Raw genomic sequence first — 69,832 nt, 5'->3', positions numbered from 1 at the left:
GCTGGGGTTGCTTGGCCTGGAGAAGAGGAGGCTCAGGGGAGACCTTCTTGCTCTCTCCAACTCCCTGAAGGGAGGTTGTAGCCAGGTGGGGGTTGGTGTCTTCTCCCAGGCAGCCAGCACCAGAACAAGAGGACACAGTCTCAAGCTTTGCCAGGGGAGGTTTAGGCTGGAGGTTAGGAGGAAGTTTTACACAGAGAGAGTGATTGTCCATTGGAATGTGCTGCCTGGGGAGGTGGTGGAGTCCCCATCCCTGGAGGTGTTCAGGAGGAGACTTGCTGGGGTGCTTGGTGCCATGGGTTAGTTGTTTAGGTGGTGTTGGATTGGTTGATGGGTTGGACTCGATGATCTTGAAGGTCTCTTCCAACCTGGTCTATTCTATTCTATTCTATTCTATTCTATTCTATTCTATTCTATTCTATTCTATTCTATTCTATTCTTTCTATCTCATGGCTCTCTACAGCTCCCTGAAAGGAGGTTGCAGTGAGGTGGCGATTGGGCTCTTCTCCCTACTCTCAGGTGATCGAAGGAGAGGAAGTGGCCTCAAATTGTGCCAGGGGAGGGTTGGGTTGGAGATGAGGAAAAAATTATTTGCTGCAAGAGTGGTCAGGGATTGGCAGAGGCTGCCCAGGGAGGTGGTGGAGTCCCCATCCCTGGAAGTGTTCAAGAAACCTGTGGCCATGGCACATGGGGACAGGGTTTGGTGGCCATGGTGGTGTTGGGTGGAGTGTCTTCAGAAACCCTGCCCATGGCCATGCTTTTCTGTGCTAACAGCTCCTTGCCAAGCCCTTTGCACCAGCAACACAGCACAGAACACTTGCCACCGACCCCTGCCTTTGGCCCGCCACTTGTCACTGTCACAAAGCCAGCATCAGTGGCACTGCACTGCAAATGTTTCCAGCAGCCAGCTCTCATCCCCACCAACTCCTTCCTTTCCACTTCTTACAAACCCAGCAACCTCTAAAGCTGTGGCCTGGCAGCTCCTTTACTCTTTGTTCAGTGTGGAACCTGACTCATTCATCTTCTCTCTGAAGAACTCCTGCACTGTGCCTAGCCGCTGAAATGATCTTAGCTGGAATGGTGACAGCACCTCCAACACTGCCTTCAGGTTTGAGGCTACTCACTACAGGAAAGACCCTGAGCTGCTGGAGCAGGTCCAGAGCTGGGGAAGGGTCTGGAGACCAGAGCTGGGGAGGAGCAGCTGAGGGAGCTGGGGGTGTTTAGTGTGAAGAGGAGGCTGAGGGAGACCTCATTGCTCTCTACAGCTCCCTGAGAGGAGGTTGGAGCCGGGTGGGGGTTGGGCTCTGCTCCCTAGTCTCAGGTGACAAAGAGGAAACAGCCTGAAATTGTGCCAGGGGAGGGTTAGGTTGGAGATGAGGTAAAAATTTCTTTGCTTCAAGAGTGGTCAGGGACTGGCACAGGCTGCCCAGGGAGGTGGTGGAGTCCCCATCCCTGGAGGTGTTCAAGAAACCTGTGGCCATGGCACCTGGGGACAGGGTTTGGTGGCCATGGTGGTGTTGGGTGGATGGTTGGACTGGATGATCTTGGAGCTCTCTTCCAACCCAAACAATTCTATGGTCCATGCCTTCTCAGATAACATCTATTCATAAACTGGGAATCAGTATTTCCTTGTTACCAAGTTGCTTGGCATTCCTGGGCTCTTGCTTTCTACTGCACACGCTAAGATGCCTCAAAGATGGCCTTGTTTCTTGAGAAGAGTCTACAGGTGACATTTTATCACCCTTCCAGCAACCTGTGCAGCTCTCTGTGTGACCTTTCTTCAAGCTGCACCAGGGGAGGTTTAGGCTGGAGGTGAGGAGAAAGTTCTTTCCAGCAAGAGAGATTGGCCACTGGAATGTGCTGCCCAGGGAGGTGGTGGAGTCCCCATCCCTGGAGGTGTTCAAGAGGGGATTGCATGTGGCACTTGGAGCCATGGTCTAGTGGTCATAAGGTGTTGGGTGACAGGTTGGACATGGTGATCTCTGAGGTCTTTTCCATCCTTGTTGATTCTATGATTCACCAGGGACAGTCACCACTCTGCCATGTGGCTCTTCCCCAGGCCAAACCAGGAGGACAAAGAAATGGACATGGGGACAATCCTTGGCAAAAAACATGAAATGCTTTGTGTGCTTCTGGGAGTGTCAGGATGCACCTTTAACATTTTCCACAGATCTTGAACAGAAAGTAATAGAATGGAAAGAAATTTAATGGGGGGGGAGGGGGCATAGGAGGTGGTGGTGGGGATTTTCATCCCACCACAATGCTACTACAGAATGGAATGGGATGGGATGGGATGGGATGGGATGGGATGGGATGGGATGGGATGGGATGGGATGGGATGGAAGGGGAGAGGTTCGGAGAGGAGAGGTTCGGAGAGGAGAGGTTCGGAGAGGAGAGGAGAGGTTCGGAGAGGAGAGGAGAGGTTCGGAGAGGAGAGGTTCGGAGAGGAGAGGAGAGGGAATTAACCAGGTTGGAAAAGACCTTTGAGATCATCCAGTCCAACCTGTCACCCAGCACCATCTAATCAACTAAACCATGGCACCAAGGGCCTCAGTGATGCCCCATCACCTCCAGTGATGGTGACTCCATCACCTCCCTGGGCAGCACATCCCAGTGGCAAATTTCTCTTTCTGGGAAGAATTTCTTCCTAACCTCCAGCCTAAACTTCCCCTGGCACAGCTTGAGACTGTGTCCTCTTGTTCTGGTGCTGTTTGCCTGGGAGAAGAGACCAACCCCCACCTGGCTACAACTTCCCTTCAGGTTGCAAAAGACCTTTGAGATCATCAAGTCCAACCTATCACCCAGCACCATCTGATCAACTAAAGCATGGCACCAAGGGCCTCATCCAGACTCTTCCTAAACACCTCCACAGAAGATTACACTTTCCAGTGTCCACCCCTGGACTATCTAAATCCCTCTGGAGGACTGCACTCTCTGGCTAAAGACATCCAGTCTTAGAGCCACAGCAGGGATTGGCAGTGCAGATGTGAATCATGGAGTCACAGAATGCATGGGGTTGGAAAGGACCCCTGGAGGTCATCTTGTCCCACTGCCCTGCAGTGAGCCTTAGCTCCAAACTAAGGGCAGTATCACTGAATCATTGAATGCAGTGGGCTGGATGGGGACCCTCAAAGGTCATCTTGTCCAACCCCCCTGCAGGGACATCTCCAACTGGAGCAGGTTGCTCAGGGCCCCATCAAGCTTGACCTTGAATGTCCTCAGGGATGGGGACTCCAGCACATCTCTGGGCAACCAGAGCAATAGTGCCAGTGGAAAGTTTGGGGAAGCATTGGACCAGAATGATGAGGTGTAAAAGCAGAGAAAGTCACTTGTAAGAGTGGGTCAAATGCAACTCAGGATCCCTTGGGAATATCCCTGAGCACTCTTAAGCCAGGAGAGTACTGAAGTTAGAAGCTTGGATGTGTGGGTTTGGCATTGGAGAAGGGCTTGGAGCACTGGCACAATCCTGCACCAACTGGAGGAAGCAGGAGAGGACATCAGTTTGACTGGCAGGGGGAGGGGGTCCTCAATAGAGGAAGGACCTGGAGCTGATGGAGAGGGTCCAGAGGAGGCCATGAGAATGATCAGGGGGTTGAAGCAGCTCTGCTGTGAGGCCAGGCTGAGGGAGCTGGGGGTGTTCAGCCTGGAGAAGAGAAGGCTCCAGGGAGACCTAAGAGCAGCCTGCCAGGACCTGAAGGGGGCTACAGGAAGGATGGAGAGAGACTGTTTGCAAAGGCCTGCAGGGACAGGACCAGGGGCAATGGCTTCAGACTAGAGCAGAGCAGATTGAGATTGGATGTGAGGAACAAGTTCTGCACCAGGAGGCTGCTGGAACACTGCAACAGGTTGCCCAGGGAGGTGGTTGAGGCTCCATCCATGGAGCTATTCAAGGTGAGGCTGGACAGGGCTCTGGGCAACCTGATCTAGTTGGGGATGTCCCTGCTGAGTGCAGGGGGTTGGACTGGATGAGCTTTGGAGGCCCTTTCAGGCCTGGAGCACTCTGAAAGATACAGCAGAGGCTGTACAACCTGAAATAGAAGATAGCCCAGAAGAAGTCACTGAGAGTGAGGGTCCTGAGGAAGAAGGAAGGTGGGGAGTAGTGAAAGAGAGGCTTAGCACCAAGGAGAAGTGGAGTGGCAAAGGGCAAGCAGTGTGAGGTGGCAAGGAAGGAAGGGGGGAAGAGGGGAGGGAGGATGTTTCAGGCAGAGCTGGAACAGCAGCAGGTTTGCAGTCTTTCTAGATGGAGGTTCCCAGGGGCAGTTCAGAGAGCTGAGCACAGCCAATAACCTGACCATGAATGAGGAAGAGGGCACTCACCAGAGGGCTCTGTGCCATGGAGCTCTGCCCCTGCCTACTGTTCTCTGAGGTGTGTGGGCACACTGTGCCATGGAGCTCTACCCCTGCCTGCTCTTCTCTAGGGTGTGTGGGCACACTGTGCCATGGAGCTCTACCCCTGCCTGCACTTCTGTAGGGTGTGTGGGCACACTGTGCCATGGAGCTCTGCCCCTGCCTGCTCTTCTCTAGGGTGTGTGGGCACACTCTGTGCCAGGGCCATCACCAGTGCCCTTAGTGAGGAGCTTTGGCTCCAGCCATGCAGCTCAGAGCAGCCTTGCAGCAGAGCCTGGTGTTGGAGAGCCTCTTCAGGCTGCCATCCAGAAGCCAGTGAGCACTGTGAGAGCTGAGGTGGTGTTTGTGAATGTGCACAAAGGAGGCAGATTGCTGAGGCAGCACAGGAGCCACCGTGACCCTCGGCAGCAGAAGCCAAAGCAGAAGGGGCTGCAGCCTGCACTCCTCTCATGGACGAGGTTTGGGCCCCTTGCTCCAAGGACATTTTGGTATGGGAAGGGCCTTGAAGGCAAATCTTGTGAGGAATGGCTGAGGGAGCTGGGGCTGTTTAGTCTTCAGAAGAGGAGGCTGTAGGGAGGCCTCGCTGCTCTCTCCTGCTCCCTGAAAGGAAGGTTGGAGCCAGGTGGGGGTTGGTCTCTTCTCACATGCAACAAGGGACAGGACAAGAGGAAACAGCCTCAGGCTGTGCCAGGGGAGGTTCAGGTTGGAGATCAGGAACAATCTCTGCCCAGCAAGGGCTCTCAGGCACTGTCCCAGGCTGCCCAGGGAGGTGCTGCAGTCCCCATCCCTGGAGGGGTTTCAGAGCTGCCTGGATGTGGTGCTGAGGGCTGTGGGGTAGTGGCAGTGGCTCAGCAGCAGGGGTGGGGATGTGAGCTCTGGGGGAGAGGTTGGACTTGGTGATCTCAAAGATCTTTTCCAAGCTCAGCAGCTGTGACTCCATGACCAATTCTGTTGAAGCAGGCAACAAATGAAAGGGCTGTGAGATTGGATCCATAACTGGTGCTGGAAAACCTGTGGAACTGGAGAAAGAGTTGGGCCTGGGGGTCTGACTGGATGGCAAAGCCTGAGAGCAGGTGGGGAGGAGATGGAAGTCCCACCCAAGGTCCTCCAGACACAATGACAGGGGGAGAGCTTGCTGTCACCTGCAGAGCAGCAGAAGAGTTTTTAGAGCACCACGTGTCAGGCTTAGTGACTCACAGCCACGTGTGGCCAGCCCTAGTGAAACATAAACTGATCCTAGCAGCAGATGAAGAGGGAAGAGTCCCAGATCCTGCTTCTGCAAGACATCACAGTATCACAGTATCACAGTCTCACAGTATCACTCAGGTTGGAAGAGACCTCAAGAATCATCAGGTCCAACCTGTCACCACAGACCTCATGACTAAACCATGGCACCAAGTGCCCCATCCAATCCCCTCTGGAACCCCTCCAGGGATGGGGACTCCACCACCTACCCATGAGCTTGGATGACTCAAAGCATGCATAGGGACTCTTCTTTTTTTTCTTCTTTTCTTTATTTTCAGTCCCTTTTTATCTAACAGTGAGTTCCAACAAGTAAACAAACTCCTCTGCTTCCCAAAGGTGGCAGTGGGGTAAGACAGCTCATGTGTGCCAGGGCCATATGTGCCTGATGCACCTGGATGAGGCCCAGGTTTACTTCCACTCAACAGGCATCCCCTTGAGGCAAAAGCCAGTGGTTGAAGGCAGTGGAAGGCAAAGAGGAATGCAGCTGGACTGGGGCAAAGGTTGAACAAAGCATCTCTGGGTGGAGTCCAACAGGATGGCATTCAACAAGTCCAAGTGCCAGGGGCTGCACTCTGGCCACAACAACCCCAGGCAGTGCTACAGGCTGGGGTCAGAGTGGCTGAGTGCAGCCAGGCAGAGAGGGACCTGGGGGTGCTGATTGACAGCTGCCTGAACATGAGCCAGCAGTGTGCCCAGGTGGACAAGGAGGCAAGGGCATCCTGGTCTGCATCAGGAAGAGTGTGGCCAGCAGGGTGCAGGGAAGTCCTTGTGCCCTGTACTCTGCATTGGTTAGGCCACACCTTGAGTCCTGTGTCCAGCTCTGGGCTCCTCAGCTCAAGAAGGACATTGAGAGACTTGGAGGTGTCCAGAGAAGGGCAAGGAGGGCTGGGGAGGGGTCTGGAGCACAGCCCTGTGAGGAGAGGCTGAGGGAGCTGGGGTTGCTTAGCCTGGAGAAGAGGAGGCTCAGGGGAGACCTTCTTGCTCTCTCCAACTCCCTGCAGGGAGGTTGTAGCCAGGTGGGGGTTGGTCTCTTCTCCCAGGCACCTGTCTTGGTCCGGAGAGGGCAAGAGCCTCAGCTGTTTTTTATATCCCCATGATGTGAAATGAGAGGCACAAACCAGGCCAAGATATCAACAGCTAGGCTATTTATGACATAAATAAAGTGGATGGATCAGAAGGGGAGAGAGAGAAAATAGGGAGGGAGGGAGAGAGAGAAAACAGAGAGGGAGAGAGAGAAGAGAGAGAGAAAATAGAGAGGGAGAGAGAGAAAATAGAGAGTGAGAGAGAGAAGAGAGAGAGAGAAGAGGAAAGGAATTATTTTACCACACCCCTCACCCCCCAAGACAGTTTGAGTCTGTGGAGGAAAGGTGCTGCAGGAGATGCTGGGTCTGTAGAGCAAGGCTGCTGAGGCTTTGGCTATAGAAGAGATGTTGTCCTCTGGGCAGCCTCCTCAGCTCCATGAGCTGCAGCAGGCAGAGCTTAGGGGAGGGAGAGAGGGTTCTGGGAGTCCAGGATCTGTCACATTGCCCCGCAATGTTTGCAGCCTGTGGTGCTGTCCTCTTGCTTCTGCCAGGCTCCATGGTGATGTCTCTATCGTTTTTCCTCTCCTGGTTTTTCTTCAGGGCAGCTTTGCCCCGGGCTTTTCCTTCTCTTGTGGTTTCCTTCTCAGCAGCATTGTCCTTCTCCTGTGGTTTCCTTCATCCGCATTTTCCTTCTGTGTTTTTCTCCTGCTGTGGTTTTGGTTCCGTGGTTTTCTTCTCCCGAGCCAGTGGTTGCTCCAGTCTTTCATACGGTTTTCAGTCCTTAGGTATGTGTCCAAGTATTGTCCCTCAGGAAATCAGGGGCCAGGTGGTGAATCCATTGTCTCACCATCCTCCCTTTCCGGGGTATCCGCTGGGTGATTACCTTGCCTTATGCATATTCCCGAGGGTGGCCTGGGTCGTTCAGGTGGCCCTGCCCAATCCACATCAGCTATTGTCTGGGCAAGCAGGAACGGTGATTTTATCTTTGTTGAGTCACAGCAGGAGAGACAAGCTTGAGTCTCTCACAGCACCCTGCACCAGAACAAGAGGACACAGTCTCAAGCTGTGCCAGGGGAGGTTTAAACTGGAGGTGAGGAGAAAGTTCTTCCCAGCAAGAGGAATTGGCCACTGGGATGTGCTGCCCAGGGAGGTGGTGGAGTCACCATCCCTGGAGGTGTTCAAAAAGGGGTTGGATGTGGCACTTGGAGCCATGGTTTAGTTGTCAGGAGGTCTTGGGTGTCAGGCTGGGGGTCAGGAGGGAGGGGACAGGCTCTGCTCACTTGTTCCCTGGGATAGGAGAAAGAGCAATGGATGGAAGCTGCAGCACAGACGGTTCCAGCTCAACACAAGGAGGAACTTCTGCACTGTGAGGGTCCCAGAGCCCTGGAGCAGGCTGCCCAGAGAAGTTGTGGAGTCTCCTCTGGAGCCTTCCCAGCCCTGTCTGGATGTGTTCCTGTGTGCCCTGTGCTGGATTCTGTGCTCCTGCTCTGGCAGGGGGTTGGACTGGATGATCTCTTTGGGTCTCTTCCAACCCCTGACATCCTGTGAGCTGTGATCCTGTGACATCAGTCTGCACAGACCCCATTTATTACCTAGGGAATCATGAGGAAGTGGGGACTCACTCTCAGGAGAACACTGGTGCACACCAGCCAGAGGTGGGAGTAGCTGCTAGCTGGAGATGTCAAGGTTCAACAGACACATGGCAATGGAGAACTCAGTCTCCTGGCTACCACCACAGAGCAGGCAGGATGTCCTTTGTGCAGGGAGCTGTGGATGGCAGTGGTCTGTGCAGGCTGATGCCAGCTGATGGAAGAATCTGCCCCTGCTGGTTTGTGTTTCCTGGAGCATGATTTGATTTCAGCAGCCAGTGATGACAGCACTGAAGTGGTCAGGAGGAGCTGAACTTCACAGAAGATTCTCTTGCTGTAATCAGTTTGTTTTCACCTGTCCCAAGGCAAGCTTCATGTAGCACTTCACAGATTCAGATTGCATCAGGTTGGAAAGGACTTTCTCAGGTCATCTTGTCCAATCCCCCTGCACTCAGCAGGGACAGCTCCAACCACATCAGGCTGCTGAGGGCCACATCAAGCCTCATCTTGAGCACCTCTAAGGCTGGGGCCTCCACCACCTCCCTGGGCAACCTGTGCCAGTGTCTCACCACCCTCAAGGGGAAGAACTTTCTCCTGATGTCTAACCTAAATCTGCCCTGCTCATTGCAAACCATTGCTCCTCATCCTGTCACCCTCTGGCCCTTCTGAGCAGTCCCTCCCCAGCTTTCCTCTTGGTCCCCTTCACATAGTGAAGTGCAGCTCTAAGCTCTCCCTAGAGCCTTCTCTTCTGCAGGTTGAACAGCCCCAGTTCTTTCAGCCTGTCTTCATAAGAGAGGTGCTGCAATCATCTGCTCATCTTTGTGGCCTCTTCTGGACCAGCTGCAGCTTTTCACTGAGTCCTTCCTAGCGTCCTACCCGCCAGGGACCTCTTTGCAAACCAAAAACCTGCTGTGGCTTCAGTTGTAGAAGGCAGATGATGTGGCAGGGGAACAGGAGCTCTGTAATCACTATAAGCATTGCAATACACTGCTGGGAAGCCTCTCTACCCTGTGTCAGGAAACTCTGCCTCAATGGCCATGGTGGTGTGGACTCAATGATCTTAGGAGGCCTTTCCAACCCAGGCAATTCTGTGATTCGAGGATTTTACCTAACTTCCACATCTTGAAACTGGAAGAATTAAAGCTGAAGGACTTCTAGCTTTTCAGTGGCCAGGGGGGCATTCAAACCTTGTCCCCATCCCAGAAAGCACAGAAGAGCTTTGAGATCGCTGGCTCAAAGCCAGCCACGGACTTTTCCTCTCTCACCACCCACCTGGGCAAGCCTGAAGAGTGCTGGGCCCCATCCTCTTTAACATCTTCATTGATGATCTGGATGAGGGGGTCGAGTCAGTCATCAGCAAGTTTGCAGATGGCACCAAGCTGGGAGCAGATGTTGGTCAGTTAGAGGGCTGAAGGGCTCTGCAGAGGGACCTTGCCAGGCTGCACAGATGGGCAGAGGCCAACAGGATGGCATTCAACAAGTCCAAGTGCCAGGGGCTGCACTTCGGCCACAGCAACCCCAGGCAGAGCTACAGGCTGGGGACAGAGTGGCTGAGAGCAGCCAGGCAGAGAGGGACCTGGGGGTGCTGATTGACAGCTGCCTGAACATGAGCCAGCAGTGTGCCCAGGTGGCCAAGAGGGCCAAGGGCATCCTGGCCTGCATCAGGAAGAGTGTGGCCAGCAGGAGCAGGGAAGTCCTTGTGCCCTGTGCTCAGCACTGCTCAGGCCACCCCTTGAGTCCTGTGTCCAGTTCTGGTCTCCTCAGGTCAAGAAGGACATTGAGAGACTTGAAGGTGTGCAGAGAAGGGCAAGGAGGCTGGGGAGGGGTCTGGAGCACAGCCCTGTGAGGAGAGGCTGAGGGAGCTGGGGTTGCTTAGCCTGCAGAAGAGGAGGCTCATTGCCCTCTACAACTACCTGAAGGGTGGTTGTAGCTGGGAGCGGGTTGGTCTCTTCTCCCAGTCAACCAGCAGCAGAACAAGAGGACATAGTCTCAAGCTGTGCCAGGGGAGGTTTAGGCTGGAGGTGAGGAGAAAGTTCTTCCCAGAAAGAGGAATTGGCCTTTGGAATGTGCTGCCCAGGGAGGTGGTGGAGTCCCCATCCCTGGAGGTGTTCAAGAGGGGATTGGATGTGGCACTTGGTGCCATGGTCTAGTCATGGGGTCTGTGTTGATAGGTTGGACTCGATGATCCTCGAGGTCTCTTCCAACCTTAGCTATACTGTGATACTGTGATACTGTAAGGTCATGAGTTCAAGCCTGCAGTGGGCAGTAGTGTCCTCCCTACTCTAGTCATGAGGTCTGTGGTGACAGGTTGGACTTGATGATCTTTGAGGTCTCTTCCAACCTTGGTGATACTGATGCTGAATACTGAACTGTTGGTGCAGAAACCTCACCTGGGGCTCTTCTTAATGACTAACTTCTGGCATCTCTCCTCTGTGCTGGAGCCCTTCAGAGGGCTGCAGCACCTCTTCTACAAGGAGAGGCTGGGAGAGTTGGATCTGTTCAGCCTGGAGAAGAGAAGGCTCCAGGGAGACCTCAGAGCAGTGTTCCAGAACCTGAAGGGGCTCCAGGAGAGCTGGGGAGGGATTGTTTAGAAGGATCTGTGGTGACAGGACAAGGAGCAATGGTTTGAATGGAGTCCCCATTCCTGGAGGTGCTCAAGAGGGGATTGGATGTGGCACTTGGTGCCATGGTTTAGTTAGTCATGAGGTGTTGGGTGATAGGTTGGACTTGATGATCTCTGAGGTCTTTCTTTTATTGATTCTATGATTCTATGAAACTGGAGCAGGGGAGATTTAGTTTGGACCTCAGGAGGAGATTCTGCACCATGAGGGTGGTGAAACACTGGAACAGGTTGCCCAGAGGTGTGGTGGAGGCTCCATCCCTGGAGACATTCAAGGTCAAGCTTGATGGGGCACTGAGCAACCTGCTCTAGTTGGAGATGTCCCTGCAGGGGGGTTGGACAAGATGACTTTTGAGGGTCCCTTCCAGCCCACTGTGTTCTATGATTCTGTGATTCTGTCCTTAGTTTGGAGCTAAGGCTTCAGTGGAGTGAGGAATGTTCCTTGGAGTGGGATTCAAACATAGACAGTAAGGTTTTCTGGCTGTCAGTTAACTCCAGAGCTAATGCCTATCATTGCAGACTGTGAATCTCTGCACTGCAATGCTCAGCCCAGAAACTTTTGCCACAAACTGCCTTCTACATAGAATCCTAGAATGGTTTGGTTTGGAAGGGACCTCCAAAGGTCATCTAGTCCAACCCCCCTGCACCCAGCAGGGACATCCTCCATCACCACCATCATGATGATCTCTTTCTATTCATAACACTTCTGACTTTCCCTGTCTTGGATGAGATAGCTCTGAGCAGCAATCCAATGAAGCAGAGCTCTCCCCTATCTATGTTTGAATGAGCAAGAAGAGTAGAGCCATGGTGTGACAGGGCCAGGGTGTGCTCTGCCAGACCTGTGCAGCCTCCCCAGTCGTGCCCACTGGTGTGGGCAAGAACTTTTCCCATCCTCATTTGATTTGCTGTTCAGCACCATATCTGTGCCCAAGAGTGTCCCCAGTCACTCTTTTAATTGCCTGCAGAGCTTCTACACCACAACCTGATGCTCTCACAGAATCACACAATTGTCAGGGTTGGGAGGGACCTCAAGGCTCAGTCAGTTCCAACCACCTGCCACGGGCAGGGACACAGTCTCACAGTATCACAGTATCACCAAGGTTGGAAGAGACATCAAAGATCATCGAGTCCAAGCTGTCACCACAGACCTCATGACTAAACCATGGCACCAAGTGCCACATCCAATCCCCTCTTGAACACCTCCAGGGATGGGGACTCCACCACCTCCCTGGGCAGCACATTCCAGTGGCTAACAACTCTCTCCGGGAAGAACTTTCTCCTCCCCTCCAGCCTAAACCTCCCCTGGCACAGCTTGAGACTATGTCCTCTTGTTCTGCTGCTGGTCGCCTGGGAGAAGAGACCAACCCCCACCTGGCTACAACCATCCTTCAGGGAGTTGCAGACAGCAATGAGGTCACCCCTGAGCCTCCTCTTCACACCACAGCAGGTTGCTCACAGCCACATCCAGCCTGGCTGCAAACACCTCCAGGCAGGAGGCTTCCACCACCTCCCTGGGCAACCTGTGCCAGGCTCTCACCACCCTCCTGGGGAACAACTTCTTCCTCACAGCCAATCTCAATCTCCCCATTTCTAGTTCTGCTCCATCCCCCCCAGTCCTATCCCTCCCTGACAACCCTCAAAAGTCCCTCCCCAGCTTTCTTGGAGCCCCCTGCAGATCCCAGATGCTGCCCCTCTGGATTTATTCATCATCAAACACTTAATCTTCTGGCAAGTAGCAGGCTTGGTCTTCTCCATGCAACGTAAGCCAAGCTTCAGCTGGGAACAAATAATTGAGTTATATAAGCAGGCACAAAAATAGCCCTGACCCACATCTATAACAACAGGATCACATTCTAATCAAATGGTATTTGTTGTAGCATTTCCTGAAGGCAGAAGGGGGGGGGGGGTTGGAAGAAATGGAAAATGCACCTCTAGAAATATAGAAATGGACTTTGGAGCCACTGGAAAGATATGGTCTGTGTCAGACACCCACAACCCCCCCCTGGAGCTCTGCAGTGGGATGGTTCCCATGCATGTGAGCTGAACCAGGAACTGTTTGGCTTCCTAGTGTCAGGCCATCCTCCAGTCTCACAGTATCACCCAGGTTGGAAGAGACCTCAAAGATCATCAAGTCCAAGCTGTCACCACAGACCTCAGGACTGAACCATGGCACCAAGTGCCACATCCAATCCCCTCTGCAACACCTCCAGGGATGGGGACTCCACCACCTCCCTGGGCAGCACATCCCAGTGGCTAACAACTCTCTCTGGGAAGAACTTTCTCCTCACCTCCAGCCTAAACCTCCCCTGGCGCAGCTTGAGACTGTGTCCTCTTGTTCTGGTGTAGAAGTCCAGGCAAGAAGGGGATCCCATTAGGATACAATAGAATAGGATGGGATAGGATAGGATGGGATAGGATGGGATGGGATGGGATAGGATAGGATAGGATAGGATAGGATAGGATAGGATAGGATAGGATAGGATAGGATGGGATAGGATAGGATAGGATAGGATAGGATGGGATGGGATAGGATAGAAAGGATAGAATAGGATGGGATGGGATAGGATAGGAAGGATAGAATAGGATGGGATGGGATAGGATAGGATAGGATGGGATAGGATAGAATAGGATGGGATGGAATGGGATAGAATAGGATGGGATGGGATAGGATAGGATAGGATAGGATAGGATAGGATAGGATAGGATAGGATAGGATAGGATAGGATAGGATAGGATAGGATAGGATAGGATAGGATGGGATAGGATGGGATAGGATAGAAAGGATAGAATAGGATGGGATGGGATAGGATAGGATAGGATGGGATAGGATAGAATAGGATGGGATGGAATGGGATAGGATAGGATGGGATGGGATAGGATAGAATAGGATGGGATGGGATAGGATAGGATGGGATGGGATAGGATAGGATAGGATAGGATAGGATAGGATGGGATGGGGTGGGATAGGATGGGATAGGAAGAATGGGATTGGATAGAAAGTATAGGATAGGATAGAATAGGATGGGATAGGATAGGAAGAATGGCATAGGATAGGATAGGATAGGATAGGATAGGATAGGATAGGATAGGATAGGATAGGATAGGATAGAGGATAGGATGAATAGGAGAGAAAAAGGAAGAGAAGAGAGAAGAGAAGAGAAGAGAAGAGAAGAGAAGAGAAGAGAAGAGAAGAGAGAAGAGAAGAGAAGAGAAGAGAAGAGAAGAGAAGAGAAGAGAAGAGAAGAGAAAGAGAAGAGGAAGAGAAGAGAAGAGAAGAGAAGAGAAGAGAAGAGAAGAGAAGAGAAGAGAAGAGAAGAGAAGAGAAGAGAAAGAGAAGAGAATTAACCAGGTTGGAAGAGACCTTTGAGATCATGCAGTCCAACCTCTCACCCAGCACCATCTGATCAACTAACCCATGGCACCAAGCAGAGATGCTCTGAGAAGAAGCAGCTGCACACAAACCCAAATCTGAAGTGAAATGAAGATTTATACATGTATATATATATACTTCCCCCCCCCAGCACTATTTCAGTGGAGGTTGGTCTGTGCTGCTGGCACTGCTCAGCACAGGGCTGCGGTGAGCAGAGTTCTGCACACGTCAGGGAATCTGCAGCTGCAGGCTTGAAGAGGGTAGGGAACAGGCTGTGACTTTACTGCGCAGGCTGCCCCTCCTGCCGTAGCAGCCAGGATGTCAGGACGTGCTGATGGAAACAGACACCTGCATATGTGCATGGCAGGCAGGGTGGGTGCTCAGCTGGAGTCCAGCCTCACGTGGATCTACAGCTGCTGTCACCTCCCCTCTCTGGCAGGGCTTGCAGTCACAAGCTGACACAGAATGGCTTGAGCTGGAAGGGACCCGAAAGATCATCCAGTTCCAACTCCCCTGCTATGGGCTGGGACACCTCCCACCAGCCCAGGCTGCTCAAGGCCTCATCCAGCCTGGCCTCCAACACCTCCAGGGAGGAGGCAGCCACAGCCTCCCTGGGCAGCCTGTGCCAGAGTCTCACCAGCCTCACTGGAAAGAATTTCTTCCCCATCTCCTGTCTCAATCTCCCCTCTTCCAGATCAAACTCCAGTGGGTCCTGTCACTCCCAGCCCTTGTCAGAAGTCCCTCCCCAGCTCTCCCATAGTCCCCAAACAATTTAAGTTGTAGTTCTCCTCTGAGCTGAGAGCTGGGAGCATGACCTGGTGAGTGTGCCCAGTTCACACTTCACAGACTGGATTTACCAAGCACTGTCTGCTCCTAAACCACAGCCTGTGGGCATCTTACCGTACACAAAGGGCACTTCCCTTGACAGATAGGAGCCACTCCTGGTGCTCAAAGCCAGCTTAGCATTCCTTAAAGCATACTTAACTCAGAATTAGTTTCCATTGTTTAGTGTGGAGGAGACTGAGGGAGACCTCACTGCTCTCAGCAGCTCCCTGAAAGGAGGCTGGAATGAGGTGGGAGTTGGTCTCTTCTCTCTGGGATCAGTAGATTGAACAAGAGGAAATGGCCTGAACTGTGCCAGGGGAGGGTGAGGTTGCAGATGTGGAAAAACTTCTTTAGTGCAAGAGTGGTCAGGGACTGGCACAGGCTGCCCAGGGAGGTGGTGGAGTCCCCATCCCTGGAGAGGTTCAAGAAACCTGTGGCCATGGCACTTGGGGCCAGGGTTTAGTGGCCATGGTGGGGTTGGCTTGGTGGCTGGGCTGGGTGATCTCAGAGGCCTCTTCCAACAGAAACAATTCTATGATTCTAAGTACTCCACAGTAATGAATATCTGCATGCCAAGTTCTGCATTAAATCCTTCATTGGCCTATAACATTTTAAGAGAGGAGGAAATCTTCCCGAGCAGAGAATGGTTTCCTCCCTCCTATTCTAGTAGGTGAAAAGAAGTTAAAATTGGTGAAAGCTAAGCATGGAACATTTCAGCCTAAAATATTTCTTTGACTAATGAATGACTGAAAATAGACCACTGGAGGGAACTCATGTCTAACCTTGCTGCATTTACCACCTTCTCCCTCTGATGCAGAGTTCATAATCATAGACCCACAGAGCTGTCAGGGCTGGAAGGGACCTCAAGGCTCAGCCAGTCCCAACCCCCTGCCATGGGCAGGGACACCTCACACCACAGCAGGTTGCTCACAGCCACATCCAGCCTGGCTGCAAACACCTCCAGGCAGGAGGCTGCCACCACCTCCCTGGGCAACCTGTGCCAGGCTCTCACCACCCTCCTGGGGAACAACTTCTTCCTCACAGCCAATCTCAGTCTCCCCATTTCTAGTTCTGCTCCATCCCTCCCAGTCCTATCCCTCCCTGACACCCTCAAAAGTCCTTCCCCAGCTTTCTCTTCTCCCAGGCAATCAGCACCAGAACAAGAGGACACAGTCTCAAGCTGTGCCAGGGGAGGTTTAGGCTGGAGGTGAGGAGAAAGTTCTTCCCAGAGAGAGTTGTTAGCCGTTGGAATGTGCTGCCCAGGAAGGTAGTGGAGCCATGGTTTAGTAGTCATCACAGTCTCACAGTATCACCAAGGTTGGAAGAGACCTCAAGGATCGTCAAGTCCAAGCTGTCACCACAGACCTCATGACCAAACCATGGCACCAAGTGCCACATCCAATCCCCTCTTGAACACCTCCAGGGATGGATGAGGCCTTGAGGAGCCTGGGCTAGTGGGAGGTGTCCCTGCCCATGGCAGGGGGCTGGAACTGGATGCTCTTGAAGCTCCCTTCCAACCCAAACCATTCTGTGTATCCATGGGGAGAAAAAGGGAACATTTCCCCGTGTGTGGCAGCAGGGAGGAGCGCTCTGTGTGACCAGGGGCAAGCTATGTAAATCAGAGCCCAGCTAAGCAACGTGGCAGGAGCAATTAGATGAAAGTGCTGAGTGCAGCCCTCTCTGCAGGCTGCAGTGAGCAGCACACATCCATCTCCTCCCCTTCACATCTTTGCTGCTGGGCTCAGGAGCTTTGCAAAGCCTGAACTTGCAGCTTTCTGAAAGGCAACACTTCCCAAACTGTCCTGTAAGCAAAGCAAGAGTTCTGTGGGCAGCCTCAGCTTCCCAGGCTCTACCATTCCCTGCACTGGCTTGAAAGCTGCCTGCCATTAATCCAGTGCCTGCCTGCTGGGAGCTAGAGGGCATTTTGGTTCAGGGCATGGTGTTCAGACTGCAGGAGAGAGGAATAGAATAGAATAGAATAGAATAGAATAGAATAGAATAGAATAGAATAGAATAGAATAGAATAGAATAGAATAGAATAGACCAGGTTGGAAGAGACCTTCAAGATCATCACGTCCAATCTATCATCCAACACCACCTAATCAACTAACCCATGGCACCAAGCACCCCATCAAGTCTCCTCCTGAACACCTCCAGTGACGGCAACTCCACCACCTCCCCGGGCAGTCCATTCCAATGGGCAATCACTCTCTCTGTGTAAAACTTCCTCCTGACCTCCAGCCTGAACTTCCCCTGGCGCAGCTTGAGATTGTGTCCTCTTGTTCTGGTGCTGGCTGCCTGGGAGAAGAGACCAACCCCCACTTGGCTACAACCTCCCTTCAGGTAGTTGTAGAGAGCAAGAAGGTCACCCCTGAGTCTCCTCCTCTCCAGGCTAAGCAGCCCCAGCTTAGCTGAGAGCCTCAGCCTCTCCTCACAGGGCTGTGCTCCAGACCCCTCCCCAGCCTCCTTGCCCTTCTCTGGACTTGTTCCAGCAAGTCAACCTCCTTCCTAAACTGAGGAGCCCAGAACTGGACACAGGACTCAAGGTGTGGCCTAACCAGTGCAGTGTCCAGGGGCAGAATGACCTCCCTGCTCCTGCTGGCCACACTCTTCCTGATGCAGGCCAGGATGCCATTGGCCCTCCTGGCCACCTGGGCACACTGCAGGCTCATGTTCAGCCTACCATCAACCAGCACCCCCAGGTCCCTCTCTGCCTGGCTGCTCTCAGCCACTCTGACCCCAGCCTGTAGCACTGCCTGGGGTTGCTGTGGCCAATGTGCAGCACCTGGCACTTGGATGTGTTCAATCTCCTGCCCTTGGCCTCTGCCCATCTGTCCAGCCTGTCTCAGTGGAAGTCTCAAATGGCTGCTTGCAAAGTTGTTGTATTTTCAAGATGGACCTTCAGCTGCAGGGGGATTAGGTTGCAGCTCACATAACACAAATTTCCTCACCTTGGCCATATCTGCTCTCAGCTTCCCAAGGTTCTGGGCCTCCACATCAGCTCAAATTCACCTTTGCTGTCACCTGCTGTGAGACAGAGTGATGCCAGCCCAGGGGACCCAACTTGCAGGGGCTGTGCACATCTGTGCAGCCTGTGAGAGCAGCTGAGCCTCCCCTGGGTCTGTAATGCACAGCTGGGAGATTTCCCCAGCTCCACTGGCACCTCCTGTCCCCATGCCCACCCCACTCACTCCAGTCCCAGTGCGACTGAAGAGATTCTGCAGACTTAGAAACTTAAGAGGTCTCTGTCAGACACAGAGGCTCAAGGGACACTTTATCACTCCACAGCTCCCTGAAAGGAGGCTGGAGCCAGCTGGGGGTTGGTCTCTTCAGCCAAGTAACAAGTGAGAGGACAAGAGGAAATGGCCTGCAGTGGTGCCAAGGGAGCTTCAGGTTGGATATTGGGAAGAATTTCCTCCCAGCAAGGGCTCTCAGGCACTGTCCCAGTTGGCTTCATTCATCTTTCACTCTGACCTGGTGCAAGTGTTGGGGAAGGGCTTTGTGAGGTGCCCATGTGGTGGCTTCCCTCCCCTGTGTCATTTAGCCACTGTCCTCTCCTGCCAGAGCCACTGGAACATGGTCAAACATTGGAACAGGCTGCCAAGTGACAGGACAGGAGGAAACAGCCTCAGGCTGTGCCAGGGGAGGTTCAGGTTGGAGATTAGGAACAATCTCTCCCCAGCAAGGGCTCTCAGGCACTGTCCCAGGCTGCCCAGGGAGGTGCTGCAGTCCCCAGCCCTGGAGGGGTTTCAGAGCTGCATGGATGTGGTGCTGAGGGCTGTGGGGTAGTCAAGGGCTTGGCAGTGTCAGGCTGATCCTTGTGCTCTGTGCTCTTAAAGATCTTTTCCAATCTGGGCAATTCTCTGATTCTGTGAGCCACTTACAAAAGCTTCTGTGAGCCACAATCAGCTCACCAGGGATGAAGAAATCAGAGGCTTGTTCAAAGATTTCCTTTTTCCCCTCTGAACCTAGCTTCTGACTGCAGCTTGTCTGCTAAGTGATCATTGCCAGCAAGCAGAGTCCCAAGGAGGACAGGAACTGTTAACAAACTGGTTTGCCAGGAATCACAGCTTCCTATCACACCTCAGCATCTCTCCTGCCCCCTGCAACCCAAGCTGGTGCAGCATTGGCTGGGAGCTATCAAGCACTTGGGCTTTCCCCAGCAGGAAAAGAGTGAAGTCCTAATGTCCACAGAGCAAAGGTACAGGCACAGAACCATGGAACCATAGAACCATAGAGTCATAGAATCATAGAGTCACAGAACTATCAGGGTTGGAAGGGAGCTCAAGGCTCAGCCAGTCCCAACCCCCTGCCATGGGCAGGGACACCTCACACCACAGCAGGTTGCTCACAGCCACATCCAGCCTGGCTGCAAACACCTCCAGGCAGGAGGCTTCCACCACCTCCCTGGGCAACCTGTGCCAGGCTCTCACCACCCTCATGGAGAACAACTTCTTCCTCACAGCCAATCTCAATCTCCCCATTTCTAGTTCTGCTCCATCCCCCCCAGCCCTTTCCCTCCCTGACAGCCTTAAAAGTCCCTCCCCAGCTTCCCTGTAGCCCCTTTGAGACACTGGAAGGCCACAATTAGGTCTCCTCAGAGCCTTCTCTTCTCATAGAATCATAGAACCATTGAATCATAAAAACATAGAGACATAGAATCAAAGAACCATGGGATCATAGAGCCATGGAATCAAATAACCATGGAATCATAGAGCCATAGAACCATTGAATCATAGAGCCATTGAATCATAGACCCATGGAATCATAGAGCCATGGAATCATAGAACCATAGAATCATTGAATCATAGAACCATAGAATCATAGAGCCATGGAATCATAGAACCATGGAATCATAGAACCATAGAATCATAGAACCATAGAACCATGGAATCATAGAACCATGGAATCATAGAACCATAGAATCATAGAGCCATGGAATCATAGAACCATTGAATCATAGAACCATGGAATCATAGAACCATGGAATCATAGAACCATTGAATCATAGAGCCATTGAATCATAGAGCCATGGAATCATAGAACCATGGAATCATAGAACCATTGAATCATAGAGCCATTGAATCATAGAGCCATGGAATCATAGAACCATGGAATCATAGAACCATTGAATCATAGAGCCATTGAATCATAGAGCCATGGAATCATAGAACCATGGAATCATAGAACCATTGAATCATAGAGCCATTGAATCATAGAGCCATGGAATCATAGAACCATGGAATCATAGAACCATAGAATCATTGAATCATAGAACCATGGAATCATAGAACCATGGAATCATAGAACCATGGAGTCATAGAACCATAGAATCATAGAACCATGGAATCATAGAACCATTGAATCATAGAGCCATTGAATCATAGAGCCATGGAATCATAGAACCATGGAATCATAGAACCATAGAATCATAGAACCATGGAATCATAGGACCATTGAATCATAGAACCATAGAATCATAGAACCATGGAATCATAGGACCATTGAATCATAGAACCATAGAATCATAGAACCATAGAATCATAGAGCCATGGAATCACAGAACCATAGAATCATAGAACCATAGAATCACAGAACCATGGAATCATAGAACCATGGAATCATAGAACCATGGAATCATAGAACCATAGAACCATTGAATCATCCACCCCAACCACCAGCCCAACCCCACCATGGCCACCAAAACGTGGCCCCAAGTGCCATGGCCACAGGTTCCTGCAACACCTCCAGGGCTGGGGACTCCACCACCTCCCAGGGCAGCCTGTGCCAATCCCTGACCACTCTTGCAGCAAAGAAATTGTTCCTAATGTCCAACCTAACCCTCCCCTGGCACAATTTCAGGCCATTTCCTCTTGTTCTATCACCTGAGACTAGGTCAACAACAGGCAGCTAAGGACAGACACACAGAGGTGTTCAGAGAAGACTTGCTGGAGGCTCAGCTGAAATCCCTGAGGAGTCTATCTGCTGTGCACTTACTCAGGGCTGCATAGCCATCCTTCTTCTTGTGATTCCAACCAAGCACTACAAAGCATGTGCCTCTCAGGGACCTTTCTGCTGAGAGAGTGCAGAGGGGAAAGAAGAAGAAGAGTTGGAATGCAGTGTAGGCAAAAGTGGAATTCAGGGCTTGGGTGACTGTACACATGGACTAAGAAATGGGAGGAATTGAATGGAATGGAATGGAATGGAATGGAATGGAATGGAATAGAATAGAATAGAATAGAATAGAATAGAATAGAATAGAATAGAATAGAATAGAATAGAATAGAATAGAATAGAATAGAATAGAATAGAATAGACCAGGTTGAAAGAGACCTTCGAGATCATCGAGTCCAACCTATCATCCAACACCACCTAAACAACTAACCCATGGCACCAAGCACCCCATCAAGTCTCCTCCTGAACACCTCCAGTGATGGTGACTCCACCACCTCCCTTGGTAGCACATCCCAATGGGCAATCACTCTCTCTGTGGAGAACTTCTTCCTAACCTCCAGTCTGAACCTCCCCTGGCACAGCCTGAGACTGTGTCCTCTTGTTCTGGTGCTGGCTGCCTGGGAGTCAGAGCAGGGACTGTGAATTGCCAAATGTATGTGCAGGAGGTGTGGAAAACAAGGTTTAGATGGCAACCAACCAAGATGGACAAAGGATGAGCAAAGGTACCAGGACAAATATGTGAAGAGAATATGTGAATAGGAATAGAAATAGAAAGGCTCCTAGGAGACCTAATTGTGGCCTTGCAGGATCTGCAGGGGGCTGCAGGAAAGCTGGGGAGGGACTTTTGAGGGTGTCAGGGAGGGATAGGACTGGGGGGGATGGAGCAGAACTAGAAATGGGGAGATTGAGATTGGCTGTGAGGAAGAAGTTGTTCCCCAGGAGGGTGGTGAGAGCCTGGCACAGGTTGCCCAGGGAGGTGGTGGAAGCCTCCTGCCTGGAGGTGTTTGCAGCCAGGCTGGAGGTGGCTGTGAGCAACCTGCTGCAGTGTGAGGTGTCCCTGCCCATGGCAGGGGGTTGGGACTGGCTGAGCCTTGAGCTCCCTTCCAACCCTGACAGCTCTGTGATTCTATGCCTCTAGTTGGCTGAGGATCTCAGGGAATGGGGTGGGAAATGATCAGCAGCTAAAGCAGAGATGAGACAGAGCCAGAGGGCTAAGTGGTAGTTTGGGAGCTGTTGGGTGCTTGAGTGGAATGATTTGGGTGGGTAAGGAGACAGGACTGTAAAAGGAATAAAGAAGACTGTGAGCAAAAGTAAAAGCAGCCATTAAAGCAGCACCTTGGAGGTGCAATGCAAGGTTAAAGTGAAGCTTTTAACACCTAGGGAATGCAGCACTGAGAGTGCCTTTGAGACTGGAGTGTGAGCCCCTAGGCACTGGCATGATGACACACTGTGATGGCACCATGGCTTCTGCAGGAAGCCAGCCTTAACTCAGGGAACCCTATCAGAGGAAATCTCCTCTGGGCTTCCACCAGGTTATAAATGGAAGGTTACAATAGTCCTGCTTCATTGGCTCTGGCAGCCAGAGGTGGGAAAGGCATTAGGCAGGGGATTGCTAGAGGGGAAGCCACCTGCAGGGAGATGCTGAAGATGAGTGTTCCTCCTTTGCCTCTAACAGTTCTCAGGATGCTAAACAAGTCGTTTTGCTCTGACTTTTCCAGGTGGTCATCAGTTACACAGGATTCAGAGAGCCTCCCTGAGATCTGAGATGCAATTTGCAGAAGTGCTGGCTAGTCATGAGGGAACATAGCTGGAATGATGCTGCAAACATCTCAGGCTATTGCAGGAAGGATCTGGAGGTGTCCAGAGAAGGGCCAAGAGGATGAGCAGAGGGCTGGAACTGCTCTGCTAGGAGGACAGACTGAGAGAGTTGGGGTTGTTCAGTCAGGAGAAGAGAAGGCTCTGAGGAGACCTCCTTGTGGCCTTCCAGGATCTGAAGATACTGGCTGGAGAGCTGCCAAACAGAGAGGGACCTGGGGGTGCTGATTGACAGCTGCCTACACATGAGCCAGCAGTGTGCCCAGGGGGCCAAGAAGGCCAAGGGCATCCTGGCCTGCATCAGGAAGAGTGTGGCCAGCAGGAGCAGGGAAGTCCTTGTGCCCTGTGCTCAGCACTGCTTAGGCCACACCTTGAGTCCTGTGTCCAGTTCTGGGCTCCTCAGTTTAGGAAGGAGGTTGACTTGCTGGAAGGTGTCCAGAGAAGGGCAAGGAGGCTTGGGAGGGGTCTGGAGCACAGCCCTGTGAGGAGAGGCTGAGGGAGCTGGGGTTGCTTAGCCTGGAGAAGAGGAGGCTCAGGGGAGACCTTCTTGCTCTCTGCAACTCCCTGCAGGGAGGTTGGAGCCAGGTGGGGGTTGGTCTCTTCTCCCAGGCAGCCAGCAGCAGAACAAGAGGACACAGTCTCAAGCTGTGCCAGGGGAGGTTTAGGCTGGAGGTGAGGAGAAAGTTCTTCACTGAGAGAGTCGTTCGCCATTGGAATGTGCTGCCCAGGGAGGTGGTGGAGTCCCCATCCCTGGAGGTGTTGCAGAGGGGATTGGATGTGGCACTTGGAGCCATGGTTTAGTTGTCAGGAGATGTTGGATGACAGGTTGGACTTGATGATCTTTGAAGTCTCTTCCAACCCTGGTGATACTCTGATACTGTGAAGGGGGCTCCAAGAAAGCTGGGGAGGGACTTTTAAGGCTGTCAGGGAGGGATAGGACTGGGGGGGATGGAGCAGAACTAGAAGTGGAGAGATTGAGATTGGCTGTGAGGAAGAAGCTGTTCCCCAGGAGGGTGGTGAGAGCCTGGCACAGGTTGCCCAGGGAGGTGGTGGAAGCCTCCTGCCTGGAGGTGTTTGCAGCCAGGCTGGAGGTGGCTGTGAGCAACCTGCTGTGGTGTGAGGTGTCCCTGCCCATGGCAGGGGGTTGGGGCTGGCTGAGCCTTGAGGTCCCTTCCAACCCTGACAGCTCTGTGATTCTATGATCTCAGTAAACAATTCTCTTATTCTCACCAAGCTGCCTGGATTTGTTTGCTGCATCTCCAACATTTAGCTCAGTGCTACAGGGCTTTATTTTTGTTTCATTTGTGTTGGTTAGCTTGTGATTCATCTCACACAAGGGGTCAGCTAGGCCCTTGAATTAAATACATAAGGGGAAAACAGTTCTGGAAGGAGAAAAACCATTGTCAGTTTGCATGTACTGAATCAAAACCTATGTGGTTAAGCTGTGCCTCTAAAATAGAACCTCCAGGTTTGGATAGAAACCAGAGAACAGTTGGAGTTGCAGGCAAGTATCAAGCAGACAAATTCATTCCAGTGGAACAATAGTCTTGAAGTGCTGCATTCATTTTAGCTTCCAGCTCAGGAAACCCAGGCTGTGATTCTTTCATACCCAGGCAGAGTTTACTAGATGACAGCTAATGGAGGAAGCTACAGAGCCAAGAACCTGGGGTAGGAAAGGAACATGCTTGTGGGTTCTGGTTTGGGGTTTTCTTCTGTGGTAGTGTGGGAGGATGAAGCTCTCAGAAGAGAGTTTTGTATCTTTTAGTGACTCAGGTATTGCCTGCTGCCTTAGAACCATGGAACTGTCAGGGCTGGAAGGGAGCTCAAGGCTCAGCCAGTCCCAACCCCCTGCCATGGGCAGGGACACCTCACACCACAGCAGGTTGCTCACAGCCACATCCAGCCTGGCTGCAAACACCTCCAGGCAGGAGGCTTCCACCACCTCCCTGGGCAGCCTGTGCCAGGCTCTCACCACCCTCCTGGGGAACAACTTCTTCCTCACAGCCAATCTCAATCTCCCCATTTCTACTTTTGCTCCATCCCCCCCAGTCCTATCCCTCCCTCACACCCTCAAAAGTCCCTCCCCAGCTTTCTTGGAGCCCCCTGCAGATCCTGCAAGGCCACAATGAGGTCTCCTGGGAGCCTTCTCCTCTCCAGCCTGCACAACCCCAACTCCCTCAGTCTGTCCTCACAGCAGAGCAGCTCCAGCCCTCTGCTCCTCCTCCTGGCCCTGCTCTGGACACCTTCCAGCCCCTCCAGATCCTTCCTGGCACAGAGGCTCCAGCACTGGCCCCAGAGCTCCAGCTGTGGTCTGAGCAGAGTGGAGCAGAGGGGCAGAATCCCCTCCCTGGCCCTGCTGGCCACACTTCTCTTGCTGCAGCCCAGGCTCTGCTTGGCTCTCTGGGCTGCAAGTGCTCCCTGCTGGCTCCTGCTGAGCTTCTCCTCCCCCAGCACCCCCAAGGCCTTTTCTGCAGGGCTGCTCTCCATCCAGTCCCTGCCCAGCCTATGTTGGTGCCTGGGATTGCCCTGCCCCAGCTGCAGGACCTTGCCCTTGGTCTTGTTGAGCCTCCTGAGGTTGTCCTGGGCCCAGCTCTGCAGCCTGTGCAGGTTCCTCTGGATGGATCCTTCCCTGCAGCTGTCAGCAGCACCACACAGCTTGGTGTCAGCAGCAGCCCTGCTGGGGCTGCACTCAGTGCAGCATGGTGTGCTAAGAGCAGAAGAACCTGCTGTGGTGAAAGGACTGCAAGCAAAGGGTTACAGCAGGGAAGGCACAAGATGAAATCAGACTCTGCACACTCCTAATGCTGGAGTGGTGTCTGCAGCTCACTAGCTTGTAATGAGATAAAAACACCTCCAAATTCACTGCCATCAGAACTGGGGATAGCACACAAGAATGCAAATGTGGTTTCTCTATCTCAACATGAGGAGAATCCTCTTTGGGGTGAGGCTGCTGGAGGCCTGCTCCAGGCTGCCCAGAGAGGTTGTGGAGTCTCCTGCTCTGGAGCCTTTCCAGCCCCCCCTGGATGTGTTCTGTGTGCCCTGCCCTGGGTGCCCTGCTCTGGCAGGGGGTTGGACTGGGTGATCTCTGGAGGTCCCTTCCAGCCCCTATGATTCTGTGATTCTGTGACTGAGTGGTGGAAGCTTGAACCAGCCCCTGCCATGTGCTGTGTGTGTGCTCATTTTGCCCCATCTTTTCATTTCTCTTCTGCACTTTGGAGGTGTGCACTGTGGCACCTTGCACTAGCAGGGCTGATACCTTCAACCAAACATCCAAATTGCTCTCTACAGCTCCCTGAAAAGAGGATTGCAGTGTGGTGGAGGTTGGGCTCTGCTCCCTAGTCTCAGGTGCTAGGAGAGGAAGTGGCCTGAAATTGTGCCAGGGGAGGGTTAGGTTGGGGATGAGGAAAAAATTCTGTGCTCAAGAGTGTTCAGGGATGGGAAGAGGCAGCCCAGGGAAGTGGTGGAGTCCCCATAGAACCACAGAATCAACCAGGTTGGAAAACACCTCAGAGAGAATAGAATAGAATAGAATAGAATAGAATAGAATAGAATAGAATAGAATAGAATAGAATAGAATAGAATAGAATAGACCAGGTTGGAAGAGACCTTCAAGATCATCGTGTCCAACCTATCAACCAATCCAACACCACCTAAACAACTAACCCATGGCACCAAGCACCCCATCAAGTCTCCTCCTAAACACCTCCAGTGATGGTGACTCCAACACCTCCCTGGGCAGCACATTCCAATGGCAATCTCTCTCTCTGTGTAGAACTTCTTCCTAGCCTCCAGCCTGAACCTCCCCTGGCACAGCTTGAGACTGTGTCCTCTTATTCTGATGCTGGGTGCCTGGGAGAAGAGACCAACCCCCACCTGGCTACAACCTCCCTTCAGGGAGTTGGAGAGAGCAAGAAGGTCTCCCCTGAGCCTCCTCTTCTCCAGGCTAAGCAACCCCAGCTCCCTCAGCCTCTCCTCACAGGGCTGTGCTCCAGTCCTCACCAACTTTGTTGACCTTCTCTGGACTCGTTCCAGCAAGTCAACCTCCTTCCTAAACTGAGGAGCCCAGAACTGGACACAGGACTCAAGGTGTGGCCTAAGCAGTGCAGTGTCCAGGGGCAGAATGACCTCCCTGCTCCTGCTGGCCACACTCTTCCTGATGCAGGCCAGGATGCCATTGGCCCTCTTGGCTGCCTGGGCACACTGCTGGCTCATGTTCAGCCTACTCTCAACCACTACCCCCCGGTCCCTCTCTGCCTGGCTGCTCTCAGCCACTCTGACCCCAGCCTGTAGCACTGCCTGCGGTTGCTGTGGCCAATGTGCAGCACCTGGCACTTGGTTGTGTTCAATCTCCTGCCCTTGGCCTCTGCCCATCTGTCCAGCCTGGCAAGGTCCCTCTGCAGAGCCTCTCTACCCTCCAGCAGATGAACTCCTGCCCCCAGCTTGCTGTCATTTGCAAACTCACTGCTGATGGACTCAATGTCCTCATACAGATCATCAGTGAAGATATTGAACAGGCTGGGGCCCAGCACTGCTCCCTGGGGCACACCACTGGTGCCTGGCTGCCAGCTGGCTGTGGCACCATTCACCACCACTCTCTGGGCTCAGCCCCCAGCCAGTTCCTAACCCATCACAATGTGCTCTCATCCAAGCCATGGGCTGAGATCATCAAGTCCAACTCAGTACCTAATACCCAACACCTCCTGACATCTAAACCACGGCTCCAAGTGCCACATCCAATCCCCTCTTGAACACCTCCAGGGATGGTGACCCTACCACCTCCCTGGGCAGCACATTCCAATGGCCAATTCCTCTTGCTGGGAAGAACTTTCTCCTCACCTCCAGCCTAAACCTCCCCTGGCACAGCTTGAGACTGTGTCCTCTGGTTTGGGTGCTAGTTGTCATGCCTGGAGGTGTTCAGGAGATGTGTGGCCATGGCACTTGGGGCCATGGTTCAGTGGCTGTGGTGGGGTGGGGCTGGGTTGCTGGTTGGACTCAATGATCTCAGAGGGCTTTGCCAACCAAAACACTTCCATGTTTCTGTGATTCCACAAAATAACTTGGTGGTGGAGGGAATATTGCTCTCCCATGTAACTGTAACCTGCTGGCAGGTGCCCAGGAAGGCTCAGGCCTCCTCAGTTCCACAGAGAAGGTCTGTGGGAGAAACAAGCACAGAATCCCACAGACTCACAGGATGTCAGAGCTTGGAAGGGACCTCCAGAGATCACTGAATCCAACCCCCCCTGCCAAAAGCAAGGTCTGTTTCTTACCCAACTCTTAGCACAACACAGACCATCCCTCTCCTTCTGAAGATGTTACTCAAAGCTAAGGAAGGGGTTTGGCTGTTTTAAGCCTGTGTGAGGCTGTGTGCACCCTGCCTCCAGGAGGAGCTCCATCTCCACAGGAAAAGTGAACAAAGCATCACAGAGAAGCTGCTTCAGGCTGTGAGACCTACTGCAGCTGGAGCACAGATCCCAAATGATCTCTCTAAGCAGTTTGAGTTAGGCAGTGTCTTGAAAACAGCTTCATGAGATGATACAGTGTGAGCCATTAAAGGCTTCCTTGGATGTGAAGTTCAGAGGTTTGGCAGAACAGAGTGATTCAGACAAGCAAATTCTGCTCTGCTGAGACCACAGCTGGAGCTCTGTGTCCAGCTCTGGAGCCTCTGTGCCAGGAAGGATCTGGAGGTGCTGGAAGGTGTCCAGAGCAGGGCCACGAGGAGGAGCAGAGGGCTGGAGCTGCTCTGCTGTGAGGACAGACTGAGGGAGTTGGGGTTGTGCAGGCTGGAGAGGAGAAGGCTCCCAGGAGACCTCATTGTGGCCTTGCAGGATCCGAAGGGGGCTGCAAGAAAGCTGGGGAGGGACTTTTGAGGGTGTCAGGGAGGGATAGGACTGGGGGGGATGGAGCAGAACTAGAAATGGGGAGATTGAGATTGGCTGTGAGGAAGAAGTTGTTCCCCATGAGGGTGGTGAGAGCCTGGCACAGGCTGCCCAGGGAGGTGGTGGCAGCCTCCTGCCTGGAGGTGTTTGCAGCCAGGCTGGATGTGGCTGTGAGCAACCTGCTGTGGTGTGAGGTGTCCCTGCCCATGGCAGGGGGTTGGGACTGGCTGAGCCTTGAGCTCCCTTCCAGCCCTGACAATTCCATGATTCTATGACGTTTCCTCACTGTAGCTGCTTCCAGCACCCAGGGTTAAAGAAGTCATCTCCTTCCCTGGGACTGCGATGGAATCAGGGCAGAATAATTGGATGCAGCGTGTTCACCTGGTCACCTAGCAGGCGGCGGCGGGGTTCCCTTTGTGTGCAGCCTGCAGACGATCCGTTTGCCATCTAGTGGCAGCTATTCCGAGCACAGCCAGCAATGCCAGCCAGATACGGCACGGGAGGGCTTGGAAGGCACCTCCAGAGCACATCCAGTCAACCCCTCTCCAGAGCAGGGCACCCAGGGCAGGGCACACAGAACACATCCAGGTGGGGCTGGAAAGGCTCCAGAGCAGGAGACTCCACAACCTCTCTGGGCAGCCTGCTCCAGGCCTCCAGCACCCTCAAACCAAAGAAGTTTCTCCTCATGTTGATGTGGAACTCCCTGGGTTCCAGTTTGTGTCCACTGTCCCTTGTCCTATCCCAGGACACCACTGCACAGAGCCTGGCCCGTCCTGCTTGACTCCCACCCCTCAGATATTTATAGAGATTAATAGGATCCATTCCTTCCCTTCTCTTCTCCAGGCTCAACAGCCCCAGGGCTCTCAGCCTCTCCTCATCACACAGATGTTCCAGGCCCTTCAGCATCCTTGTAGACTCCATTCAAGAGGACACAGTCTCAAGCTGTGCCAGGGGAGGTTTAGGCTGGATGTTAGGAAGAAGTTCTTCATAGAAAGAGAGATTGGCCAATGGGATGTGCTGCCCAGGGAGGTGGTGGAGTCCCCATCCCTGGAGGTGTTCAGGAAGAGCCTGGATGAGGCCCTTGGTGCCATGGTTTAGTTGATCAGATGGTGCTGGGTGAGAGGTTGGACTTGGTGATCTCTGAGGTCTTTTCCAACCTGGTTAATTCAATCTATTCTATTCTATTCTAGTCTAGTCTAAATTCTTCTATTCTATTCTATTCTATTCTATTCTATTCTATTCTATTCTATTCTATTCTATTCTATTCTATTCTATTCTATTCTATTCTATTCTATTCTATTCTTTGGACTCTCTCCAGTAGTTCCCAGTCCCTCTTGAACTGGGGAGCCCAGAACTGGACACAATACTCCAGATGTGCTCTCACCAGGGCAGAGTAGAGGGTGGGGAGAACAACCTCCCTAGCCCTGCTGGCCACACTTTTCTTAATGCCCTCCAGGATTCCACTAGCCTTCAGGGCTATTCTCCCCAAACCCACTGGAAATGTGAGCAATGTGATGTGAAAAATCTGCTCTGGAGGAGGTGTTTAGGCTGCTGGAATTCACATTGGGATGGCAGAAGCTGTTGCCCCCCTCCCAGAAAACCATTTAATAATGAATTCTATTGAACTAGAGCTGTGCTCAGGGGCTCTTGAGATACCATTTGGAGATGCCATGGATACAGCTGATTATTTTTCCCCCCCTTGTTTTCTGACACATATCAGCTGGGTCTAATGTCAGAGGAGCAGTAAAATGGGCTAAAAACAAACCCCTTTAGATGAGAGAATTTAGGCAGGTTGCTGAGTGCAGTCTGCTGACACTGGGGTGGTCAGAAATACAAATACCCATGGGTGTTCCAGGGGGTTCCTGAAGGCAGCTGGATTCCACCTCCTGCTCAGTGAGCACAGACAAGTGCTCACTTCACCCAAAAGCCCCTTTCAGCCCCCCACTGCCCAACCTAGCTGCAGTGAAGTCCCTTGCATGCTGTTCTGGGCCATGAAGCACGGTCACAGGAGGTAATTGAAGCTCTACTGGCAGGGCCAGTGAGGGCAAGTGACTGAGTTTGTCCAGATGTAATTAGGGCAGAAGTGAGGATGATGAAGTTCAGCAGGAGTAGCTGAGAGCTGGGTTCAAGGGCTTGGCTTGGAGGTTCCAAAGCACTTTTGGAGTGGAAGATTGGGGTGGTGTGGGGGGAAGGGAATCTTTATTCACAGTATCACGGTATTACTAAGGTGGGAAGAGACCTCAAAGATCATCAAGTCCAAGGTGTCACCACAGACCTCATGACTAAACCATGGCACCAAGTGCCACATCCAATCCCCTCTGCAACACCTCCAGGGATGGGGACTCCACCACCTCCCTGGGCAGCACATTCCAGTGACTAATGACTCTTGCTGGGAAGAACTTTCTCCTCACCTCCAGCCTAAACCTCCCCTGGCACAGCTTGAGACTGTGTCCTCTTGTTCTGCTGCTGGCTGCCTGGGAGAAGAGACCAACCCCCACCTGGCTACAACCTCCCTTCAGGGACTTGGAGAGAGCAAGAAGGTCTCCCCTGAGCCTCCTCTTCTCCAGGCTAAGCAACCCCAGCTCCCTCAGCCTCTCCTCACAGGGCTGTGCTCCAGACCCCTCCCCAGCCTCCTTGCCCTTCTCTGCACACCTTCAAGTCTCTCAATGTCCTTCTTGACCTGAGGAGCCCAGAACTGGACACAGGACTCAAGGTGTGGCCTAACCAGTGCAGTATACAGGGGCAGAATGACCTCCCTGCTCCTGCTGGCCACACTCTTCCTGATGCAGGCCAGGATGCCATTGGCCTTTTTGGCCACCTGGGCACACTGCTGGCTCATGTTCAGGCAGCTGTCAATCAGTACCCCCAGGTCTCTCTCTGCCTGGCTGCTCTCAGCCACTCTGACCCCAGCCTGTAGCACTGCCTGGGGTTGCTGTGGCCCCTGTGCAGCACCTGGCACTTGGACTTGTTGAATGCCATCCTGTTGACCTCTGCCCATCTGTCCAGCCTGGCAAGGTCCCTCTGCAGAGCCCCTCTGCCATCTAACTGACCAACTCCTGCCTCCAGCTTGCTGTCATCTGCAAATTTGCTGATGATGGACTCCATCCCCTCCTCCAGATCATCAATGAAGATGTTAAAGAGCACAGGGCCCAGCACTGCTCCCTGGGGCACACCACTGGTGCCTGGCTGCCAGCTGGCTGTGGCACCATTCACCACCACTCTCTGGGCTCAGCCTCCAGCCACTTCCTAACCCAGCTCAGAGAGCTGCTGTCCAAGCCAGGGGCTGACAGCTTGGCCAGGAGCTTGCTGTGGGGGATGGTGGCAAAGGCCTTGCTGCAGTCCAGGCAGACTCCATCCACAGCCTGCCCCACATCCAGCATGCAGTCACCTGATCATAGAAGGAGATCAGGTTGGTCAGGCAGGACCTGCCCTTCCTAAATCCATGCTGGCTGGGCTTGAGCTCTTCTCAATAGAAGTAATTTTTTTCCCCTCTAGAAATATCTTGAAGATTCAAATTCAGCTTTGGAGTGAAAAACTGGGGAGGGGGGGAAAGGTTTTACTTTATCAATGGCTGCAGATTGTTGTCTTTAGCTATGTCTTGAAGATTCAAATGCAGCTTTGGAGTGAAACATTGGGGGAGGGGGAAATGTTTGGTCAATGGAAGTAATTTTTGCCTTTAGAAATGTCTTGAAGATTCAAACTCAGCTTTGGCGTGATAAACTGGGAGGAAACAAATCATTCTGCTTGTCAATGGAAGTCGATTTTTTTGGTCTAGAGGTGGCAGGTCTGAAAACAGAGCAAGTCCCAGCGCTGGCTTGGCTCTCATTTTCAGGGCTGCTGAACTCAAGGGTGTGAAGAAGTTGATTGGTTCAGCAACAGAGGTTTGTGTTTCCCTAGGCAAATGCAGGGTGCCTGGGAGTGCAGAGAGTCCATCAGCAGTAAATTTGCAGATGACAGCAAGCTGGGGGCAGGAGTTGATCTGCTGGAGGGTAGAGAGCTCTGCAGAGGGACCTTGCCAGGCTGCACAGATGGGCAGAGGCCAAGGGCAGGAGATTGAACACATCCAAGTGCCAGGTGCTGCACATTGGCCACAACAACCCCAGGCAGTGCTACAGGCTGGGGTCAGAGTGGCTGAGAGGAGCCAGGCAGAGAGGGACCTGGGGGTGCTGGTTGATGGTAGGCTGAACATGAGCCAGCAGTGTGCCCAGGTGGTCAAGAAGGCCAATGGCATCCTGGCCTGCATCAGGAAGAGTGTGGCCAGCAGGAGCAGGGAAGTCCTTGTGCCCTGTGCTCAGCACTGCTTAGGCCACCTCTTGAGTCCTGTGTCCAGTTCTGGGCTCCTCAGCTCAAGAAGGACATTGAGAGACTTGAAGGTGTGCAGAGAAGGGCAAGGAGGCTGGGGAGGGGTCTGGAGCACAGCCCTGTGAGGAGAGGCTGAGGGAGCTGGGGTTGCTTAGCCTGGAGAAGAGGAGGCTCAGGGGAGACCTTCTTGCTCTCTCCAACTCCTGAAGGGAGGTTGTAGCCAGGTGGGGGTTGGTCTCTTCTCTCTAGCAACCAGCAGCAGAAGAAGAGGACACAGCCTCAAGCTGTTTAGGCTGGAAGTGAGGAGGAAGTTCTACACAGAGAGAGTTGTTAGCCATTGGAATGTACTGCTCAGGGATGTGGTGGAGTCCCCATCCCTGGAGGTGTTGCAGAGGGGATTGGATGTGGCACTTGGTGCCATGATTTAGTTAGTCAGAAGGTTTAGCATGACAGGTTGGACTTGATGATCTCTGAGGTCTTTTCCAACCTTATTGATTCTATGATTCTATGACTCTATTCTAAGTCTTAGAACCATACAATTGTTTGGATTGGGAAAGCTCTCTGAGATCACCCAGTCCAAATTCAAACCCACCACCACCATGGCCATTAAACCATGTCCCCAGGTGCCACATACTTCTTGAACTCCTCCAGGAGTGGGGACTCCACCACCTCCCTGGGCAGCCTGTGCCAATCCCTGACCACTCTTGCAGCAAAGAAATTGTTCCTCATCTCCAACCTGACCCTCCCCTGGCACAATTTCAGGCCATTTCCTCTCCTCCTGTCACCTGAGACTAGGTAGAGGAGACCATGGAGATGTCAGAGTCTCTTCAAGCAGCAGGCTCCTGGTGATCAGCAGGTTCAACTTCACAGCAGAGAGCCTAAATATTGGTTAGAGACAGTTCCAGTGGGTCCTGAGACACACAGTGGGGCCAGGGTGGAGAGTTTACCGTGCTGCAGTTGTGTTACAGCTCCTCTCTGGGTAAGCAGAGGGCTTCCTTCTCACTCCTACCAACCCCCCACCCTTCACAAACAATAACAGTAGTTACTGGTTTGAATAAATAAAGCCAACTAAATTGCTTCCTTCCAAGTTGTGAACCTGTTCTCAAAGCCAGCAGTGTCAGTCAGCAAAACAAAAGATGCTGCTGACTAATTTTGCTGTTAATTAAGGCAGCTCTGTAGCTACAGGCAGCTCACTGGAGTTAATCATCTCTGGTAGAGCTCAGTTCACTTACACCTGGCAAATCAGGAAGAGTTAGGCTGAGTTTTGGAGTGGAATTCGTTCAGTACTGCCAGCCTTTTGGAATGATAGAATGGCTCAGGTTGGAAGGGAGCTCAGAGATACAGCATACAGACTTAACCAGGTTGGAAAAGATCTCTGGGATCATCAAGTCCAACCTGTCACCCAGCACCATCTGATCAACTCAACCATGGCACCAAGGGCCTTATCCAGGTTCTTTCAAACACCTCCAGGGATGGGGACTCCACCACCTCCCCAGGCAGCACATTCCAAGGGGCAATCTCTCTTGCTGGGAAGAACTTTCTCCTAACCTCTAGCCTAAACTTCCTCTGGCACAGCTTCAGACTGTGTCCTCTTGTTCTGCTGCTGGCTGCCTGGGAGAAGAGACCAACCCCCACCTGGCTCCAACCTCCCTGCAGGGAGTTGGAGAGAGCAAGAAGGTCTCCCCTGAGCCTCCTCTTCTCCAGGCTAAGCAACCCCAGCTCCCTCAGCCTCTCCTCACAGGGCTGTGCTCCAGACCCCTCCCCAGCCTCCTTGCCCTTCTCTGCACACCTTCAAGTCTCTCAATGTCCTTCTTAAACTGAGGAGCCCAGAACTGGACACAGGACTCAAGGGGTGGCCTAAGCAGTGCTGAGCACAGGGCACAAGGACTTCCCTGCTCCTGCTGGCCACACTCTTCCTGATGCAGGCCAGGATGCCCTTGGCCTTCTTGGCCCCCTGGGCATGCTGCTGGCTCATGTTCAGCCTACTCTCATCCAGTACCCCCAGGTCCCTCTCTGCCTGGCTGCTCTCAGCCACTCTGACCCCAGCCTGTAGCACTGCCTGGGTTGGAAGGGACCTTCCAGTTTCACCCAGTTCCATCCCGTTCCAGTGCCCCCCTGCCATGGGCAGGGACACTTCCCACTAGCCCAGCTTGCTCAAGGCTACCCAGAGAGGTGGCTGAGTGTTAACCACATCCCTGGATGTATTTAAAAGTTGTTTAGGTGTGATGCCTGGGGATATGGTTTAGGGGTGAACTTTGTGGAGTACACTCTGGGGTTGGCATGATGATCTCAGGGGTCTTTTCCAACCCCAATTATTCTATGAACTAACCTGGCTTTGAACACCTCCAGGGAGGTGACAGCTGCAACCTCCCTGGGCAACCTGTGCCAGTCTCTCACCACCCTCACTGCAAAGGATTTCTTCCTCATCTCCAGTCTCAGTCTCTCCTCTCCCAGCCCAAAGCCATTGTTCCTCATCCTGGCACTCTCAGCCCTTGTCCAAAGTCCCTCCCCAGCTCTCCTGGAGCCCTTCAGGTACTGGAAGGATGCACCAAGGATTCCCTGGAGCCTTCTATCTCTTTAGGCTGAGCAGCCCCAACTCTCCCAGCCTGTCCCCACAAGGGAGGTTCTCCATCCCTCTGATCATCTTGGTGGCCTCTTCTGGAGCCTCTCCAGCAGCTCCAGGCCCTTCTTGTGCTGGGGCCACCAGAACTGAATGTAGTGCTGCAGGTGGGGTCTGAGCAGAGCAGAGTGCATGACCAACCCCGGACTAGTTGAGAAAGTTTCAACACACTTTGAGTCAAACCATTTTACTGCTCCTTTCCTTCAAAAAAAACCCAAAGCTCTTTCAGCAAGTTCCCTTCACTGCAGTGAGAGTCTTCCACTGACTCCAGTTAAAGGAGAACAAAAAATGGCCACTGTTTCTTGCTCTGAGCTCTCCCCTCCTCATGCTCAAGGTTTAGTTGCTCCCTATCAGCAGATGGAGACAGAGTACACATCTTGTGACTTCATCACCTCCAGCTGATGAGGAATTCCTCACCACACCATCTAGACAGCATCCAGCTGGCTGATCTTTGTCTTCACTGAGAGACTTCAGGATCATGAATCAACATCCCCTGGGCTCTAGGAACTTCCCTGATTCTCAGGTGGGTTGGGTTGACCTAAGAGATGGCTGAACATGAGCCAGCAGTGTGCCCAGGGGGCCAAGAAGGCCAAGGGCATCCTGGCCTGCATCAGGAAGAGTGTGGCCAGCAGGAGCAGGGAAGTCCTTGTGCCCTGTGCTCAGCACTGGTTAGGCCACACCTTGAGTCCTGTGTCCAGTTCTGGGCTCCTCAGCTCAAGAAGGACATTGGGAGACTTGAAGGTGTCCAGAGAAGGGCAAGGAGGCTGGGGAGGGGTCTGGAGCACAGCCCTGTGAGGAGAGGCTGAGGGAGCTGGGGTTGCTTAGCCTGCAGAAGAGGAGGCTCAGGGGAGACCTTCTTGCTCTCTCCAACTCCCTGCAGGGAGGTTGTAGCCAGGAGGGGGTTGGTCTCTTCTCCCAGGCAGCCAGCAGCAGAACAAGAGGACACAGTCTCAAGCTGTGCCAGGGGAGGAGCTAAGGGCTTTCAGAAGGGATCCTTCACCCTAACCACAGCTGTGACAAGGAAAGAGCAGCCAACAAGCTGAAGCCTCCAGCTCTCACCTTGGCCTCATGAAGTCCTTGGCAAAACTCAGCACTGCCCTAGGAAAGAACTCCTCTGAACAAGTGCAAAGGTTCTGATGATGTCACTCAAGCTGCAGGTCCTCCTTACCAGCAAGCAGAGCAAACCAACAGCCACAGACTGGTTCTGAGCATCAGTGGCTCATGAGCAGCAACCTGACCTGGCTTCACAGCTGGCCCTGCCTTGAGTGGGATTCTTTAGCCTGGAGAAGAGGAGGCTCAGGGGAGACCTTCTTGCTCTCTCCAACTCCCTGAAGGGAGGTTGGAGCCAGGTGGGGGTTGGTCTCTTCTCCCAGGCAGCCAGCAGCAGAACAAGAGGACACAGTCTCAAGCTGTGCCAGGGGAGGTTTAGGCTGGAGGTGAGGAGAAAGTTCTTCCCAGAGAGAGTTGTTAGCCATTGGAATGTGCTGCCCAGGGAGGTGGTGGAGTCCCCATCCCTGGAGGTGTTCAAGAGGGGATTGGATGTGGCACTTGGAGCCATGGTTTAGTTGTCAGGAGGTGTTGGGTGACAGCTTGGACTTGATGATCTCTGAGGTCTTTTCCAACCTTATTGATTCCATGATTCTAAGAGATGTGATTCTTGGTCTGGTTCTACACCTGAAGAAACAGTTTGCTTCTGAGCCAACAACCCTCAGAACAGCAACACAAATCACAGAACAGAATCTCAGATTCACACATGGGATTGGGGTGGAAGGGACCCTCAGAGGTCATCTTGTCCAAGCCCCCTGCAGTCAGCAGGGACACCTCCAACTGGATCAGGCTGCTGGTGGCCACAGCAAGTTTGGCTTTGAATGTCTCCAGGAATGGGGCCTCCACCACATCTCTGGGCAGCCTGTTCCAGCATTCCACCACCCTCACTGTGCAGAGCTTCATCTTGATGTCCGTGGTTCATGAACTGTTCTCCAAGACATGAGGAAAGGTGGCTGTGTCCTGGGTGTTTCCACAAGGCAAACCTGCACAAGCTGCAGAGCTTCCACAGCAATGTGGGACCCTTCCTCACAGTCTGTAGGGTCAGGCTGTAGCAAATGGTGTGTATTTGAAAGTTGGGCTTGGTGAAGCCAAAGCAGATCATTTTGATCTACAGATCCCACTCCACTCTGCTCTCACGAGACCACACCTGCAGTACTGTGTCCTGCTCTGGAGCCCCCAACACCAGGACAGGGAACTGCTAGAGTGGGTCCAAAGGAGGCCATGAAGATGATCAGAGGGGTGGAGAACCTCCCCTGTGAGGACAGGCTGGGAGGGCTGGGGTTGTTCAGCCTGGAGAAGAGAGAGCTCCAGGGAGACCTTAGAGCTGCCTTCCAGTACCTGAAGGGGCTCCAGGAGAGCTGGGGAGGGACTTGTGACATGGGTTTGTTGTGCTAGGAGGAGGGGAGATCGAGACTGGAAATTAGGAAGAAATTGTTTCCAGTGAGGGTGGTGAGACTCTGGCACAGGCTGCCCAGGGAGGCTGTGGCTGCCTCCTCCCTGGAGGAGAGGCTGGATGAGACCTTGAGCAACCTGGGATGCTGGGAGGCAGTTGGAACTGGATGATCTGGTAAGGCTTCACCTGGAGTGCTGCATCCAGCTCTGGTACCCTCAGCAGAAGAAGGACATGGACCTGATGGAGCAGGTCCAGAGGAGGCCACAAAGATGGGCTGGAGCAGCTCTGCTGTGAGCACAGGCTGAGGGAGCTGGGGGTGTTCAGTCTGGCGAAGAGAAGGCTTCAGGGGGACCTAATAGTGGCCTTCCAGTATTGGACAGGGGCTACAAGAAGGCTGCAGAGGAACTGTTTGCAGAGGCCTGCAGGGACAGGATGGGGAGCAATGGTTTGAAATGAGATCAAAGCAGATTTAGATTGATGTGAGGAACAAGTTCTGATACTGAAGAACTTTGTCCTCAGCTCCAGTCTAACCCTGCTCTCCCTCAGCTCCAAACCATTCCCCCTTGGCCTGTCTCCAGACACCCTCAGGAGAAGTCTCTCTGCAGCCTTCCTGCAGGATCCCTTCAGGTCCTGGCAGGCAGCTCTGAGGTCCCCCTGGAGCCTTCTCCTCTCCAGGCTGCACAGCCCCAGCTCCCTCAGCCTGTGCTCACAGCAGAGCTGCTCCAGCCCTTGGAGCATCTTTGTGGCCTCCTCTGGCCTCACTCCAGCAGCTCTGTGTCCTTCTCCTGTTGGGGACAACAGACCTGGAGGCAGGATTGGAGGTGAGGTCTGAGCAGAGCACAAGAGTTACAGATAAAAGAGGAGGCTGAGGGAGACCTCATTGCTGCCTGCAGCTCCCTGAAAGGAGATTGTGGAGAGGTCTCTTCTCAGAAGTAATTGGTGACAGAACAAGAGGGAATGGCCTCAAGCTGCCACTGGGTAGGTTGAGACTGGACATTGGGAAACATTTTTCCCTGCAGGAGTGATCAGGGATTGGAATGTGCTGCCCTGGGAGGTGGTGGTGTCCTCAACCCTGGCTGGGTTTCAAGGTGGTTTGGATGTGATGCTTGAGGCCATGGTTTAAGGGTGACCCTTGTAGAGCAGGGCTCTGGGTTGGACTTGGTGATCCTGAGGCTCTGCTCCAACCTGAATGTTGCTGTGATTCTGAGATATCTTTGGCTGGCTGTGTCCCCAGGGAGCAGGGCCATGAGGTGACCAAGCAGGATGTTCTCTCTGCCCTCCTGGGGCTTGCAGCCAGCATGCAGATGGCTGCTGCCTCCCCACAGCTTAATCCAATCAACTCACCTCGCTCTGCCCTCTCCTCACCCACAGGCAGGAGGGGCTGGGTGCAAACCAGCTGCTTCTGCCTGCTGATGTTGGCAGATGGGATACAGCACCAGCACTTCCTTGCCCTCGTCATGTGGCCATGGCTCTCAAGGTCAAAACTGCTGAAACCAAGGTAAAGGGAATGGAGTTTGGGTGGCAGTAGTGGGGAGCGTGGAGAGGAACAGGGAGTGACAGCAGGGCTTGGAGAGGCAGTGACTGCAGGGCTTGGGCAGGCAGTGACTGCAGGGCTTGGAGAGGCAGCGACTGCAGGGCTTGGAGAGGCAGCGACTGCAGGGCTTGGAGAAGCAGCGACTGCAGGGCTTGGGCAGGCAGAGACTGCAGGGCTTGGGCAGGCAGCGACTGCAGGGCTTGGAGAGGCAGCGACTGCAGGGCTTGGACAGGCAGCGACTGCAGGGCTTGGAGAGGCAGCGACTGCAGGGCTTGGAGAGGCAGCGACTGCAGGGCTTGGAGAGGCAGCGACTGCAGGGCTTGGAGAGGCAGCGACTGCAGGGCTTGGAGAGGCAGCGACTGCAGGGCTTGGAGAGGCAGCGACTGCAGGGCTTGGGCAGGCAGCGACTGCAGGGCTTGGAGAGGCAGCGACTGCAGGGCTTGGAGAGGCAGTGACTGCAGGGCTTGGAGAGGCAGCGACTGCAGGGCTTGGAGAGGCAGCGACTGCAGGGCTTGGAGAGGCAGAGACTGCAGGGCTTGGAGAGGCAGCGACTGCAGGGCTTGGAGAGGCAGTGACTGCAGGGCTTGGGCAGGCAGCGACTGCAGGGCTTGGAGAGGCAGCGACTGCAGGGCTTGGGCAGGCAGCGACTGCAGGGCTTGGAGAGGCAGCGACTGCAGGGCTTGGAGAGGCAGCGACTGCAGGGCTTGGAGAGGCAGTGACTGCAGGGCTTGGAGAGGCAGCGACTGCAGGGCTTGGAGAGGCAGCGACTGCAGGGCTTGGGCAGGCAGTGACTGCAGGGCTTGGAGAGGCAGAGACTGCTGGGCTTGGGCAGGCAGCGACTGCAGGGCTTGGGCAGGCAGCGACTGCAGGGCTTGGAGAGGCAGCGACTGCAGGGCTTGGAGAGGCAGCGACTGCAGGGCTTGGAGAGGCAGCGACTGCAGGGCTTGGAGAGGCAGTGACTGCAGGGCTTGGAGAAGCAGCGACTGCAGGGCTTGGGCAGGCAGTGACTGCAGGGCTTGGAGAGGCAGCGACTGCAGGGCTTGGAGAGGCAGCGACTGCAGGGCTTGGAGAGGCAGCGACTGCAGGGCTTGGAGAGGCAGCGACTGCAGGGCTTGGAGAGGCAGTGACTGCAGGGCTTGGAGAAGCAGCGACTGCAGGGCTTGGGCAGGCAGTGACTGCAGGGCTTGGAGAGGCAGTGACTGCAGGGCTTGGAGAGGCAGCGACTGCAGGGCTTGGAGAGGCAGCGACTGCAGGGCTTGGGCAGGCAGTGACTGCAGGGCTTGGAGAGGCAGTGACTGCAGGGCTTGGAGAGGCAGCGACTGCAGGGCTTGGAGAAGCAGCGACTGCAGGGCTTGGGCAGGCAGTGACTGCAGGGCTTGGGCAGGCAGTGACTGCAGGGCTTGGAGAGGCAGTGACTGCAGGGCTTGGAGAGGCAGTGACTGCAGGGCTTGGAGAGGCAGTGACTGCAGGGCTTGGAGAGGCAGTGACTGCAGGGCTTGGAGAGGCAGTGACTGCAGGGCTTGGAGAGGCAGTGACTGCAGGGCTTGGAGAGGCAGTGACTGCAGGGCTTGGGCAGGCAGTGACTGCAGGGCTTGGAGAGGCAGTGACTGCAGGGCTTGGAGAGGAGGCGACTGCAGGGCTTGGGCAGGCAGTGACTGCAGGGCTTGGAGAGGCAGCGACTGCAGGGCTTGGAGAGGAGGCGACTGCAGGGCCTGGGCAGGCAGCGACTGCAGGGCTTGGAGAGGCAGAGACTGCAGAGCTTGGAGAGGCAGCGACTGCAGGGCTTGAGCAGGTCTCTTCTCTCAAGAAACCAGCACCAGAACAAGAGGACACAGTCTCAGGCTGTGCCAGGGGAAGTTTAGACTGGAGGTGAGGAGAAAGTTCTTCAGAAAGAGTTGTTAGCCATTGGCACAGCTTGAGACTGTGTCCTCTTGTTCTGGTGCTGGGTGCCTGGCAGAGGAGACCAACTCCCTCCTGGGTACAACCTTCCTGCAGGGAGTTGGAGAGAGCAAGAAGGTCTCCCCTGAGCCTCCTCTTCTCCAGGCTAAGCAACCCCAGCTCCCCCAGCCACTCATCACAGGGCTGTGCTCCAGACCCCTCCCCAGCCTCCTTGCCCTTCTCTGGACACCTTCAAGTCTCTCAATGTCCTTCTTGAGCTTAGGAGCCCAGAACTGGACACAGGACTCAAGGTGTGGCCTCAGCAGTGCTGAGTGCAGGGAGGATGCATCAAAGGGGTTGTGTGACCAATCTTCAGTTAGAACAAGAGTGAAGACAAAGGGAATGACCAGGCTGCATTTAGCCCTCAGAGCAGCCTGGCTGAAGAGATTAATTGTTCCCAGTTTCTGCTTGGCTTTGTTTTGGGGCAGGGAAAGAAGAAAAGAGTAATGCTGGCCTGGACATTTCCTTCTTGGCATCTATCAGTTTTAGAGGCACGATGGCTTTCTCTCCTATTGCATTTCACACTGCAGCTCCTCCACCTCTCTCCTGCTGGGAAGGAGCTGCACTGTTCCATGCAGCACTTTACAGTAGTCAGCAAGATAAAACTAAGACCCCACAGCACCCACACCTCTCTGTGCTGGATGGCTCCACAGAGACACCACCTGCCACACAACTGTGCACACAGCTAGGGCCAGAAGTGAATGTGAGAGATGTCTGAGTGAGGCTTCATCCAGAGTGGCAGCTGGCTTTGCTCTGAAGGATCTACTGTTCCCCAAAGCAGTTTCCTCCACTGGCTAATTGCTTTTGCAGCTGAAAATGCCCCTCAGGCAGCTTTTGAATGTGTCTAGCTGGGACTTGTAGCTGTTTACTTCTTGTGGCTCTTCTGACAGATTAGAGTCCTTAAGTACCTGGTATTTTCTGCCTGCCAAAGTACTTATCCATCATAATCAAATCAGCCCTGGGAGCTAAACAGATTGACCTCCTTAGGGCTGTAGTGCTAAGGAAACCCCCAACATTTCCAGCCAGCAGCTCCCTTGTGTGGCTCTTCACTGCACCTTCTTCATTCATAGAATCAATTGTCAGGGTTGGAAGGGACCTCAAGGATCATCCAGTTCCAACCCCCCTGCCATGGGCAGAGAAGGGCTAGGAGGATGAGCAGAGGGCTGGAGCTGCTCTGCTGTGAGGACAGACTGAGGGAGTTGGGGTTGTGCAGGCTGGAGAAGAGAAGGCTCTGAGGAGACCTAATTGTGGCCCTGCAGGATCTGCAGGGGGCTCCAAGAAAGCTGGGGAGGGACTTCTGAGGATGTCAGGGAGGGATAGGACTGAGGGGAATGGAGCAGAACTAGAAATGGGGAGATTGAGATTGGATGTGAGGAAGAAGTTGTTGCCCATGAGGGTGGTGAGAGCCTGGCACAGGTTGCCCAGGGAGAACCACAGAACCACAGACTGTTAGGGGCTGGAAAGGACCTCAAAAGCTCATCCAGCCCAACCCCCCTGCCAAAGCAGGATCACTTAGAGCAGGTCACACAGCAACACATCCAAGTGGGTTTTGAATATCTCCATAGACTCCACAACCCCCCTGGGCATCCTGCTCCAGGGCTTTGTCACCCTCATGACATGGCAAAGCACTACCTAGATGTTGGTTTTCTTCCCCCTCCCAGTTCAGGTGCTGTTGGGTGATGAATGAAGGCAGGAGCCCTGTGGCTGTATAGCAAAGAGAGTCCAGAAATGCAGAGAGCAGAGGAGCTCAGAAGTCCTTTGGTGCTGTGCTGTAGAATCCCCAGCACCACAGAGCCTCAGAGTCACACTTAAGCAGAAGTCCTGGAAGCTCTTAACAGACCAAGCAGCTAAGAGAAGTGCTGAGCATATCCCCAGCAGCATCCCTGCACCAAAGCCCTGGCCAGAAGTAGCTAACTAACAGAAGCAGAAGTCCCTAGCAGCCCTAAGCCCCCAAGCTGTTCCCAGCCTGAGTCCCTGAGCCAAGAGCAATTCTTGCTCAGAGTGGCTGTTTCTACCTCTTTGTTATCAATCCCTTAACCAACAACCCCCAACCACATCTATAAGCTAAAATCTTACCCCAGTGAGAGCTGCCAGCGTGCCCAGGAGCTGCCTTCTGCAGCATCTTCCAGTCCCAGGGTGCCAAGGTGAGGCTGTTGTCACGGTATCACAGAATCATCAAGGTTAGAAGAGACCTCAAAGATCATCGAGTCCAATCTGTCACCACAGCCCTCATGACTAAACCATAGCTCCAAGTGCCACATCCAATCCCCTCTTGAACACCTCCAGGGATGGGGACTCCACCACCTCCCTGGGCAGCACATTCCAGTGGCTAACAACTCTCTCTGGGAAGAACTTTCTCCTCACCTCCAGCCTAATCCTCCCCTGGCACAGCTTGAGGCTGTGTCCTCTTGTTCTGCTGCTGGCTGCCTGGCAGAAGAGACCAACCCCCACCTGGCTACAACCTCCCTGCAGGGAGTTGGAGAGAGCAAGAAGGTCTCCCCTGAGCCTCCTCTTCTCCAGGCTAAGCAACCCCAGCTCCCTCAGCCTCTCCTCACAGGGCTGTGCTCCAGACCCCTCCCCAGCCTCCTTGCCCTTCTCTGGACACCTTCCAGCATCTCAACATCTTTCCTAAACTGAGGAGCCCAGAACTGGACACAGGACTCCAGGTGTGACCTAACCAGTGCTGAGCACAGGGCACAAGGACTTCCCTGCTCCTGCTGGCCACACTCTTCCTGATGCAGGCCAGGATGCCCTTGGCCCTCTTGGCCACCTGGGCACACTGCTGGCTCATGTTCAGCCTACTCTCACACAGCACCCCCAGGTCCCTCTCTGTTTGGGAGTTCTCAGCCACTGCAACCCCAGTCCTTGGCACCCTTGGAATGTGATTGCTTTGCTCCAGGCAGTGTGCTAAGCAATTGGTCAGCTAAGGAATCCTGCACTCTGCATGTGGCCAGCAGCTGCCCTCAGAGCAGTGGCTGAACCAGCTAGAGGCAGAAAGTGTCTGGAGCCTGTAGGCAAGAAAACCTGCTCTGCCTGACAGCTCTGCTGGCTGCAGCAAGCATCTCCAGGTTCATGTCCTTGGGCAAGCACACAGTATTGCCAAGGCAGTTGCTCAGGTTTGATGCACAGAGATATCTAGTCCTGATGGCTCATGTTTCCCTCAGAAAACCAGCAGCAAAAGCCCCACCACACACCTGGGATGTCACCAGGTCACACAGGGAACCTGCAAGTGAAGTGTCCTGCATGAGCAAGGCTACTATCAAGCAGTATTGGCCTTCAAAACATCAATTTACATCCTTCCTGTAGGAATGAACACAAGTCCTGGGGGCTGCATAATTCAGGAAGCCTGCTTAGAAGGCCAGAGATCCATGACCAGAGATCCATGATCAGAAATCCATGATCAGAGACCTCTTCACTTGAAAGGACCTCCAGGCCTGTAATGAACTTTAGCAGGTGGAAAGAGGCAGGTTTGTCCCTGGCTGCATTGCTTCTGAAACTTCAGGTTAGGAATGAAGGCACAGGAATGGAATGGAGGACGACTGGAAAGTGGCCAATGTGGTCCCCATCCACTAGAAGGGTTGGATGGAGGAACCTGGAAACTCTAGGCCTGGCAGCCTGACCTCAGTGCCAGGGAAAGTGATGGAGCAGATCATCCTGGGGGCAATAACTGCACCTGAAGGATGGCCAAGGGCTCAGGCCCAGCCAGCATGGATTTAGGAAGGGCAGGTCCTGCCTGACCAACCTGAGCTCCTTCTATGATCAGGTGACTGCCTGGTGGGTGTGGGGCAGGCTGTGGATGGAGTCTGCCTGGACTGCAGCAAGGCCTTTGCCACCATCCCCCACAGCAATCTCCTGGCCAAGCTGTCAGCCCCTGGCTTGGACAGCAGCTCTCTGAGCTGGGTTAGGAACTGGCTGGAGGCTGAGCCCAGAGAGTGGTGGTGAATGGTGCCACAGCCAGCTGGCAGCCAGGCACCAGTGGTGTGCCCCAGGGAGCAGTGCTGGGCCCTGTGCTCTTTAACATCTTCATTGATGAGCTGGAGGAGGGCATTGAGTCCATCAGCAGTAAATGTGCAGCTGACAGCAAGCTGGGGGCAGATGTTGGTCAGTTAGAGGGCTGAAGGGCTCTGCAGAGGGACCTTGCCAGGCTGGACAGATGGGCAGAGGCCAACAGGATGGCATTCAACAAGTCCAAGTGCCAGGTGCTGCACTTTGGCCACAACAACCCCAGGCAGTGCTACAGGCTGGGGTCAGATTGGCTGAGAGCAGCCAGGCAGAGAGGGACCTGGGGGTGCTGACTGACAGCTGCCTGAACATGAGCCTGCAGTGTGCCCAGGCAGCCAAGAAGGCCAAGGGCATCCTGGCCTGCATCAGGAAGAGTGTGGCCAGCAGGAGCAGGGAAGTCCTTGTGCCCTATGCTCAGCACTGCTCAGGCCACACCTTGAGTCCTGTGTCCAGTTCTGGGCTCCTCAGGTCAAGAAGGACATTGAGAGACTTGAAGGTGTGCAGAGAAGGGCAAGGAGGCTGGGGAGGGGTCTGGAGCACAGCCCTGTGAGGAGAGGCTGAGGGAGCTGGGGTTGCTTAGCCTGGAGAAGAGGAGGCTCAGGGGAGACCTTCTTGCTCTCTCCAACTCCCTGCAGGGAGGTTGTAGCCAGGTGGGGGTTGGTCTCTTCTGCCAGGCAGCCAGCAGCAGAACAAGAGGACACAGTCTCAAGCTGTGCCAGGGGAGGTTTAGGCTGGAGGTGAGGAGAAAGTTCTTCCCAGAGAGAGTTGTTAGCCATTGGAATGTGCTGCCCAGGGAGGTGGTGGAGTCCCCATCCCTGGAGGTGTTCAAGAGGGGATTGGATGTGGCACTTGGAGCCATGGTTTAGTCATGAGGTCTGTGGTGACAGCTTGGACTTGATGATCTTTGAGCTCTCTTCCAACCTTGGTGATACTGTGATGCTGTGATACTGTGATATTAACAGCACCCCAGAGTGCCAGGCTGGAAGGATCCCCAAGGGTCATCTGCTCCAACCTCTCCAGGTGACAGTGCAGTTGCAAGCAGCTGGCTGAACCCCCTGCAAGCTGAGCCTTAACCTGCCCAGTGCAGGGGGCTCCACTGCTGCCCTTGGGAGATGGTTCCAGTGTCTGGCTGTGCTCATGGGGAAACATTTTCCTCTGGAGTCCAATGGGAATGTCCCCAGCAGTAACCTGTCTCCCTCCACCTTGTCTTTGCCGTGGCACTCCCTGTAAAAGGCAGCCTCCATCCTCCTGGTAGCCACAGGTTCTTTGAGGGTGGTGGAACACTGGAACAGGTTACCCAGGGAGGTGGTCGAGGCTCCATCCCTGGAGGTACTCAAGGTGAGGCTCAGCAGGGCTCTGGGCAGCCTGATCTAGTTGAGGATGTCCCTGCTGAGTGCAGGGGGTTGGACTGGATGAGCTTTGGAGCTGCCTTCCAGCCCAGGCTTTTCTCTGATCCTATGTGGCAGTGGAAACAAGGCCTGAGCTTCTCCTGTGTTTTTCCCTTCCACAGGCAGTTCTGGTGAACCTGGTGATATGCATGGTGGTCTTTTACACTGTGTACTATGTGGTCCTGTCTGTGTGCTTTGCAGTATTCAGGTAAGATTTCTTTGTCTCTAGGCTGCTGTGACAGCAGCCCAGAAGGCCAATGGCATCCTGGGCTGCACCCAAAGCAGTGAGACCAGCAGGTCAAGGGAGGGGATTCTGCCCCTCTGCTCTACTCTGTTGAGACCTCACTTGGAGCACTGCCTCCAGCTCTGGTGCCCCCAACACAAGAAGGAACTGGAACTGCTGGAGCAGGTCCAGAGGAGGCCACAAAGATGATCAGAGGGCTGGAGAACCAGTGATGGTGACTCCACCACCTCCCTGGGCAGCACATTCCAATGGGCAATCACTCTCTCTGTGTAGAACTTCTTCCTAACATCCAGCCTAAACCTCCCCTGGCACAGCTTGAGACTGTGTCCTCTTGTTCTGCTGCTGGCTGCCTGAGAGAAGAGACCAACCCCCACCTGGCTACAACCTCCCTGCAGGGAGTTGGAGAGAGCAAGAAGGTCTCCCCTGAGCCTCCTCTTCTCCAGGCTAAGCAACCCCAGCTCCCTCAGCCTCTCCTCACAGGGCTGTGCTCCAGACCCCTCCCCAGCCTCCTTGCCCTTCTCTGCACACCTTCAAGTCTCTCAATGTCCTTCTTGAGCTGAGGAGCCCAGAACTGGACACAGGACTCAAGGTGTGGCCTAAGCAGTGCAGTGTACAGAGGCAGAATGAGCTCCCTGCTCCTGCTGGCCACACTCTTCCTGATGCAGGCCAGGATGCCATTGGCCCTCTTGGCCCCCTGGGCACACTGCTGGCTCATGTTCAGCCTACCATCAACCAGCACCCCCAGGTCCCTCTCTGCCTGGCTGCTCTCAGCCACTCTGACCCCAGCCTGTAGCACTGCCTGGGGTTGCTGTGGCCAATGTGCAGCACCTGGCACTTGGATGTGTTCAATCTCCTGCCCTTGGCCTCTGCCCATCTGTCCAGCCTGGCAAGGTCCCTCTGCAGAGCCTCTCTACCCTCCAGCAGATCAACTCCTGCCCCCAGCTTGCTGTCAGCTGCACATTTACTGCTGATGGACTCAATGCCCTCCTCCAGATCATCAATGAAGATGTTAAAGAGCACAGGGCCCAGCACTGCTCCCTGGGGCACACCACTGGTGCCTGGCTGCCAGCTGGCTGTGGCACCATTCACCACCACTCTCTGGGCTCAGCCTCCAGCCAGTTCCTAACCCAGCTCAGAGAGCTGCTGTCCAAGCCAGGGGCTGACAGCTTGGCCAGGAGTTTGCTGTGGGGGATGGTGGCAAAGGCCTTGCTGCAGTCCAGGCAGACTCCATCCACAGCCTGCCCCACACCCACCAGGCAGTCACCTGGGCACAGAAGGAGCCTGATCTGCTGCAGGTGTAGTAAAAGTGGGCAGAGAGCACCAAGTGACAATCAGAGAGCTGGAAGCACAGCTGTGAGCTGATGGCCTCTTGACCTCTTTGGACAGTAGGTCAATTCCTGGCCTCTCCTGCAGTCAGCAACCAACTGCCATTAGCATCAAAGGCTCAGCTGTTTTCTCTTGGTGGATGAACATCTCTCCCTCTCTTTTTTTCCATACCCAAAATATTATACAATCAGCACAGAAGGCAGCTCCAAAGCTCATCCAGTCCAACTCCCCTGCACTCAGCAGCAACATCCTCAACTAGATCAGGTTGCCCAGAGCCCTGTCCAGCCTCACCTTGAATAGCTCCAGGGATGGGGTCCCAGCCACCGCCCTGGGCAACCTGTTGCAGTGTTCCAGCAGCCTCCTGGTGCAGAACTTGTTCCTTACAGCCAATCTGAGTCTGCTCTGTTCTAGTTTGGAGCCATTGCCCCTGGTCCTGTCCCTGCAGGCCCTTGCAAACAGTCTCTCTCCATCCTCCCTGTAGCCTCCTTCAGGTACTGGAAGGCTGCTCAAAGATGTCCCTGGAGTCTTCTCTTCTCCTCAACCACCTCCCTGGGCAGCCTGTTCCAGTGTTGCACCACTCTCCTGGTGCAGAGCTTGTTCCTAACATCCAGTCTACCTCAGCTCTTCCTAGTTGCTGTCCTAGAGATGCAGTGATGCAGCAGTGCAGCAAGAGCCTGGATGAGGCCCTTGGTGCCATGGCTGAGTTGATTGGATGGTGCTGCAGGCCTTTGCAAACAGTCCCTCTGCAGCCTTCCTGTAGCCCCCTTCAGATCCTGGCAGGCTGCACAAAGGTCTTCCTGGAGTCTTCCCTTCTCCAGGCTGAACACCCCCAGCTCCCTCAGCTTGGCCTCATAGCAGAGCTGCTCCAAGCCCCTGAGCATTTTCCTGGCCAGAGCCTCCCAGCTGAACTCCTATTTAAAAGCCCTGTAAGGTGTCCTGGGCATGGCTGGAATTCCCTGGTGACACATTCTCATTCTGTTCCCACAGGATTAAAATGTTGGATGGTTTGGCCCCTTTTGATTTTAAGACAAGTCCCTCCTGGATGAACTCATACTATCTAGGTAACTGAAGGCTTTGGTTCTTTTAGTCCTTTGGGGGTTTAAGTGCACAGACCAGATTGTAGCTGCATGTAAGCTGGATGTAAACTTGCCTTCCTTACGGGCAGGAGGTGACCATCCCCCTGTGCTCAGCACTGGGGAGGCCACCCCTAGAGTGCTGTGCTCAGCTCTGGGCCCTCCCTGCAGGAAGGACACTGAGGGGCTGGAGCCTGTCCAGAGCAGGGCAGCCAGGCTGGAGAAGGGCCTGGAGCCCCTGGGCTAGAGGAGGGCTGAGGGAGCTGGGGGGCTTCAGGCTGGAGAAGAGGAGGCTGAGGGAGACCTCATTGCCCTCTTCAGCTCCCTGAAGGGAGGTTGGAGTGAGGAGGGGACAGCCTCTGCTCCTTGGTGGCAAGGGACAGGAATAGAGGAGAGGAGGGGACAGCCTCAGTATCACAGTATAACTAACTAAGGTTGGAAGAGACCTCAAAGATCATCAAGTCCAACCTATCAACACAGACCCCATGACTAGACCATGGCACCAAGTGCCACATCCAATCCCCTCTTGAACACCTCCAGGGATGGGGACTCCACCACCTACCTGGGCAGCACATTCCAATGATTAACAACTCACTTGGTGAAGAACTTTCTCCTCATCTCCAGCCTAAACCTCCCCTGGCACAGCTTGAGACTGAGTCCTCTTGTTCTGCTGCTGGCTGCCTGGGAGAAGAGACCAACCCTCACCTGGCTAAAACCTCCCTGCAGGGAGTTGTAGAGGGCAATGAGGTCTCCCCTGAGCCTCCTCTTCTCCAGGCTAAGCAACCCCAGCTCCCTCAGCCTCTCCTCACAGGGCTGTGCTCCAGACCCCTCCCCAGCCTCCTTGCCCTTCTCTGGACACCTTCAAGTCTCTCAATGTCCTTCTTCAACTGAGGGGCCCAGAACTGGACACAGTACTCAAGGTGTGGCCTAAGCAGTGCTGAGCACAGGGCACAAGGACTTCCCTGCTCCTGCTGGCCACACTCTTCCTGATGCAGGCCAAGATGCCCTTGGCCTTCTTGGCCACCTGGGCACACTGCTGGCTCCTGTTTAGGCAGCTGTCAATCAGCACCCCCAGGTCTCTTTCTTCCTGGCTGCTCTCAGCCACTCCTACCCCAGCCTGTAGCTCTGCATGGGATTGCCGTAGCCAAAGTGCAGTACTCAGCACTTGGACTTGTTAAAATGACATTCCATTGGATTCTGCCCTCTGCTCCTTGGTGGCAAGGGACAGGAGCAGAGGCAATGGCTCCAAGCTGCCCCAGGGGACGCTGAGGCTGGATGTGAGGAACTATTTCTGCCCTGGAAGGGCTCTCAGACATTGGCGGAGGCTGCCCAGGGCAGTGCTGGAGTCCACATCCCTGAGGATGTTCCAGCAGCATGGAGCTGGAACTTAGGGCCATGGCTTGGTGCTGAGCCTGCAGTGTTGGGTCTGGATGAGCTTGAAGGTCTTTCCCAACCAGCTGTATCCTGGGATTCTGTGAAAGCATTTTAAAGCTGCTTTAGTAATAGCAATGATTTCTGTATTTCAACTGCATGGAAATGCTTCTGCATCTTGCCAGCACTTCAGATGTAACAGGGGAAGGCCAGTGGGATCCTGGGGTGCACTCAGAGGAGTGAGTCCAGCAGAGCCAGGGAGGTTCTCCTCCCCCTCTACTCTGCCCTGCTGAGACCTCACCTGCAATATTGCATCCAGCTCTGGGCTCCCCAGCTCAGGAGGAACAGGGATCTGCTGGAGAGAGTCCAAGGGAGGGCTCCAAGGATGCTGAAGAGACTGCAGCACTGCCTGGGGAGGAGAGGCTGAGAGCCCTGGGGGTGTTCAGTCTGGAGAGGCTGTGAGGGACCTGATCAATGTCTATCAAGAGCTGAGGGCTGGGGGTCAGGAGGGAGGGGACAGGGCCAGGCTCTGCTCACTGTGCCCTGGGATAGGACAAGAGGCAATGGATGGAAACTGCAGCACAGGAGGTTCCACCTCAACAGGAGGAGGAACTTCTGCACTCTGAGGGTCCCAGAGCCCTGGAGCAGGCTGCCCAGAGAGGTTGTGGAATCTCCTGCTCTGGAGCCTTCCCAGCCCTGTCTGGATGTGTTCCTGTGTGACCTGTGCTGGATTCTCTGCTCCTGCTCTGGCAGGGGAGTTGGACTGGAAGCTGTCCAGAGGTCTCTTCCACCCCCTAAGATCCTGTGAGCTGTGCTCCTGTGAAATCACATTCCATTGGAATGTCTTTTCAGGGCCCTTAGGTAGTTTTTGCATCTCAATATCCCTGCATTATCCCCCACATTGGACTGATGCAGCCTGGTTGTGTGCCCCAGGCAGCAAGCATGCCATGCAGCTGCTCAGCCCCAGCCTTCTCTCTGCCCACCCAACAGGACAGCACAGAACAGCCAAGCACAAGAGGAGCTGCTGAGAGCCTGTGGGCACACAGCCAGAACATTTAGCCTTGCTTGTTGCCCTCTCTGTGAGGATGAGGAAAAGCCTTTCAAACCTTGTGTTTGGTGCAAACCTCCTCTTCTCCTTCACAGTGCTTGTGATATCCTTGGAGATAACCTTCTTCATCTGTGGGCTGCTGTTTGCCCTGGTTGTGGAAGAATGGGTTTGGGATTATGCAGTAACAGTTACTGTCCTTCACATCCTCATCACTTCAGCTGGTAAGCAGGGGTGCTGCCAAAGGCATGCACAGGATTCCCAAAGGGAAGGGAACCAACCAGCCAGGATCACTGGACCAACATAACTATTTCTTAAAGCTAAATAAGCCCTGGAATCATAGAATTAATTTGGTTGGAAAACACCTTTGAGGTCATTGAGTGCAACTAGGTGATCTTTAAGGTCCCTTCCAGCCCAAACCATTGTGTGATTTCCTCCTCAGAGGAGCTCCCTGTAGCACTCAGTGGCTTTAGGACAGGTCTCCCAGTGGGAGGCTCCCCAGACTTAGTATCATAGTATCATAGTGTCAGTCAGGGTTGGAAGGGACCACAAGGATCATCTAGTTCCAATCCCCCTGCCATGGGCAGGGACACCCCACACTAGATCAGGCTGCCCACAGCCTCATCCAGCCTGGCCTTAAACACCTCCAGGGACAGGGCCCCAACCACCTCCCTGCACAACCCATTCCAGGGCTTCACCACTCTCATGGGGAAGAACTTCCTCCTCCCCTCCAGCCTCAATCTCCCCACCTCCAGCTTCATTCCATTTCCCCTAGTCCTATCACTGCCTGAGATCCTGAGCAGTCCCTCCCCAGCCTTCCTGAAGCCCCCTGCAGATCCTGGAAGGCCACAATGAGGTCACCTCAGAGCCTTCTCTTCTCCAGACTGAACAGCCCCAACTCCTTCAGTCTGTCCTCATAGGAGAGGTGCTCCAGCCCTAAATGGCATGGCCAAGGGTCTGAATGATCAGGACCTGCAGAGGTGTTTGCCATTCTAGTAAAGGTCAAGCAGATATCCCCTGGCACATCACTAAACAGACCTTTGGTAACACAACTCTCATCTCTCTGATGAGAAGGGGCTGAGAGGATTGGGGCTGTTCAGTCTGGAGAGGAGCAGCCTGAGGGGGGATCTCATCAATGCTGAGCAGCACTTAGAGGGTGGCTGTAAGGAGGATGGGGCCAGGCTTTGTGCAGTGGTGCCCAGGGACAGGACAAGGCACAGACTGGAACATCAGAAGCTCCATCTAAACATGAGGAGGAACTTCTTCAGGGGTGACCTTATCACTCTCTACAACTACCTGAAGGTGTCCAGAGAAGGGCAAGGAGGCTGGGGAGGGGTCTGGAGCACAGCCCTGTGAGGAGAGGCTGAGGGAGCTGGGGTTGCTTAGCCTGGAGAAGAGGAGGCTCAGGGGAGACCTTCTTGCTCTCTGCAAGTCCCTGCAGGGAGGTTGTAGCCAGGAAGGGGTTGGTCTCTTCTCCCAGGCAGCCAGCAGCAGAACAAGAGGCCACAGTCTCAAGCTGTGCCAGGGGAGGTTTAGGCTGGAGGTTAGGAAGAAGTTCTACCCAGAGAGAGTGATTGCCCATTGGAATGTGCTGCCCGGGGAGGTGGTGGAGTCACCATCACTGGAGGTGTTCAGGAGGAGACTTGATGGGGTGCTTGGTGCTATGGGTTAGTTGTTTAGGTGGGTTGGATTGGTTGATGGGTTGGACATGATGATCTTGAAGGTCTCTTCCAAGCTGGTTTGGTTTATTCTAAATAAATGGTTTATTCTTTAATTCAAGGGTAATGGGGCAGGCTGCCCACAGAGCTGGAGGAGTCTCCATCTCTGGAGATATTCAAGACCCTCCTGGCTGTGTTCCTGTGGGACCTCCTAGAGGTGACCCTGCCTTGGCAGGTGGTTGGTCTGGATGATCTCCAGAGCCCCTTTCCAACCCCTACCTTTCTGTGATGCTGTGCTTCTGTAATGCCATGTTTGCCTACCCCCACACTTACTGCTTGGGAGCTGACATTTCTCCTCCTCTTCTCTTTGCAGTGATGTCTGAATTCCCCCTGATGTTACACTGGTGGCTGGCATTAGGTACCATTCCAGTCTTTCAACTGTTGGTCTTTCCAGGATGAATTGCTTCTATCAAATGTCTGTTGTCTCACTAGGTTGGGAACCCTCAATATCCACAAGAGAAAGAGATGCTTTCCATTTCTATTTGCTTTAAGGGCACAGGCAAGTTACACTGGCCTGACATTGGTCTTGCCTTCAAACACCAACAAAAAGCAGTCTGAATGCACTCAGTGTATGCTAATCCTGCTCAAAGAGGACAACACCTCACATTATTGAACTCAGCCATTCAGCCCTGGGTAATCAATCAAACACTGCCCAAACTGTGCCATTTATAATGATCAGGGGCTTGGAGCACCTCTGCCATGAGGGCAGGCTGAGGGAGCTGGGGGTGTCCTGTGAGGACAGCCTGAGGGAGATGGGGTTGTGCAGGCTGGAGAGGAGAAGGCTCCCAGGAGACCTCATTGTGGCCTTCCAGGATCTGCAGGGGGCTCCAAGAAAGCTGGGGAGGGACTTTTGAGGGTGTCAGGGAGGGATAGGACTGGGGGGGATGGAGCAGAACTAGAAATGGGGAGATTGAGATTGGCTGTGAGGAAGAAGTTGTTCCCCAGGAGGGTGGTGAGAGCCTGGCACAGGTTGCCCAGGGAGGTGGTGGAAGCCTCCTGCCTGGAGGTGTTTGCAGCCAGGCTGGATGTGGCTGTGAGCAAGCTGCTGTGGTGTGAGGTGTCCCTGCCCATGGCAGGGGGTTGGGACTGGCTGAGCCTTGAGCTCTCTTCCAGCCCTGACAGTTCTATGATTCTATGTGTTCAGCCTGGAGAAGAGAAGGCTCCAGGGAGACCTAATAGCCTGCCAGGACCTGAAGGAGGCTGCAAGAAGGCTGCAAAGGGACTGTTCCCAAAGGGCTGCAGTGACAGGACCAGAGGCAATGGTTTGGGATGAGAGCAGAGCAGATTGAGATTGGATGTGAGGAACAAATTCTGCACCAGGAGGCTGCTGGAACACTGCAACAGGTTGCCCAGGGAGGTGGTTGGGGCCTCATCACTGGAGATATTCAAGGTGAGGCTCAGCAGGGCTCTGAGCAACCTGATCTAGTTGGGGATGTCCCTGCTGACTGCAGGGGGTTTGGACTGGATGAGCTTTGGAGCTCCCTTCCAACCCAGCCCATTCTATGCTGATCAGTGGAAAGCAAGAGGCCCCTTCAGAGGCAATTTTTATGACCAGTGTGCCCAGGTACTGCAGAGGGATGAGAGAAAGCCCAGGCACCACATTTCCTTAGAGGGAATGTCTGACTGGTTAACTTTCTGTAACCAAAATCAGAAAGCAGAGCTTTGGGCTGGAACAGAACATCCTGGGAAACAGCCAAGGGAAAAAGGACTGGCTGCTGCTCTTCTTTCTTATGAGATGAGTCCCAAGGATCAACAGCTGCAGGAAATTCCTCAATGAGGAAATGCCAAGAAATTCCCTGTCCTGCAACTGGTTTTGCATCAGCAGCTGCTGGGGCTGATACCTCTGTAGGTGGTCAAAGCCTTGAGTGAAATCATAGAATCATAGAATCAACCAGGTTGGAAAAGACCTCAGAGATCATCAAGTTCAACCTAGCACCTAATACCTAACACCTCCTAATCAATTAAACCATGGCACCAAGTGCTACAGCCAATCTGCTCTTGAACACCTCCAGGGATGGGGACTCCACCACCTCCCTGGGCAGCACATTCCAGTGGCCAATCTCTCTTGCTGGGAAGAACTTCCTCCTCACCTCCAGCCTAAACCTCCCCTGGAACAGCTTCAGACTGTGTCCTCTTGTTCTGCTGCTGGCTGCCTGGCAGAAGAGACCAACCCCCACCTGGCTACAACCTCCCTGCAGGGAGTTGGAGAGAGCAAGAAGGTCTCCCCTGAGCCTCCTCTTCTCCAGGCTAAGCAACCCCAGCTCCCTCAGCCTCTCCTCCCAGGGCTGTGCTCCAGACCCCTCCCCAGCCTCCTTGCTCTTCTCTGGACACCTTCCAGCAAGTCAACCTCCTTCCTAAACTGAGGAGCCCAGAACTGGACACAGGACTCAAGGTGTGGCCTAACCAGTGCAGTGTCCAGGGGCAGAATGACCTCCCTGCTCCTGCTGGCCACACTCTTCCTGATGCAGGCCAGGATGCTATTGGCCTTCTTGGACACCTGGGCACACTGCAGGCTCATGTTCAGCCTACCATCAACCAGCACCCCCAGGTCCCTCTCTGCCTGGCTGCTCTCAGCCACTCTGACCCCAGCCTGTAGCACTGCCTGGGGTTGTTGTGGCCAATGTGCAGCCCCTGGCACTTGGATGTGTTCAATCTCCTGCCCTTGGCCTCTGCCCATCTGTCCAGCCTGGCAAAGTCCTTCTGCAGAGCCTCTCTACCCTCCAGCAGATCAACTCCTGTCCCCAGCTTGCTGTCATCTGCACATTTACTGCTGATGGACTCAATGCCCTCCTCCAGATCATCAATAAAGATATTGAAAAGGATGGGGCCCAGCCCTGCTCCCTGGGGCACACCACTGGTGCCTGGCTGCTATCTGGCTGTGGCACAGCCCAGCAAAAAACCCCTGAAGACAGGGAGAATGTCTGCTTAAAGTTTGATCATAACCTTTGCCTTCATGTGTAGTCATGAATACAAACCAGCCATGTGTTTTCTTTCAGGGTCTGGAGTAATTTCAATGATTTGTGGAGGACAGCTTCTGGCCTACTACTTGTTCAAGGACAACTTCATTTACCCAATTCTAGATGATTTTTGAAAAGGAAAATGAGAATTTGCCTCTGTGTGTGTCTGGATTATGTGGGTTTGGCAACATCACTCTCTTCTCCCTAGTCTCAGGTGATAGAAGGAGAGGGAATGGCCTCAAATTGTGCCAGGGGAGGCTTAGGATGGAGATGAGGAAAAATTCCTGCCAGAGTGGTCAGGGATTGGCACAGGCTGCCCAGGGAGGTGGTGGAGTCCCCATGCCTGGAGGTGTTCCAGAAACCTGTGGCCATGGCACCTGGGGACAGGGTTTGATGGCCATGGTGGGGTTGGGTTAAATGTTGAACTCTGTGATCTTGGAGCTGTCTTCCAACCCAAACAATTCTGTGATTCTCAGCGTGGGGGTGTTCAGTGTGGAGAGAAGACTGAGAGGGATCTGATCAATGTCTATCAATAGCTGAGGGCTGGGGGTCAGGAAGGAAAGGACAGGGACAGACTCTGCTCACTTGTGCCCTGTGACAGGACAAGGAGCAATGGATGGAAACTCCAGCACAGGAGGTTCCACCTCAATATGAGGAAGAACTTCTTGACTGTGAGGGTCCCAGAGCCCTGGAGCAGGCTGCCCAGAGAGGTTGTGGAGTCTCCTTCTCTGGAGCCTTCCCAGCCCTGTCTGGATGTGTTCCTGTGTGACCTGTGCTGGATTCTCTGCTCCTGCTCTGGCAGGGGTTGGACTGGAAGCTCTCCAGAGGTCCCTTCCACCCCTTAGATCCTGTGAGCTGTGCTCCTGTGAAATCACATTCCATTGGAATGTCTTTTCAGGGCCCTTAGGTAGTTTTTGCATCTCAATATCATTGTATTACCCCTCACATTGGACTCAGCTGAATGCATTCCTGTGTGACCTGTGCTGGAGTCTATGGTCCTGCTCTGGCAGGGGGGTTGGGTCCCTTCCAACCCCTAACATCCTGTGAGCCTGTGGTCTGCTTAATAATAATAATAATAATAATAATAATAATAATAATAATAATGCACCAGGTTGGAAGAGACCTTCAAGATCATCGAGTCCAACCTATCAACCAATCCAACACCACCTAAACAACTAACCCATGGCACCAAGCACCCCATCAAGTCTCCTCCTGAACACCTCCAGGGATGGTGACTCCACCACCTCCCTGGGCAGCACAGCCAGTGGCCAATTCCTCTTGCTGGGAAGACATTTCTCCTCACCTCCAGCCTAAACCTCCCCTGGCACAGCTTGAGACTGTGTCCTCTTGTTCTGGTTCTGCTTGCCTGAGAGAAGAGACCAACCCCCACCTGGCTACAACCTCCCTGCAGGGAGCTGCAGAGAGCAAGAAGGTCTCCCCTGAGCCTCCTCTTCTCCAGGCTAAGCAACCCCAGCTCCCTCAGCCTCTCCTCACAGGGCTGTGCTCCAGACCCCTCCCCAGCCTCCTTGCCCTTCTCTGGACACCTTCCAGCAAGTCAACCTCCTTCCTAACCTGAGGAGCCCAGAACTGGACACAGGACTCAAGGTGTGGCCTAACCAGTGCAGTGTACAGAGGCAGAATGACCTCCCTGCTCCTGCTGGCCACACTCTTCCTGATGCAGGCCAGATGCCATTGGCCTTCTTGGCTGCCTGGACCTCTTGTCCTGAAAAGAAATAAACCCCAAGGAGAAAAAGAGCAGTGATGGCTTGCTCCTGTGAAGTCCTGCAAGCAGAAGGGAAAAGCAGAGGTTTGGGTGCAGTGATTTCAGAGTGCTTGTTAGCTCTTGTCTGTTCTGAAGTGCTGACTCTCCCTGAGGCTGCAAGACTTTAAACCCCAGTGTCTGACACAGCTGCCTGTGGGGTCAGAGCAGCCCTGGCTGGCCAAGCCCTGGCAAAGCAGAATGCCTGAGCAGCTCATTGCTCTGCATCTCTTCTCATCATCAAGCTCTCACCCAGCAGCTTCCCAAGACAACAGCAGGCAGGCAAACAATCCTCAGTGTCTGCTTGACCCCCTTGCTCCCAGGGATGCTACAAAGGTTTTCTGTGCTAGTTTCAGGCTGTTCTCTCACTAATGATCCATTTCTGGCCTGGCTCTGCTGCCACGAGAGGCAGTGCCACCCACAGCCCCTGTGGCACGGCTCTGGCCCCCAGCTGCAAGTGGCCAAGGCCACAGTGAGAGTTTGTGGGTAGTGGAAACTACAAATGACAAACAAACAGCAGCAGTGGCTTCAGGGAGCTCCTTCTCTCCAACCACAACAATGCTGTGACAGTAAAAGTGCCCCAAGGCAGCTTCATTTTACACATGAGCATAGCCAGCAGGACCAGGGAGGGGATTCTGCCCCTCTGCTCCACTCTGCTCAGACCACAGCTGCAGCTCTGGGGCCAGTGCTGGAGCCTCTGTGCCAGGAAGGATCTGGAGGTGCTGGAAGGTGTCCAGAGAAGGGCCAGGAGGAGGAGCAGAGGGCTGGAGCTGCTCTGCTGTGAGGACAGACTGAGGGAGCTGGGGTTGTGCAGGCTGGAGAGGAGAAGGCTCCCAGGAGACCTCATTGTGGCCTTGCAGGATCTGCAGGGGGCTCCAAGAAAGCTGGGGAGGGACTTCTGAGGGTGTCGGGGAGGGACTTTTGAGGGTGTCAGGGAAGGATAGGACTGGGGGGATGGAGCAAAACTAGAAATGGATAGAGGGTCCAGAGCAGGCCACCAAGATGAGCAGAGGGCTGGAGAACCAAGATGTTCAGCCTGGAGAAGAGAAGGCTCTGGGGAGACCTTAGAGCAGCCTTCCAGCACCTGAAGGCTCCAGGAGGGCTGGGGAGGGACTTTTGACAAGGGCTGGGAGTGACAGGATAGGGTGGGTTGAAATTTCCCCCCCAACATTAAATTTGCCAGAGCAGCTCAAGTGGAAGCAAATGCAAGCTGTGTTTGCAAGCCAAACTACACTCTACACTGGAATGCAAGGAGCATGGACAGAATATCCAGGAGTTACAATAGTCACAGGGGGTTACAATTGATAAACAGCACAAGAAACCCCTGGTCAAAAAACAGGAGGGTTAACAGCTTCTCCACCCCTGTCCCCCCTCCCCTTTGGACACAAAGGGACAAGAGAAAAGAGCAGAGAGATAGATTCAGTATTCCTAAGGCTGGAAGGGACCTCAAAGATCATTGAGTCCAACCTGTCACCACAGACCTCATGACTAGAGGAGGGAGGACACTACTGCCCACTGCAGGCTTGAACTCACCACCTTCCCCTTAAGGGTCTTATGTACTACCAACTGAGCCACTTGAGGTTAGTGCTTAGCCAAAACAGTGCAGCCAAGGTCAAGCAGAAGCCAGCAGAAGCACAATGTCAGTATCTCCCAGGGTGAAGAAGCCAAAAGAGAAAGAGATTGTTCACCAAACTGATTCTTATGGCTGGGGAGGGGTCTGGAGCACAGCCCTGTGAGGAGAGGCTGAGGGAGCTGGGGTTGCTTAGCCTGGAGAAGAGGAGGCTCAGGGGAGACCTTCTTGCCCTCTGCAACTCCCTGCAGGGAGGTTGGAGCCAGGTGGGGGTTGGTCTCTTCTGCCAGGCAGCCAGCAGCAGAACAAGAGGCCACAGTCTCAAGCTGTGCCAGGGGAAGTTTAGGCTGGAGGTGAGGATGAAAGTTCTTCCCAGCAAGAGGAATTTGCCACCGGAATGTGCTGCCCAGGGAGGTGGTGGAGTCCCCATCCCTGGAGGTGTTTAGGAAGAGCCTGGATGAGGCCCTTGGTGCCATGGTTTTGTTGATTAGATGGTGCTGGGTGAGAGGTTGGACTTGATGATCACAAAGGTCTTTTCCAACTTGGTTAATTCTATTCTATTCTATTCTATTCTATTCTATTCTATTCTATTCTATTCTATTCTATTCTATTCTTCTATTCCATTCCATTCCATTCCACTCCACTCCACTCTACTCTACTCTATTCTACTCTATTCTGTCTCTCTCCAGTGGATTGTTTGAACCTCCTCCTTACTTTCCTCTGTACAGCCAGCAGTGACCCATTTACATTTTACTGCTTTCTCTTCAAGACCTATGGAAAATGTTGAAGGTGCAGCCTAAAGCTACCACACAGGATGAAGGACAATGGTTTGAAACCAGGGCAGGGGAGATTGGGATTGGAGACTAGGAAGCACTTCTTGAGAGTGAGGATGGTGAGACGCTGGGACAGGTTGCCCAGGGAGGCTGTGGCCAGTTCAAGGCCAGGCTGGATGAGGCCTTGAGCAAGCTGGGCTGGTGGGAGGTGTCCCAGCCCATGGCAGAGGGTTGGGACTGGATGATCTCTAAGGTCCCTTCCAGGTGAAGCCATTCTGTGCTTCTCTGTTGGAAAGTTTCACCATTTCCAGCTTGGTTTCAATAGTGGAAGTGCAGAGGCAGGGGGAAGCAGGGTTCAGAGGGCTCCCAACAGAGTGAGTCTGATGAGTGACCCACATGTGAGTCACTGTAGGGACAGAGCAGCTATGGAAATCCCTAGCACTGCAGAGCTGTAGGCTTTCCAAGCTGTTTGCTGAGCAGTGAAGTCAGCAGAGCTAATTCTGGAGAGTGAATTCACTGCCCTGCACTGATCACTGCTCTGAGTCAGGGAGCATTTTGAGCTGAGTGGATTTGTGCCTCCATATTCCTTCAAGACTTGGTTCAGCTCAGGACTGTGAAAAAGGATGGGGAGGAAGTCCTGGATAATGAAATCTCAACCCCCTGTCCTGCTCCTCACCCAGTGTCTGTGTGGAGGTAGTGTGCCACTGAGTGCATTAGCTCCAAGCTTAATCCCTGGGTGGAACAGGTTCCTATTTTTACCCTGAGAGGATTTTCTCCTGCAAGGGTCAGCCCAGCTGCAGCCTGGGGGAGCTCTCCTGCTCACTCTTGGCATATTTCACTTCTGGTCCCTATTTCAAGCCTTAAGTCACCAGCAAGAGAGAGCTTCAGGCTAACCTGAGGGATGCTTTGGTCCCAGGATTGCTCCAAAGCAGGTACAAGTAGGCCAGTGCCAGCAAACCAAGCACTGCAAGAACTCTGTTCAGCATTAAAAGCCTTAGTCATGGACTCTTAGAATGGGCTGGGTTGGAAGGGACAGCCTAAGGTCATCCAGTCCAACCCCTCTGCAGCAAGCAGAGTTCTGCTGTTGAATCACAGAATGGTAGAATGCTTTGGATTGGAAGGCACCTTCAAGATCATCCAATTCCAACCCCCTCCTGCAGGGACACCTCCCACAAGCCCAGCTGGCTCAAGGCCTCATCCAGCCTGGCCCTAAACACCTCCAGGGAGGAGGCAGCCACAGCCTCCCTGGGCAACCTGTGCCAGAGTCTCACGACCCTCAGAGTAAAGAATGTCTCCCTAATCTCCAGTCTCACTCTCCCCTCTCCCAGCTCAAAGCCATTGTTCCTCATCCTGTCACTCCCAGCCCTTGCCCAGAGTCCCTCCCCAGCTCTCCTGGAGCCCTTCGGGTACTGGGAGGCTGCTCTGAGGTCTCCCTGGAGCCTTCTCTTCTCCAGGCTGCACAGCCCCAACTCTCCTGGCCTGTCCCCACAGGGGAGGCTCTCCAGCCCTCTGATCATCTTTGCTGCCTCCTCTGGACTGCTGCTGCTCACAGGCAATGGGCAGACCACCAGCACAGGGCAGAGGAGACACCTGCCTGCACACTCCTGCCCTGCAGATTTCTGGGCAGGATTCCTGTGGCCCGTTGTCTCCTGCCCAGAAATAGCCATCCTGACTGACTGAGCTTCCTTAAACCTGGAGGAAGCTGCCACAGCCTTGCACATGGTTCATTCCATCAGCTCTGTGTGTTGCCACCCTGCAAAGGGAGATCCTCCCTAAGCCTCACAGGTATTCATAGTATCATAGAATCAGTCAGGGTTGGAAGGGACCACAAGGATCATCCAGTTCCAACCCCCCTGCCATGGGCAGGGACACCCCACACTAGATCAGCCTGGCCAGAGCCTCATCCAGCCTGGCCTTAAACACCTCCAGGGACAGGGCCCCAACCACCTCCCTGCACAACCCATTCCAGGGCTTCACCACTCTCATGGGGAAGAACTTCCTCCTCACATCTAGCCTGAATCTCCCCACCTCCAGCTTCATTCCATTCCCCCTAGTCCTATCACTGCCTCAGATCCTGAGCAGTCCCTCCCCAGCCTTCCTGGAGCCCCCTGCAGATCCTGGAAGGCCACAATGAGGTCACCTCAGAGCCTTCTCTTCTCCAGACTGAACAGCCCCAACTCCTTCAGTCTGTCCTCACAGCAGAGCAGCTCCAGCCCTCTGCTCATCCTCCTGGCCCTGCTCTGGACACCTTCCAGCACCTCCAGATCCCTCTTGCAATAGGGGCTCCAGAACTGGAGGCAGGACTCCAGGTGGGGTCTCCCCAGAGCTGAGCAGAGGGGGAGAATCACCTCCCTTGCCCTGCTGGCCACACTTCTCCTGATGCAGCCCAGGAGCTGATTGGCTTTCTGGGCTGCAAGTGCACACTGAGAGCTCCTGGTGAGCTTCTCCTCCCCCAGCACCCCCAAGGCTCTCTCCTCAGGGCTGCTTTCCAGCCAGTCCCTGCCCAGCCTGCATTTGTGCCTGGGGTTGCCTCCACCCAGCTGCAGGACCCTGCCCTTGGTCTTGTTGAACCTCCTGAGGTTGGCTTGTGCCCACCTCTGCAGCCTGTCCAGCTCCCTCTGGATGGATCCCTTCCCTCCAGCTGTCTGCTGCACCACACAGCTTGGTGTCATCAGCAACCCTGCTGAGGGTGCACTCAGTGCCACTGTCCATGGCACCCACAGAGATGTTGAACAAGCCTGGTGCCAGGACTGATCCCTGAGGGACTCTGCTTGTCCCTGGCCTCCCCTGGGCCATGGAGCCATGGACAGCCACTTTTGGGTGCAGCCATCAAGCCAGTTCCTTATCCATCTAGTGTTCCACCCCTCACACCCATGTGTCACCAGTTTGGAGCCCAGGATGTGGTGTGGAGCTTTATTTGAGTATTTTGTGTGTCCTGAATGTGGCTTGCTTGGAATATTGGCTTAAGATCCTGGGTAATGATCCATCTGCTCAGTGGTGGCTAATACCCTAATCTCTCCCTTTTGTGAGCTAATCACAGCCCCAGACAGCAGCACTGCCTCAGTAGATGGCAGAGAGGATCAAGGTCTCAGGAAATGGTTATCAAATTTGATGGTGGAATTAATGCCTTTATGATTGGCTTTAAACCTTCTCGTGTGGAGCTGTTGATTGGAAGATGCTGACTCGTGTCCCAGGCTCTCCTCTGCTCAGGGAGAATGACACAGAGCCCTTCAGAGCCCGGCTTCAGAGGCAGCAGGGTCTCTGTGGCCGTGCTGTAAGGCAGGCATGCTCTGTGCTGCACTTACATCCTGCCCCAGCCATTCTCACATCAATACCTTGAGTCACACACTCACAGAATCAAGCAGGGTGGAAGAGACCTCCAGGACTATCACATCCAACCAATCACCCAATACCATCCAATCAACTAAACCATGGCACCAAGGGCCTCATCCAGTTGAAACCACAACCTCCCTGGGCAGCACACTCCAATGGCCAATCTCTCCTGCTGGGAAGAGCATCTTTCTAAGATCCAGCCTAAACCTCCCCTGGCACAGCTTCAGACTGTGTCCTCTTGTTCTGCTGCTGGCTGCCTGGGAGAAGAGACCAACCCCCACCTGGCTACAACCTCCTTGCAGGGAGTTGGAGAGAGCAAGAAGGTCTCCCCTGAGCCTCCTCTTCTCCAGGCTAAGCAACCCCAGCTCCCTCAGCCTCTCCTCACAGGGCTGTGCTCCAGACCCCTCCCCAGCCTCCTTGCCCTTCTCTGGACACCTTCAAGTCTCTCAATGTCCTTCTTGACCTGAGGAGCCCAGAGCTGGACACAGGACTCAAGGTGTGGCCTAAGCAGTGCTGAGCACAGGGCACAAGGACTTCCCTGCTCCTGCTGGCCACACTCTTCCTGATGCAGGCCAGGATGCCATCTCCCAGTTCATACATTCAGGTTTCCTCTGCCAACAAGGATGAAAGAAGGGCAAGATGTGTGCTTGGATGGCACTGCTGTGTAGCTATAGCATGGCAACAGCTTGGGCTGAGGACCCAGGGAGATGACACTGGGACACCAGCGATGGAGAACTAAAACCTGAGGAAGGTCTTGACCAATCTTTTAAGGTTGCCTACCCCTTGAAAACTGTAGGGTCCTATACATGGCCCTGGGGCAATCCCAAGCACAAATACAGCCTGGGTGAGGAGAGGATCGAGAGCAGCCCTGCAGAGAAGGATTTGCAGGTGGGGGTGGCTGAGAAGTTGGACATAAGCCAGCAATGGGCACTGGCAGCTCCTAAAGCCACCAGTGTCCTGGGCTGCAGCAAAAGCAGTGTGACCAGCAGCATGAGGGAGGTGATGCTGACCCCCTGCTCTGCTCTGAGGAGACCCCACCTTGGGTACTGTGTGCAGCTCTGGAGCCCCCAAAACAAGACAGACCTGGAACTGTTGGAGAGGGTCCAGAGGAGGCCACAAAGAACTTCAGAGGGCTGGAGAAGTTCCCCTATGGGAACAGGAAGACAGAGCTGGGGCTGCTCAGCTTGAAGAGAAGGCTCCAGGGAGACCTTAGAGCATCCTTCCAGCACCTGAAAGGGCTCCAGAAGAGCTGGGGAGGGACTTTTGACAAGGGCTGGGAGAGACAGGATGAGGAACAATGGCTTTGAGCTGGGAAAGGAGATTGAAACTGGAGAGGAGAAATTCTTTGCAGTGAGGGTGGTGAGACACTGGCACAGGTTGCCCAGGGAGGCTGTGGCTGCCTCCATGCTGGAGGTGTTCAAGGCCAGGCTGGATGAGGCCTTGATCAGCCTGGGCTGGTGGGAGGTGTCCCTGCCCATGACAGGGGGGTTGAAAGAGGATGATCTTGAAGGTCTCTTCCAATCCAACCCATTCTGTGATTCTATTGTTTTAAGATAGACACGACCCTCTGTGAGCACAGCTGCCCATGGCTGTGAACAGCTAATTGTGTGCTCCTTGAGAATGAAGAAAGCTGAAGAGTGTCAGTGCCTGGTACCTTCAGTCCCAACATATCATACAATTACAGAACTGTCAGGGTTGGAAGGGACCTCAAGGAGCATTCACTTCCAACCCCCCTGCCATGGGCAGGGACACCTCACACTACAGCAGGTTGCTCACAGCCACATCCAGCCTGGCTGCAAACACCTCCAGGCAGGAGGCTTCCACCACCTCCCTGGGCAACCTGTGCCAGGCTCTCACCACCCTCATGGGGAACACTTCCTCCTAGATCCCAGCTGCTGCAGTCAGACTCTCAAGGGTTGCAACAGAAGAGGAAGAGAGGGATGTGATGGCAGTGGGCAGGGTCTGATCTAAGCAGTAAACTCTCCAGATCTAGTTCAGAGAAGGGCCACAAGGATGAGCAGAGGGCTGGAGCTGCTCTGCTGTGAGGACAGACTGAGGGAGTTGGGGTTGTGCAGGCTGGAGAGGAGAAGGCTCTGAGGAGACCTAATTGTGGCCTTCCAGTATCTGAAGGGGGCTACAGGAAAGCTGGGGAGGGACTTTTGAGGGTGTCAGGGAGGGATAGGACTGGGGGTGAATTGGTATTGGATGTTGGAAGAAGTTGTTCCCCAGGAGGATGGTGAGAGCCTGGCACAGGTTGCCCAGGGAGGTGGTGGAAGCCTCCTGCCTGGAGGTGTTTGCAGCCAGGCTGGATGTGGCTGTGAGCAACCTGCTGTGGTGTGAGGTGTCCCTGCCCATGGCAGGGGGTTGGGACTGGCTGAGCCTTGAGGTCCCAGGGTCCAACCCTGACAGTTCTGTGTTTCTATGAATTCTTTGGTTGGTTTTTTGCTGGACATTGTTTTCCAGGACTCAAACCTTCCTTTGGAAAGAAATTTTATCCCCTACACATTTGCTACTGAAATACCTAAAGAAAAATGCAACTTCTGAGAACTCTTTTCCATGGCCAGCATAGAAAGCATCAGGTCATAAGACTTTGAGCAAATTCAACCAGCTGGGACAAAACCCAAGCTGCATTACACTGAATATGTTTCACACAATCATAGAATCAACCAGGTAGGGAAAGACCTCAGAGATCATCAAGTCCAACCTATGACCTAATACCTAACACCTCCTGACAACTAAACCATGGCTCCAAGTGCCACATCCAAGCATTTCTTGAGCACCTCCAGGGATGGGGACTCCACCACCTCCCTGGGCAGCACATTCCAATGGCTAACAACTCTCCCTGGGAAGAACTTTCTCCTCACCTCCAGCCTAAACCTCCCCTGGCACAGCTTGAGACTGTGTCCTCTTGTTCTGCTGCTGGCTGCCTGGGAGAAGAGACCAACCCCCACCTGGCTCCAACCTCCCTGCAGGGAGTTGGAGAGAGCAAGAAGGTCTCCCCTGAGCCTCCTCTTCTGCAGGCTAAAGCCTGCTTAGCACAGAAGGTATTTTTATTGGGGGGAAAAAAGTGCTTTTCCTCCCCAGAGCTCATGTTTCCTACCGAGTTTGGGGCACGTATTTTTAGAACCTGCTGTGCCTCACCAGATAACATCCACAGGCTGCTGCTGTTGCCGAGGTAACTCTGATAGTTCATGAGCAGTGGAGAGGATCCTGATCTAAAACACCCTGTTAATGCCACAGAACTGATGTCTGCTCTTACCTTGAAGTTCTATCTTCCTTCCTTCCTTCCTTCCTTCCTTCCTTCCTTCCTTCCTTCCTTCCTTCCTTCCTTCCTTCCTTCCTCCCTCCCTCCCTCCCTCCCTCCCTCCCTTCCTTCCTTCCTTCCTTCCTTCCTTCCTTCCTTCCTTCCTTCCTTCCTTCCTTCCTTCCTTCCTTCCTTCCTTCCTTCCTTCCTTCCTTCCTTCCTTCCTTCCTTCCTTCCTTCCTTCCTCCCTCCCTCCCTCCCTTCCTTCCCCTCAAATTACTTTTGCCCATGGAAATTACTGCTATGGCTAGGTGCTCATGTGCATGGTTTTGGAGACTTTCAGGTGGCTTGGGAGGTAAATAAGCCAAAATCACCAACTTGACAAACAGCTAACTGCAAATGAGTAAAAATTCAACCACCAGAGTTTGTCCAGAAAGAGCATAGGAAAAGTTGTTCCATATATTGCTAATTCATCAGAGGATCACAGCATGCTAGTGGTTGGAAGGGAGCTCAAGGCTCAGCCAGCTCCAACCCCCTGCCATGGGCAGGGACACCTCACACTGCAGCAGGTTGCTCACAGCCACATCCAGCCTGGCTGCAAACACCTCCAGGCAGGAGGCTTCCACCACCTCCCTGGGCAACCTGTGCCAGGCTCTCACCACCCTCATGGGGAACAACTTCTTCCTCACAGCCAATCTCAATCTCCCCATTTCTAGTTCTGCTCCATCCCCCCCGGTCCTATCCCTCCCTGACACCCTCAAAAGTCCCTCCCCAGCTTTCTTGCAGCCCCCTGCAGATCCTGCAAGGCCACAATGAGGTCTCCTTGGAGCCTTCTCCTCTCCAGCCTGCACAACCCCAACTCCCTCAGTCTGTCCTCACAGCAGAGCAGCTTCAGCCCTCTGCTCCTCCTCCTGGCCCTGCTCTGGACACCTTCCAGCACCTCCAGAGCCTTCCTGCCACAGAGGCTCCAGCACTGGCCCCAGAGCTCCAGCTGTGGTCTCAGCAGAGTGGAGCAGAGGGGCAGAATCCCCTCCCTGGCCCTGCTGACCACACTTCTCTTGCTGCAGCCCAATTCTAAATGGTATTCATCCCACAGGGGGCTGCAAGCTGAAGATGTTAGAATGTGACCAAGGAGAGCTGTATTAAATCAGCTACAAGAGGAACATATGATGCTACAGCTGGGAGTAAGCCACCTATTAACTAAGAGGATTAGGAATTAATTTCCCTCTTCCAACAGCTTATGCTGCACTTGTCCACTCTGTGTGACCAAATGCCCCATCCTGAAAAGCTTTGCTGGCTTCCTAGCAGGGTGAAAATATTGGGCTGAATAATTCATTTGAGTCCTTGGAATGATCCACAACTTCCTGCTGCAAGAGGCTGATGACAGAAAATCTGAAACTTGCAAGGAGAAATATTTGTAGTGTGGAAGTTTACTGACAGAAGGGAACTCATTCTGCCCCTGTACACTGCACTGGTTAGGCCACACCTTGATTCCTGTGTCCAGTTCTGGGCTCCTCAGGTCAAGAAGGACATTGAGAGACTTGAAGGTGTCCAGAGAAGGGCAAGGAGGCTGGGGAGGGGTCTGGAGCACAGCCCTGTGAGGAGAGGCTGAGGGAGCTGGGGTTGCTTAGCCTGGAGAAGAGGAGGCTCAGGGGAGACCTACTTGCTCTCTCCAACTCCCTGAAGGGAGGTTGTAGCCAGGCGGGGGTTGGTCTCTTCTGCCAGGCAGCCAGCAGCAGAACAAGAGGACACAGTCTGAAGCTGTGCCAGGGGAGGTTTAGGCTGGAGGTGAGGAGAAAGTTCTTCCCAGAGAGAGTAATTGGCCACTGGAATGTGCTGCCCAGGGAGGTGGTGGAGTCCCCATCCCTGGAGGTGTTCAAGAGGGGATTGGATGTGGCACTTGGTGCCATGGTTTAGTTGTCAGGAGGTGTTAGGTATTAGGTGATAGGTTGGACTTGATGATCTCTGAGATATTTTCCAACCTGGTTGATTCTGTGATTGTCACCCTGCTGCCCAGGGAGGTGGTAGAGTCAACAGCACTGGAAGTGTTTGAATAGAGCCTGGATGAGGCCCTTGGTGACATGGTTTAGTTGATTAGATGGTGCTGGGTGATAGATTGGACTTGATAATCCCTGAGGTCTTTTCCAACCTGGTTAATTCTGTGTTCTGTAAAACAGAGCATCCTGAAATGTTGGTGTGAAATACACCAGGACATGGTGGTAAGAAAATTAAAGTCAATGGAATACAGCAAGGCAATACTGAAACATACCTCCTAAAGTGTGTGTGGGGTGGCAAACATTTGGACAGGCCCTGTGAGAGACTGTGAAGCGAATTGTCAGGATTTTTGTTTCATGGGAAGGCCTAAATTCTTGCTGGGAGAGGAAGGGGGAAAAAAAAGAGTATCAGCCAAAGGGAGAAGGCCCTGGAGAACAGGGCTGGGGAGGAGCAGCTGAGGGAGCTGGGGGTGTTAAGTGTGAAGAAGAGGAGGCTGAGGAAGACATCCTTGCTCTCTACAGCTCCCTGAGAGGAGGTTG

At 53.7% G+C, this 69,832-nt stretch overlaps 1 protein-coding gene across 1 annotated transcript; it reads left to right on the top strand.

The window, feature by feature from the left end:
* The first annotated feature begins 39,443 nt into the window (after window positions 1–39,443).
* On the top strand, window positions 39,444–56,793 carry TMEM244 (transmembrane protein 244). Its single transcript, XM_068167887.1, has 6 exons — window positions 39,444–39,521; window positions 47,008–47,093; window positions 49,443–49,516; window positions 52,043–52,168; window positions 53,976–54,020; window positions 56,659–56,793. The coding sequence occupies exons 1-6, from the start codon at window positions 39,489–39,491 to the stop codon at window positions 56,751–56,753; spliced, it is 459 nt and encodes a 152-aa protein (XP_068023988.1). The 5' UTR covers window positions 39,444–39,488; the 3' UTR covers window positions 56,754–56,793.
* The last annotated feature ends 13,039 nt before the right edge of the window (window positions 56,794–69,832 follow it).

The sequence above is a fragment of the Melanerpes formicivorus genome, unplaced genomic scaffold, assembly GCF_026170545.1.
Source record: "Melanerpes formicivorus ecotype bairdi unplaced genomic scaffold, bMelFor1.0.p_v2 SCAF_124, whole genome shotgun sequence".
Taxonomy (NCBI): Eukaryota; Metazoa; Chordata; class Aves; order Piciformes; family Picidae; genus Melanerpes; species Melanerpes formicivorus.
The sequence above is the reverse complement of the archived record's forward strand: the minus strand, read 5'-3'. Positions and strand labels throughout refer to the sequence as shown.

Coding starts and splice junctions, on each gene's coding strand:
- TMEM244 (XM_068167887.1), top strand. CDS start 39,489: ATGGCTCTCAAGGTCAAAACTGCTGAAACCAAG. Junction 49,517..52,042: donor GATGAACTCATACTATCTAG/GTAACTGAAGGC, acceptor TCTCCTTCACAG/TGCTTGTGATATCCTTGGAG. Junction 52,169..53,975: donor CATCCTCATCACTTCAGCTG/GTAAGCAGGGGT, acceptor TTCTCTTTGCAG/TGATGTCTGAATTCCCCCTG.